Source organism: Zingiber officinale, chromosome 9A, assembly GCF_018446385.1.
Source record: "Zingiber officinale cultivar Zhangliang chromosome 9A, Zo_v1.1, whole genome shotgun sequence".
Lineage (NCBI taxonomy): Eukaryota > Viridiplantae > Streptophyta > Magnoliopsida > Zingiberales > Zingiberaceae > Zingiber > Zingiber officinale.
In genome coordinates, this window is record NC_056002.1 from 13148317 (window position 1) to 13218992 (window position 70676).

General features: G+C 41.4%; 5 protein-coding genes across 7 annotated transcripts; 2 read left to right on the top strand and 3 right to left on the bottom strand.

The window, feature by feature from the left end:
* Positions 1-22341: 22341 nt before the first annotated feature.
* LOC122018871 (homeobox protein knotted-1-like 13) lies at positions 22342-24508 on the bottom strand. 2 transcript variants are annotated; one of them, XM_042576327.1, is made up of 6 exons: positions 23850-24508; positions 23347-23467; positions 23082-23281; positions 22880-23011; positions 22669-22817; positions 22342-22558 (listed from the first exon to the last, which is right to left on the bottom strand). In XM_042576327.1, exons 1-6 carry the CDS (start codon positions 24429-24431, stop codon positions 22555-22557), a joined length of 1188 nt encoding a protein of 395 aa, XP_042432261.1. In that variant the 5' UTR covers positions 24432-24508; the 3' UTR covers positions 22342-22554. The 2 variants fall into 2 exon arrangements, with proteins under 2 accessions (XP_042432261.1, XP_042432260.1); XM_042576326.1 differs by having other exon boundaries at positions 22342-22566.
* Positions 24509-25391: 883 nt separating this feature from the next.
* On the top strand, positions 25392-27612 carry LOC122018870 (pentatricopeptide repeat-containing protein At5g66631-like). Its single transcript, XM_042576325.1, has one exon. The coding sequence runs from the start codon at positions 25435-25437 to the stop codon at positions 27409-27411; it is 1977 nt and encodes a 658-aa protein (XP_042432259.1). The 5' UTR covers positions 25392-25434; the 3' UTR covers positions 27412-27612.
* A 576-nt stretch (positions 27613-28188) lies between these two features.
* Positions 28189-33041, bottom strand: LOC122019716 (probable homogentisate phytyltransferase 1, chloroplastic). Of its 2 annotated transcripts, none has more exons than XM_042577190.1 (13): positions 31298-33041; positions 31030-31072; positions 30703-30952; positions 30556-30639; positions 30401-30475; positions 30204-30287; positions 29977-30066; positions 29689-29790; positions 29476-29571; positions 29018-29089; positions 28842-28937; positions 28630-28734; positions 28189-28477 (listed from the first exon to the last, which is right to left on the bottom strand). In XM_042577190.1, exons 1-13 carry the CDS (start codon positions 31356-31358, stop codon positions 28436-28438), a joined length of 1200 nt encoding a protein of 399 aa, XP_042433124.1. In that variant the 5' UTR covers positions 31359-33041; the 3' UTR covers positions 28189-28435. The 2 variants fall into 2 exon arrangements, with proteins under 2 accessions (XP_042433124.1, XP_042433123.1); XM_042577189.1 differs by having other exon boundaries at positions 31030-31078.
* Positions 33042-33580: 539 nt separating this feature from the next.
* LOC122020208 (cytochrome b561, DM13 and DOMON domain-containing protein At5g54830-like) lies at positions 33581-36847 on the top strand. Its single transcript, XM_042578024.1, has one exon. It carries the CDS (start codon positions 33806-33808, stop codon positions 36539-36541), a length of 2736 nt encoding a protein of 911 aa, XP_042433958.1. The 5' UTR covers positions 33581-33805; the 3' UTR covers positions 36542-36847.
* Positions 36848-37151: 304 nt separating this feature from the next.
* Positions 37152-41548, bottom strand: LOC122021308. The gene is made up of 6 exons (XM_042579413.1): positions 41166-41548; positions 40513-41075; positions 38322-38379; positions 38127-38210; positions 37910-38051; positions 37152-37690 (listed from the first exon to the last, which is right to left on the bottom strand). The coding sequence occupies exons 1-6, from the start codon at positions 41231-41233 to the stop codon at positions 37295-37297; spliced, it is 1311 nt and encodes a 436-aa protein (XP_042435347.1). The 5' UTR covers positions 41234-41548; the 3' UTR covers positions 37152-37294.
* Between the last annotated feature and the right edge of the window lie 29128 nt (positions 41549-70676).

The window sequence follows — 70676 nt, forward strand, 5'->3', positions numbered from 1 at the left end:
AAAATCAAGATTGCAAAAATTCAAGATGTACCCTCCCCTAGACTTACTCTCTAATTCTCCTCCTTTGATCAAATTAAAAATAAGGGTATGCTATGAAAATAACTTGAAGTAAATTCAAAACAGAGTATAAGGAATAAAAATACAGTGACTATCGTCCAGAAAAATCATAAACTTTAAAATTTTGAAAATCTAGATTTTAACAATTTATAAACTATTTTTGGAAAAAATAATTTATTCGTGGGAAAATTATGAAAATATTTATAACGGTTAAACAACCATATCCAAACCAGAGATAGAATTTTCACGAAAAATTAAAATTAATTTAAGCAGTAATAAATTCTTTTCTTCATAAAGATATATTTCTTTAAAAATTGCTTAAAAATAGTTTCTAAGTTCAAAAAATCGTAATTTTTTTTTAAATATGTATTATAGTAAGTTGCTTTGCATAAAAAATAAAATTTCAAAAAATAACTTTGTGAAAAGTTTTAATATTAAAAGGGTAGCATTTGGATAAATAATTCATATAAAATTCATTAACGGTAAAAAAATTTAAAAAATATTTTATTGAACAGAAAATATGATAACTTTTTTATAGAAAATTGAATTTTGCAAAAACTACTTTGCGAATTATTTTTGAATTTTAAAATATAATTTTTATTAAAAATTTATTAAAAATAATTTAACGGTCAAAAAAATTTAAAATTTTTCCTACGGATAAGTGATGAAACTTTCTTTCTGAAAAAAATTAAAGTGAATTAATTTCTAATAGAAATTATATGAAACAATTTTATTTAGATAATTCCAAGCAAACAACAAAAATTAAATCAATTCAAAAGTATGAAATGCATAGAAATTTAATTTAAGTACGATTTTGGAACCCAATATAGATCCCTTCTACCAAATTAATGAAAAAATTTCTTGGAATGTATTTTTGTGATATTCTTCTAATTTTTTCCTTATGATATCTAAAGTGCATATTTTAGTCTTTTGAAATTTGAAATAGCTATATTCGAACTTGTAGAATTCATTAACTTTTCTATTTCTTCTTTCAATTTTTCATTTTCAATTTTTAATTTTTCGAAATCTTCTAATCGACAAGATGTTGCTAAAGTTCCTTTTAACTCACTATTTTCTTTTAATAATTTTTTATTATAATTTCTAATTGATAGGAATTTTTTGATAAGATTTTAATAAATTTAAATAATTGGTGTGGAGGTTGAGACTATACTCGACTTACCTTGTTAATCTCATTATCTGATGCTCCTTCTGTAGAGCTGTTTTCTTCTAACATTGCTCCCCCTTCATCGATGCTCTCGATGCTCATCTCCGATGGACTTGCTCCATTGTCTTTTTGGTGACTTGCCATTAATGCAGGTTCGACATAGGCTACAACATCTAAATCTGATGATGATGTTTCATTCTATGCCGCCTTTAGATTCTTGTGTTTCTTTTGGGTCGCTCTTTTGTCCTTTTCCTTGTCCTTATCCCTGTTCTTCAGTTTTGGGCAGTTGTCTTTGACGTATCCTTCTTCATTGCAATGATAGCATCTCACCTTTTTTTCCCTTCTTTTGGCCTGCATTTGATTGAGTTTAATAGTTCTAAAAAACTTTTTGAATTTTTTTTTACCATAAACGTTGTTTCGTCATCGTCGAGGGAAGTTTCAGAATTTTGTTTGTGTATTTTTACCTTTAAGGCAATGTTGTGCTTTGACTCCTTCTTTAGATCTGCATATCTTGACTTGTGAATTTTAAAAGTTGAAAAAATCTCTTTTAAATTCTTTACCTCTAAGTCCCTAGAGATGAAATATGCATATACTAGGGTTAACCATTCAGGAGTCCTAGGAAAAGCGTTAAGCGCATACCTTAGTGAATCTCAGTTAGTTACCTTTTCTTCGAGATTCGTGAGTTCGGTGTGAGTTCTTTGATTCTCGAGTGGAGGTATGCGATGGTTTCGCCTTCTTCTAACCGGAGATTGCTGATCTGGTTTTGGAGTAAGTCTCGTATTGCGAGTTTTGTCTCTAAGGATCCTTCATATAGTTCCAGGAATTTTTCCCAGAGCTCTTTGGCTAACTCATAGGCTCTGATCTGGTTGAATTCTTATGGCAGTAAAACACTCAATAGATGGAATTCTGCGTTATCGTTTGTCACGAAGTCGGCTTGCTCTTTTTTCGTCCATTGATGTTCTTCTTTATCATTCCCTTGCTAATCCTTCGGTGCTACAAAATCATATTTCATTATTATTAATAATTCAAAGTCAGTTTTAAAAAAATACTTCTATCTTCTTTTTCCAAATTGTGAACTCCCGCTCAAACTTAGGTGGTAGATGCTCGTCCAGCCATTGTCTTCTGTGCTTCAGTCAGCGATTAGTCCTTCATAAGCGATTGTGCTCTGATACCACTTGTCGGTCTCTTACGGCCGACAAGAGAGGGGGTGAATTGCCCTGCACAATATAAAATAAAAACACCTTTCTTAACTTTTTAAACTAAATTAAGACACACTTGTTTAATAGTAAACTAATTAAAAAAGAAAGTAGAGGCAGATCTTTTTTACTTAGTTTGCAATTATAAAATTGCTAGTCCAAGACATTAAAAGCTCGCTATCAAATCTCTTTTTGGTGGAGAAGCCTCTTACAGTAGTTAAAGCACTAGCTCACAAAGTAGAACAGAAGAGAAGATTGTTTACAAGTGTTGTTCTGACTACTAAGATTAAGATTGTATTTATAGCCTTGCTCCGGGCGCCTGGAAGGGTTCCTAGAGCCTGAGTGTGGATAAAATTTTATCCACGTCACAACGGATTGCAACAGCTCAATAAAGATAGAGGTTTTTGGTCCGAGCACCTGGACTAGGTTCGGGCGCCTTGACCGTGTCAATACGGTCCCATTGGACAAGGCGCCCCGGGGGTTGCCCAGGGGATTCAAGTGTCCGGAGGTCTGCAAGTCCAGGCGCCCCAGACAGTCAACATCTTGTTGACTATCCGATTTCTCCCAGTTCCAGCTCCGTTCGCTTGGGTGATTTTGGCCATCCGGAATAGAGCTCACCCGAACCTATTTTCCGACCTTCTCCTCGAGCAAGCTTTTGCTCCGGCTTCTCGTCCCTCAGAAATGCCGCACACTTCCTTCTCATCTGCCAGCGTACTCTTCCGCAACTACTTGTCTCTCGGACGCACCGAACCCGTTGACTCTCTCTCGTGTCGTCCTTCTCGCTAGCTGCGTGTTTCACTCGCTTTCTTGTACTCCAAAGTTTTTGCACACTTAGACACAATGATCAAACCACAACAGGACCTAACTTGATTTGGTTGATCATATCAAAACTACCACGGGGTACTTACACATAGAACCCTTGGCCATGCTAGACTCCTTTAGGTTAACTCTAGAGATAACTTTTCTTGTGACCTTCTTAGTGACTTTCTTAGGCTTCTTAGAAGTCTTAGTCACCCTTATCCTTTCCAGGTTACTTCTAGGGATAACTTCCCTTATTATTTTGACTTGATTCTTAGACCCAGGGTTAGTCTCATATCTATATGAAACTTTATGATAAGAAGGCACATTCTTCTTACCTTTAGGTTTGTAACTCAAACCCCTTTTACCATCGAATAACTCTTGCCTATATATCCCTAGACTGTGATCATTTAATCTCTCTTAAACATATTTTTCATTCTTTTTAAGGTCTTTTTCAATTTATCAAGTCTTGACTTCAAGACTTGATTTTCTATCCTTAGATCCTTAGAGTTGGATTTTTCTTGATTTCCTATGGCATCTTTATTTTTAGGCATATACTTAAAATTCTCATAGTTCTTGTCTAAATTGTTATTTACCTTCCTAGTGTTAGATGAGATAGTCTTAGCATGATACGCTATATATTTTTCCTTAATCCTACTATGCTTCCTATTTTCATGATAAATGACATTAAAATGATATAGATTATACTGAGCATGCTTTTTATCATGGTTTATGTTAGGGTCGTTTGGTGCTAGAGGGGGAGGGGGGGGGTGAATTACTCGTCACGCGTCTCGTTGCTTGCTTCTTGGTGATGATATGCAACGGAATGAACAAGAAATAAAACTTACAACGCTAACACAAGGATTTACTTGGTATCCACCTCAAGATGAGGTTACTAATCCAAGAATTCACACACATGAGCACTCTCCACTAAGAAAATACTCCTCGGTAACTACCAGAGGTGGAGAAACCTCGTACAACACTCACACATACAACACTCAACACAAGAAGAAAAATACAATGAATACAAGTGTAAAACCCTCTCTTCTTGCTAACTTGCTGCTTGTTGTTGTCTCTTAAACCTTGGAAGTGCACCGACACTTGTCCCCAAGAGCCTCCAAGAACTGGCTGTGAGCGTCGAGGAAGAGCGGGTGAAGATCGGGAGAAGTGTTGCGGAGAAGAAGCTCGCCAACGACTATATACCTCGCACTCCTAGGGCTCCTAATCAATTGGGCATGCTCCCAATTGATTGCCACATCAGATCTGTATCATCCTAGCCGTCCATCGCTCGCTTCCTACGCAACAATCGAATCCCAATCGATCGGCCGATCGATTGGGGAGGCCTGAATCAATTGACCGATCGATTCAGAGCGCCTTTGTACTCTTTGGAGAAAATCCGGAATCGATTGACCAATCGATTCCGTTTGCCTCGTGTTCTCACGACAAAAACTGAGCCCAATCGCTCGACTAATTGATTGGCAGCTTTTGAATCGATCAACTGATCGATTTAGAAGCTCACTATTCGCTCAGACACTCTCCCAATCGATTGACCAATCGATTGAGGAAGTTTTGATTGATTACCAACCAATTGATTGGCTGATCGATTGACCCCCTCCCCCCCCAATCGATTAGCAAGTAGAAAAAAGTGTAGAGCTTGAAACGAGCTTTGTTTTGCATCCGAGATCACCTCATTCCAATATCCGAGTCAAAAGTTATGGCCTTCGGAAGTTTACTACGTCTGAACTTTCTAGTTCCATGCCAACTCCCTATTGGACTTACGACCGCTAAGTGTTCGGTTAACTTTTGACCTATTTGGACTTTTTCTTTGCCAACTTCTCGTTGGACTTCTGATCACCAAGTGCGGTCCTCCTTGACCCACTTAGATTTACCGTCTCGTGCCAAGTGTCCGGTCCAATATGACCCACTTGGACTTCCTTCCACCAGATGTCCGGTCACCCTTGACCCATCTGGATTTCCTTGTGCCAAGTATCCGGTCAATCCTTTGACCTACTTGGACTTCTCAATACCAAGTGTCTGGTCAACGTTGACCCACCTGGATTTCCACGTGCTTGGCTTCACTCATCAGATCTTTCCATCTTCCTAGTTTCACTCACTAGGACTTCCCATCTGCCAAGCTTCACTCACCAGGACTTTCACCTAGCTGTACTCACTAGGGTTTTCACCTGGATTTACTCACCAGGATTTTCCCACTATTTGACTTTACTCACCAGGACTTTCACCTGCCTGACTTCACTCACCAAGACTTTCTCATCAAACTGGTCAAACCTTGACCAGAGGAAAATTGCTCCAACAATCTCTCCAATCAGATGATTTCACCTGTAATCTCCACGTATTGTCAGTCTCTATGTATTATCAAACATCGAAACTCAAACGTTAAGACTCAAGCTTACGCAAAATCAAGCTTAGTCAACCTGATCAACCTTTGTAGGATCAAAAGCGCTAGAGGGGTGAATAGTATTCATGACTTTCACGTCGTTTTAAAACAATCGATCGAAGTAAACATTACGCAGCGGAATAAAAGAAACAACACACGAGCACACCAAGGAATTACTTGGTTCGGAGTCTGTGACTACTCCTACTCCAAGGCCCACACTCATTGAATGTTTACTTTGAGCAATTCACTATCAATCCAGAAATATTACAAAAGAAGTATTATAATTTAAATTCAATAAATAAAAGTATACCAACAACTCAAGAATGGAGAAAGTCGAGCTTGTGGTTGTCGGAGTAGTGTTATAGCTTTGCCAGATTGTTTTGTTAGTAGTGCGCAGTTGAAGAATCGTTGAAAACTGTTATTCTCAAGCATCTGGTTGAGATAGGCTTATATTGCCTGTTGAGGGCGCCTCCAACCTCGCTAAAACCGCAGCGTCGATAAGCCCTGCGTCGCCCGCTGCTTATCTGTTTGATAGCGCCTCCAAGCTCCATGGAGGGCGCCCTCTACCTAGTGTCCAGGTCGCCTCCAAGCTCCATGCAGTACACCCTCTGCCCTGCTGCACGGAGGTCTTCGACTAGTGCACCCGAGGCGCCTCCAAGCTCCATGGAGGGTGCCTCGGGTACCGTTCATCCGAGCCTTTACATATTTTTCACTCCTTGCAAGATGTGTTAGTCCTAAATACAAAACATATCCTGAAAAACAGAGTTAAGAACAATAAAATAAGATTAAGATAAATATTTGACAGTCACCGGACTGTCCGGTTCTTATTGGGGAGTTGCAAACATAGTCCCACATTGAAAACACATGGGAAAGATCGTGAGTTTATAAGAGAAAGATATCTCCATTTGGCATGAGGAGGATCAAAAAGAATTTTAGATATCTCCACAATGACATGATATTGTCCACTTTGGGTCTAAGCCCTCATGGTTTTGCTCTTAGGCTCTACCCAAAAGGTCTCATTCCGATGGAAATATTTTTTCTCTTATAAACCTATGATCTTTCCAATGTATTTTCAATATGAGACTATATTTGCAAGCTTGCAACCCCAACAGTTCTGACTTTAAATTTCGATCAGGAGACCTTAGGTTGAACCGACGCCTATTGTTCCCTCACCGGAGAACGCGTTCTCACCTACTCCACTCAGGAGAATTTACCTGTTGCCAGTCCGGTCTTCCAAACTGACTGGACTTTTGCTCAGCACCTGAGGCTTCCGGTCTTCATGCTGGACGCCCGCTTCACGACCCGCTTAGACTTCCATGCGGTCCGCGACCACCAAGATTTCAACCTAGAGTCTCCGACTCTAGGATTTTTGTCGGAAGCACTCGATCTGCTAAGACTTTCCTCTTAGGGTTACCACCCCCTAGGACCTAGGGTTACCGCCCCTAGAGTTTTCCACCTGCTTAACTGCAGCTAGGACTTTTCTTCACCTAAGGTTACCACCCCCTAGGACCTAGGGTTACCACTCCCTAGGGTTTCCCACCTGCTTAGAATCCACTAGGACTTTTGCATAAGACAACTTAGGACTTTCCTGCGAGCTCAATCAAACTTGTTATCTCATAAGACAACTTAACTTTAGACCCTTTAACATAATCAAAACTCAGGTTCGATCGTCTGGTGCTCCCTGCACCAACAATTCTCCCTTTTTGATTATGACAACCTGGTTCAAAGTTAAGTAAAACATAACTATAATAAAAGTAGTTTAAGCAAGAGTATATAAACTTTATATAACATTTTACATAACAAAAACTCTCCCTTATGTTTTCTTAACTTAACTTTAACTATTTTGTCCCCTTTTGACATAAATCAAAAAGAATATAAGTAGAGAGAACTATGAAAAAAAAACTAGCTTTTAATCTATTTAATTTGAAGCTCCCCCTGAAAGGTAGCACCCCCTATTTTTTTTAAAAAAAACCTTAGCTAAATTCTTAGATTTTTTAAGAAACTTTGTCAAGTACCTAGCTTTTGAAAAAGAATTTTGATAAAAGGCATAGTTAAGTACCTAGCTTTAAAAAATTTTGATAAAACTTTGTTAAGTCCTTACCTTTAAAAAGATGTTGATAAAAGTTTAGTTTTGATAAAGGATTTAGCTTTATAAAGATTTTAATAAAAAACTTAGTTAAAAGTACTCAGTTAAATTTTTTTTATAAAAGTTTAGTTTAAAAACTTAGTTAAGTACTTAACTTTCAAAAGATTTTGATAAAAACACTTAGTTTTAAAAAGATTTTCTTCAAAAAATACTTAGTTAAGAAAATGATTTCTTTGAAAAATATTTAAAAAATACTTTATCAAGTACTTAGTTTTTGAAAAGATTCTTAAGAAAGACTTAGTTAAGTATATTGAAACTTAATGAAAAATATTTTTTCAAAAATTTATTTTTCTAGATACAAAAATATTTGAACTTGATGAAATATTTAATGTTTATTTTAAAAAATTTTGAAAAAGAATCAATGCTTTAATTTTCTTTCACACCCCCTTAATTAATGCCAAAAATATCTTAGGATGTCCTAGAGTCCAGACATGAAAATTCAAAGTAAAAATACAAGTTTAAAATAGAAGTAATTATTTATTATCCTAATTTTCCATCTCACCCTTTCTAAGTTATCAAACATGTTCAGCTCATGAGTTTGTGTGAGATGAACTTAAGTTAATTTCCAACTTAAATTTAAGTTTATAAATATTTAAAGATATTGAAAATATTTATGTTTGAACTTAAATTTAGAAAATTTTAAATTTTAATTTGACTTTAAATTTGAATTTCAAAAATATTAAATTTTAAAAATATTTAAGTTGATGTATTTTGAAAAATATTTAAGTTTGATCTAGATTTCAAAATATTAAATTTTGAAGAATATTTAATTTTGACTTAGAATTTGGATTTCAGATATTGAAATTGAGATTTAAAAACTTAAGTTTGACTTTTGAATGAGTTTGAATTTTAAATTTTAAATTTTAAATTATAAGTATAAATTTAAAATTTAAGAATTAATTAGCATTAAGATTTTAAAGGTTAATTATACTTTGAAAACCAATTAATGTTAACATTTTGAAAATTAATTAAATTTGAAAGTTAATTGATATTTGAAACTTAATTAGATATGAAAATTTTGAAATTAAAGTTTTGAAATTAATTAAAGTTTTATAGTTTTGAAATTAATTAAGGTTTTAAAATTAATTAAGCTTAGAAATTAATTATAATTTTGTAATTAATATTTGAAAATAATTAAATTTTGAAAATGATTTGAGAAGATTTTGAAAAAGAATTAGGATTTTGAAATTAATTAAGTTAACTTTATTAAGTTGAGTTAAATTTATTAAGTTGAATTAGTTTAAGTAAGTTAAATTTATTAAGTTGACTAAATTTATTCTAAGTCCACCTCATCCTTTTCTAAATTTTCAATCAGGGATCTTATGGGTTATTGTGAGATGGTTAATTTAATCTTTGATTTAGGTTATCATCTAAGGATTAATTTATATTTGAGTTAGACTCAGGTTTTCAATTAATCAATTAAATATTCATTCCAAATATTAACTTCCAGACTGTGGCGAGGCACTAGGCCTTCTTGGGTATGAGATCATCTACCACTTCTAGACAAAGTCTTTCAACGTAGTTGGATATTTAATTTTCTTTTTGAAACTCCTAGGTCTAACTAGTCAAGTGTAAATCACGCTTAGGTCCTTTTCTAACCTAATCTAAGCATGTATAATAAAAGCAGTAAGACAAACATCAAACAATTTTATTTATAAAAACGATTTTTCTATTGGCTCCCCCTGGATCATAGCCTCAATAAGGTCTATCAAGATAGTGGATTTGATCCTTGGGGACTTAATATTGTCCAAGTCTAACTTGATTAATCAAATTTCACTTGGGGACCCATACTTGAACTATTTTTCGATCAGCTCTATTTACAAGTGATAAATATGATTTGAATTTGTATTTAGTCTTGTATCCAAGTCCAGATCGATTGTATACGACCTTTTTCTTCCTAAGAATCAAATCAAGATTATTGGAACCCAAGGTGAACCGTTCCAATGTTCCCTTAAGTTCCTTGACTTGATCTTTCAGACTGGAATTTTCTTTCTTAAGTTGTTGAACCTGAGTTGAAGTTCCAGTTTGAATAGGTTCGGTCAAGGAGCTTGGGCTAGTCGCTTCCTTAAGGGTTGTTACCTCCTTTTGGAGTGACTTGACTTGAATATTGACTTAGCTAATTTGTGCATTAAATAGTTAATTAAATTATACAGTTTATCTACTTGAGAAGATCTTACAGTGGTGTTTGGCCTTTCGGAAATGGATACTGATCCGTGGCTTGTTTTAGACTCGGCTTCGGATTCGCTCTCGGCTTCAGACTTGGAGTCGGTTTCGGCAATGTACGCTTGTACCGGTAGAGCGAGGAAACTTATTTGCTTGTGTTCTTCTTCGTCTGACTCTTCCGATGACTCGGACCATGTTGCTTTCAAGGACTTCCTTCTTCGTTGCTTCTAGTTCGGACAGTCTAGCTTGTAGTGTCCCTTCTGGTTGCAATCGTAGCAAGTAACTCCAGATTTGGCCTTCGTGTTCGATGGAGTCACCTTCTTCTTTTTGCATATTTTTCGTATCAGGTTGACGAGTTCGCTTGCTTTCTCGTCGTCGTTCTCATTTAAGTCTGATTTATCTTCAGACTCGGGTTAGGTTCTGCGCTTTGCTTTTGGTTCCCGCGTTCTGCTTGTTCCTGCAATAAAGGCTATATCTTTCTCGGGCGAACGTGCATTAGTCTGTTCGTGCAATTCAAATTCTGAAACTAGCTCATCTAGTTTAATTAAAGAAAGGTCCTTGGATACTTTGTAAGCATCTACCATGGATGCTCACAAGGTATTCCTCGGAAAAGCATTAAGTGCATACCTTAATACATTACGGTTCTCCACTTTCTGCCCAATCGCGTGAAGTCCGTTCAGTAGATCTTGTATGCGAGCATGAAGCTGGCTCGCTGACTCACCTTCCTACATTTTTATATTATATAATTTATTCAAAATTAGATCTCTTTTACTTACCTTCGTGTCGGAAGTCCCTTCGTGGAGCTCGATTAGCTTTTCCCACATATCTTTGACGCTTGAGAACGAGCCGACTCGGTTGAGTTCTTCTTTGGTTAGGCCGCATTGAAGAGTACATGTTGCTTTGGCGTTGGCCTTGACCTTTTTTATTATACTTGCGTCCCAGTTCTCTCATGATACTGGTTTTTCTATGCCGTCGAGTGGGAGTGAGATACCGATTTTGACGATCATTCACATCTCGAATTGAGTTTGGAGGTAGGACTCCATTCGACCCTTCCAGTAGTCGAAGTCTTCGCCGGTGAAGAGCGGCGGGCGAACTGTGCTATAACCTTCTTGATGAGTCATTTAAGAGGAAACCTCGTCCACATAAAAAAAACAGCAATGATTCCAAGACTGGGTCTTAGATTTAGTAGTGCGGGAGTAAGAAAATATAATAAAAACTCGAGTGGTGGTTGCATCGACTTCGAGAAATAGAAAAAAAACTCGATCAATAAAACAAATCGGAAGGCGGAAATTTTACCAATTCTGATTGACTCCGAAAAATTTAAAATTACCACGAAAAAAAATTGCTTAAATGGTGGTTTCACCAATTCGAAGCAGCCCCGCTCTGATACCAATTGTAGGATCGAAAGCGCTAGAGGAGAGGGGGTGAATAGCGCTCGTGGCTTTCACGTCGTTTTAAAACAATTGATCGGGGTAAACGTTAGGCAACGGAATAAAAGAAACAACACACGAGCACACCAAGGAATTACTTGGTTTGGAACCTGTGACGACTCCTACTCTAAGGCTCACACTCGTTGAGTGTTTACTTTGGACAATTCACTATCAATCCGGAAATATTACAAAAGGAGTATTACAATTTAAATGCAATAAATAAAAGTATACCAACAACTCAAGAATGGAGAAGGTTGAGCTTGTGGTTGTCGGAGTAGCATTATGGCTTTGTCGGATTGTTTTGTTAGTAGTGCGCGGTTGAAGAATCGTTGAAAACTATTATTCTCAAGCATCTGGTCGAGACATGCTTATATAGCCTGTTGAGGGCGCCTCTAATAGCATGGAGGGTGCCTCCAACCCCACCAAATTCGTAATGTTGATAAGCCCTGCGTCGCCCGCTACTTATCCGCCTGAGGGCGCCTCCAAGCTCCATGGTCGGCGCCCTCTGCCTAGTGTCCAAAGCGCCCTCTACCCAGTGTCTAGGGCGCCTCCAAGCTCCATGGAGGGTGCCCTCTATCCTGTTGCGCGGAGGTCTTCGACTAGTACACCCGAGGCGCCTCCAAGCTCCATGGAGGGCGCCTTGGGTACTGTTTATCTGAGGTTTTATATCTTTTTTCACTCACTGCAAGATGCGTTAGTCCAAAATACAAAACATATCCTGCAAAATAGAGTTAAGCATAATAAAATAAGATTAAGATAAATATTTAACAGTCATCGGATTGTTCGTTTCTGACTTTGAATTTTCATTCGGAGACCCTAGGTCGAACCGACGCCTACTGTTCCCTCACCGGGGAACGCATTCTCACGTACTCCACTCAGGAGAGTTTTCCTGTTGCCGTCCGGTTCTCCAGACCGACTGGACTTTTGCTCAGCACCCGAGGCTTCCGATCTTCATGTTGGATGTTCGCTCCGTGACCCGCCTAGACTTCCACCCAATCCGCGACCACTAGGATTTCAACCTAGAGTCCCCGACTCTAGGATTTTTGCCTGAAGCACTCGACCTGCCAAGACTTTCCGCCTAGAATTACCACCCCCTAGGACCTAGAGTTACCGCCCCCTAGGGTTTTCCACCTACCTAACCACAGTTAGGACTTTTTTCACCTAGGGTTACCACCCCTAGGACCTAGGGTTATCACCCTCTAGGGTTTTCCGCCTGCCTAGAATCCACTAGGACTTTTACCTAAGACAACTAAGACTTTCTTGCAAGCTCAATCAAACTTGTTAGATCATAAAACAACTTAACTTTAGACCCATTGACATAATCAAAACTCAGGTTTGATCGTCTAGTGCTCTCATCACCAACAACCTTGATCAGAAGGATATTGCACCAACAGTTTAAAGGAATTGCATCAATAAATGATATCATAAGTTTGCTCTTAAGAGTTCCCCCTTGAGTTAAGATTCCTCCTTTAGTCTTGGTCAAATTTCTTCCCTTTGGATATTGACTCTGAGAATATCCCTATTGATTACAAGAAAAACACATAATATGTTCCTTGCCTTTTTGTACGATGGGATCGACCTTCCTTTGCTTCTTCTTGCTCTTCGGTGCCACTTGACTCTTCTTCTTGGTCAATTTTGAACACTTACTCTTGAAAAACACACAATATGTTCCATTTGTTTTTTCTTGTCCTGTGGAGATAGCATAATATTCCTCTCCATTTGACCCGAAAGTAGAAGCCTTTTCTTACTCCGGTGTCAATTAATGACGCTCCCCCTCAATTCTTGAGGTGGGGGCCTCTTCAATTTCTTTATCTTCGGATGTTGAGCATCCCTCAACCTCTGAATCCTCGTGCACATCAAACAAAGAGTATGCCCCTTTTCCTTTGTCCTTGCACTCTCTTGAGAATGGATCCTTTTCAATCTCATCTTCTTTGGATGTTGAGCATCTCTCAACTTCCGACTACTCTTCCTCTTGATCCAATAAATCTCCCTCTTTGATTTTTTCTTGATTTGGTACAGTGTAGGGATCTTCAAGAACCTTTGCCAATTTACTCCATAGCTCTTTGAAATCTTTATATTCTCTAATTTTGCATACAATAGAGCTCGACAATAAATTAACCAAGATTTTGGTTACCTTATTTGTTGGCGCAGGTAGGCCGGCAAGAGGGGGGTCAGGTGAATTATCTTGAAAATAAGTTAGAAGAATCTTGAGCTAGTTTTAGCAGGGATACAATATTAGTTAACCAAATATGATTAATAAACAACAACTTCTAAAGAACTAAGAGACTAGGATTTTTACTTGGTTACAATCTAGGTGGTTGTTAATCCAAGGTGTTTGCAAAGTTCCACTAAAAATATCTCCTTTGATGAAAGCAGAGAAGCCTTTTACACTCTTTCAAAAGATTAAAAAGTTCTTAGGAGATTAATACAGAAGTTGTTGAATATTTCTTACCTCCAGGGATCTTTTTATTACCCCTGGAAAACTCTATTTGAAGCTGAAAGGCACCTTTAATAGGGTTTAAGGCGCCTTCAATCAGAGAAATCTTATTATCGAAGATAAAACTTTATCTTCAACTAATGGTCACTGGAAGACGCCTTCTATAGGATGGAAGGAGCCTTCGACACTGTTCATCGAAGGCACCTTCTAGGCCATAGAAGGTTCCTGTCATGAGGTAGATTATCTCCTTACTAATCTCTTTGCGTGGGTGATGCTCCTGCTAACCGGAATTGAGCTCACACAAACCCAACTTCGACCTTCTCCTCGAGCAAGCTTCCTTCCTGACTTCTCATCCCTCAAACGTTATGCACATCCTTCTCGTCTACCAGTATATTCTTTCGTAGCACCTCATCCTTCAAATGCACCGAGCCTGTCAGTTCCTTTTCTGTGCCATCCTTCTTGCTAGTTACTTCTTCTGCTCGACTTCTTGTGTTCCTAAGCTTCTACACACTTAGACACAAAGATCAAATACAAACAGAACCTAACTCAACTCAGTTGATCACATCAAAATCAACCTGGGGGTACTTACATTAACATTTACCTCGCATCTTTGGATTTGTTCCTTGCTCCAATTACTTTTCTTGATGATTTTGCCTTTGCTATCCCTTGGAGCATCAAAGCCTTCCATTAGAGCAAACCATTGTTCTATCTTCATCATCAAGAAATTCTCGATCCTTGATTTCTAAGAATTAAAGCTTTTAGACATGAATGATGGAGGCGATCTAGTATTTGTAGGATCAAAAAGAACACTAGAGGGGGGGGGGGTGAATAGATATCATCAAAAAACTTGATTTAAAACTAAGTTACGCAGCAGAAAATGGAAGCAAAAAAGATAATGCTAACACAAGTTGGTTTTATTTGGTTCGGAGCTTTTGACGACTCCTACTCCAAGACTCACATTCGTCGAGTGCTTTCGTTGGGCAATCTATTAATAGTTTGAAAAGGTTATAAATTAAGTACAAGAACTATATATGAAAATTACTAGCAAAAAAAAACTGAGTAAAACTGAAGTCCAGTTGTCGATGGAGTGTTGCAGCGTTGCGGAACACTGAGTAAGAGAGAAACTTGTCGTAGTTGATATATGAAACTCTGGGTCGAAGGCCTTTAAATATGTCCATTCTGGGTGCCTGGAACCCCTCTGGGCGTCTGGACCATGTGACTTGGCCAATCAACGCGCTTCACGTCAGCTTATGGATAATTCTTCGAGTCCGGGCGCCTGGACTAAGTCCGAGTACCCAGACCCAAAGAATTTGTAGGATCGAGAAAGTGCGATAGAGGAGGGGAGGTGAATATCACATGTTTAAAAACACTCCTTTTCTTTTTAAAACAAAGTAACGCAGCGGAAAATAGAGACTCGTTTCAGTTACTTGGTTCGAAATCTACGTCGACTCCTATTGCAAGGCCCGCGATCCTTGATCGCACTGTTGGGCAATCCACTAAAATTCTTCTTTCCAAAAACCTCGGAGAGAAATAGATCGTATAATGAAATGTGTAAGATAGTAACAACTTACTATCTTACTTGAAATAGAGTACAAAACAAGCTAATTAAAAGTATACCGACACTCAATGCAGGATGGAACTCGGTTGGTACGTCTTGAGTTGAGCAGCAGCTTGTTTAGTGATAACTAGCAGACTTGTCATACGAATAGGAGCTTTGCACAACAATGAACACAGAACAGATGCACAACCTCAGACCTCAAGCTTCATTTTTATAAGAATCGTCAACGTTCGATCGACCGATCCTTGGATTATATTGGCCGAACCAGCTCCCTTCCTTCTTCGTTGATATCTGATGTTGATTCGATCTTCGGACATTAATTACATTTAATGGTTCAGTCAATCGATCCCTTTATTCAGTCGACCGAACAATAAACTTCCCTGTTCACCGAGATTCACACTTAATGCGCCTTTAATGTGATGATCATTCGATCGACCGATCCCTGTGTTCGGTCGATCGATCAGGTTGACTTCCCATGTCTGCTTCTGATCGAACTAATCTTTGTCATATCATCAATGTTCGGTCGACCGATCAAACCTTGATCGGATGTTGCTCTGCTTTGGTCTGAACTTGTCTTTTTTCTAAATTAAGCTTGTTTGGTCGATCAATCCTCCTGTTCGATCGATCGATCAGACTAGACTTGCAAAATAGAGTTATACAAAATATTCTTGTAAAATATAGATTAGCACAGTAATATATGATTGATGAGAAGTATTAGACAGTAGAACTGTCTTAATTTCAACTTGAAAATCTTCCCAGTTTCTTTAGTTGGATCAGCGACCTTAGATTGTTCGTATCATGTACACGACCTCACTATCGCTCCTCCAATTGCATGTCTCAACCTACCTGCCAAACATGGTCCTCCAGATATTTTTGGACTTTACAGCTTAGCATTGGATCGGTCACCCAGGACTTTCCCTCGATCTACAGTCCTCTAAACCTATCGAGCTTCTCTGCCAAGTGTCGAGTCCTCTCGACCACTTGGTCTTTCCGCCTAGCTTCCATGATCTGCTAAGTCTTTCTGCCTAGCTTCCATGATCTGCTAAGTCTTTCCTGCCTAGCCTCCAACTAGGACTTTTCTGGTTGAGTAAACAGCCTGCACACTTGGTCAACTTGTTAGATCATAACAAGACTTAACTTGAACCTTTGACAACATCAAAACTTAGGTTTGATTCTGGTGCAACTTGCACCAACAGAATTATCCATAAGCTGACGTGAAGCGCGTCGGAGCCTGGACTGAGTCCGGATGCTCTGATCGCCTAGGCACCCCGGGCTCGTCTAGACGAGCCTGGTCCGGGCGTTTAGACCAGCTCCGAGCCTCCAGACCAGCTCCAGGCGCCCGGACCCCTTTTCTTCAGCTTCTCCTCCTGCAAGAAAAGGTTAGTTTAAGCAATCGAAAAATATATTTTATCCTGCAAAACATAGTTAGCACAATATAATAAAATGTGAGTATTAATTAGATCATATCTTCATGAGAGTAGGACCTAGTCAAAATCTGAACTTAGGTTTCCCAAATAGATCTAAGTTGGATCGACGCCTACAGTTCCCTCATCGAGGAACACGCTCTCACTAGATCTCTCCCCCAGTTGCTTACCTTCACTTACCAATAACAATCACTTGGCTTGCTTTTGACCCACCAGGTCTTCCCGCCAGTTGTTAGAGTCGCAGACCTAACTGGACTTTGGCCGGTTATCACGTCCCGCGGACCCAACCGGACTTCCCACTAGATATCGGGCCTCGCAGACCTATCTGAACTTCCCACCAGTTATCAGGCCACACGAACCTAACTAGATTTCAGCTTGGTGTCAGGTCCCTCTGACTAATCAATTCCTACACACTTGGTAAAATAGTTAGACAAACAACATATCTAACTTTAACCTATTTGTCATACATCAAATCAGATTATTAGTGCAAGCTGCACCAACAGTATTATATCTGAGTCCATATCAGAAACCTATCTTGAAGTTGAGCTCTTTTGATACTAGCCTTTAACTTGTTGAAATTATGACTTCAACTTCTTCTTCCTCTAACTCGTTGCCATTTCGGGCGATGAGTTCAGTGAAAAGTAGTCTCGCTCTGATACCACTTGTTGAGATACTCTAGGAGCTAGAAGGTAGAAGGGGGTGAATAGCTCGTCTCGCTTCGTTGATGATGATTTGCAGCAAAAAAAATACAAAGCGAAGCTCCACCAATGTTAACACAAAGGATTTATTTGGTATTCACCTCAAAGAGGTGGCTGATCTAAGGATCTGGCCCTCACTTACATATGCACTATCAAATACACTCCTTCTCGGAAACACTCCGGAGGTAGAGAAACCTCGTACAAGACTCCAATACAACAAGAAGAAAAGAGAAGCTAATGCAAATGAAATTTTACAAGATTTACACCAATGAAACCCTAGCTTGCTTCTTACTTGCCCACCTCTTGATCAACTTAGAAATGTAACAATACTTCCCTTTAAGTCTTCAAGAACTATAGTGGTTAGTGTTGGAGAGAAATCTATGAAAATCGGTGAGAAGAAGAAGGCTCCATTTGAATCTTCAAGCGCTTTTTTATCTCACAGTCTGCAACGGTCATATGATAGATTAAAGCAGCTGGATTAATTAGATGATCGATCCAGAACGTCATTGTGCTCTTGTAATCCTGCAATTGATTGAGATCCCTCCCAATCCATCCATCACAGTGCATACTGTTCTTAGCAAAAATTGACGTCAATCGATTAACTGATCGATTAGAGTAGCCAATTGATCGATTGGGTAGCGCTCTATGCGAAGTCGCGATGCTCCCAATTGATCAACAAATCGATTAGATTTTGGCTGAATCGATCAACTAATCGATTTGATTCTGGCTGAATTGATCAACACTGTGGCTCTTCGCGATGCCACTCCCAAAGATCACCTGATCGATTGACCAACCCTAACTTGTTTAACTCAAGTCTAGGGTTCCAAATCCCAACATCCAGTCAACCATAACCTGTTGGGACTCCCTCATGTCTAGCATCTGATCAACCTTGACTTCAAGTATCTGGTCAATCCTTTAACCGACTTGGACTTTTCTCCCCATGCTAAGTGTCTGGTCAACCTTGACCTACTTGGACTTATTGTTGGTGCATGTGGCACGAATAATCAAACCTGAGTTTTGATAAATGACAAATGGATTAAAGTTAGATTTGTTGTTGATCTAACCTTGTTATCGAGTGTGCAAAGTTGACTAATTTGACGGGTCTAGAGGACTTAACACCAGGCAGGAAGTCCAGTCGGAATGTGTGATTCCCAATTAGCAAAGTCCAGATGTGAGATTCTAACAGGAGAAAGTCCAGATGTGCTATTCCAACAGGAGATCGGGATGTTCGATTCCTTGTTGGCGAAGTTCGGATGTGCAATTTTGGTAGGAAGACTTGGTGGGTTAGATTGGATATCGAGAAGGTAACTCGACACTCAGTAAGTGAAGGTAAGTCACTGAAGAAGAATGACTAAGTGAGGACGCATCCTGGTTGAGGAGACAGTAGACATTGGTCCAATTTAGGTCAATTTCAGAAACTTAATTTGAAACCCTAACTAGATCCTGATCTGAAAGATAGAGTCTAAGTCATAAATTAATCATATCATTATTGTACTAACCTTGTTTTGTAGATTATTATTTATTATGTTGGACTAACATGTTTTGCAGAGTAAAATGAGTAAAAATTACCTTGGGTGAACAGTTCCCGAGGCACCCTCTATGGGATGGAAGGCACCTTCCATCGGATAAAATCTGACTTCATCGGTAATAAGGATCAAGAACACTTTTCGAGATAAAATTTGATCTATGGAAGGGGCCTTCCACACCTTATAAAAGTGCTGCTCGACCAAGCATTCAACATAAACTCTTCTACGAGCTTCTACGCGTCCTGATGCGGTGATAAGGGGACCACCAAGTACAGGTCAAGGATGGAGGTAGCAGATGGCATGGAGGTCAAAGTTAAGGCCGACGTGGAGGTCAAAGTTAAGGCCGACGTGGAGGTCAAAGTCAAAGCGGTCAATGCCAGGGAACCAATGAGCTCACCAAAGGTGGGTCGAGTGAAGGTCTGCGGCAGTGGCCGATCGAGCGTGAAGTGTCTAATCGGTAAGTGGCTTATTCGAGTAGAACGTCCGTACAGTCAAGAGAACTACGCAAGAACATCAGATACTCATCACAAAGTGGAGGAACGTTAAGGCGACCAGAGCGCTCGTCTGATTGGCCGAAAATAACCTACCGAACCAAGTCATTGCAGGGAGGTAGCAGAGGTTTACCAAGCAGTGAGAGATTCCCAATCGAGCGACCCCTCCTCTTGGTCAAGTAGTGAGACCCCTCTTATATCCATTGATATTCCTTTGAGAGATAATGTCACTGATAACGAGGCATGGTCAATAGAAGGATCGTATGACGGAAGCTTCTACTGTCTTATTAGGGATCCGTGTGCCCTGTTAAGGTATGATGTTAGAGCCATTTTTCTGACATATCCTTTCATAAGACAATTTGAAGAACGTGCCCACGCCTTGAGGAACGTGCACATCGCCCGCTAGGGCGTTATATAAAGGGGATTCATGCACCGACGGAGGTACGTGTTATTCACTATTCACACCTGTGCTTACTGTTGCTCTACTTCCTTTTATTTTTTTGGTGACTGATTTAAGCGTCAGAGAGTCAACACCGGGGACCCCTTCCCTGGCTCAGTACTAACGTTTCTTGTGTTGCAGAGTGGCGTGAGGTCTACAAGCAGTCAACCCAGAAGTCACATCCCCAGCTAGCATTCTTCACGATTTTCAAACAGGATCACGTCCGTTTGAAGTTCCGACTGCTTCAGCTTCCTACTGTTGCTCCACTATGACGTTGTTGCGTCTAACTACTACGAGGAGTCGATTGACACTGAGCCTAAGCCGATCATCTTCGAAAGTGTTGGGTAACAAAGTTAAATATTGTACTTATTTTTTGCAAAAAAAAGTGTTACGTGTTACACTTGTTCTGATTTTTTTTTGTACTTAATCTCCTCTTCCGATAGTTTCGGAAGAAGTATTTAGTGGATTAACTATCGATAGATCCGTGGGACCTGAGTGTTGGAGTAGGAGTCGTTGAAGGCTCCGATCCAAGTAAAATCGACCGAGTCGTGTTTTCGTATTTTTCTGTTTGTGTGTTTAAATCTTCCACTGCGTATACTTTAAATTCAAAACCGAAAAAGAAAGTTTTTAAAAACCACATGATTTACCCCCTCTCACGTGTGTCTCGATCCAACACTTACCGTTTCATGCCAAGTGTCCGGTCCAACATAACATGCTTGGACTTCTAAACACCGGATGCCTGGTCAGCCTTGACCTACCTAGATTTCCACATTTCTGACTTCACTCATCATGGATTTTCACCACCTAGCTTCACTCACTAGGAGTTTTCTCTGTCTAGCTTCACTCACTAGGACTTTTCACCACTTGACTTTACTCACTAGGATTTCTCTCTGCCTAGTTTCACTCACTAGGGCTTTTCATCTGGCTTCACTCACTGCCTAACTTCACTCATTAGGACTTTTCACCTGACTTCACTCACCAAAACTTTTCTCACTGCCTAGCTTCACTCACTAGGACTTTTCAACTGTCTGGCTTCATTCGTCGAGACTTTTCAGCTGTCTGACTTCACTCACTAAGCCTTTCCAATCTACCTGGCTTTACTCTCCTGAACTTTCTACACCAAGTGTTCGATCAACACTGATCCACTTGGATTTTCTTCTTCTTCCAACTTTCCCGTTGATCTTGGTCTTGTGTAACCTCCAGTTAGGACTTCTCTGTCAAGTATCCGGTCAACCTTGACCTACTTGACTCTCCTTTGACTGTCAATATCTCATATGTACAATTGTACCTGTAATCTCCATATATTGTCAAATGTCAAGACTCAAGGTTAAGCCAACTTAAGCTTAGTCAACCTGGTCTACCTTGACTTACGAGAAATTGCACTAACAACTAATACAGTCACATGTCTCGGTCGAGTGGTCCGATTGGAGATCCTAGACATGCAGCCCGATTGGATTCTTTGGCCGAACGAAGGCCGAGTACTTCTTGAGAATGACATCAATCCTTAATCCGACTCGACCATGTCTGTAAACGAGATCCAATCGAGTTACAAGGGAACTCGGTCGGCCTGCCAGTAAAGCGGCTCATCAATCTAATGGTCTAATATTTCCTTTCAATTTTTTGTGTAACGGTTGTTAGAGAAACAAAAGTATATTCCTTGTGCGGTCTTTATGATGAAAGTTTCTACTCTCAGAAGCGATTGACATATTTTCGAAAAGGTGTCAAAATATTAGATGGGTTGGTTTTTTTTTTTTGGAACTATATATATACATAGAGGAAAATTAACATTATATAAAGACTCTTCCTAAAGGCACAAGTACGCTACGCGAGGCATCACTATTCACTCAAAGCTCACTATTTAATTCTACTATTTTTCACATTTCATCTTCTCCGATCATTTGTTTGACTTAAACGTTGAAGTATCTATACTGGAACTTCTTCTTAATCTAGTTGCTGACTGTTTTTTTTCTCTACTTTCCTTTTTGGCACAAAGGATCATTCTACGTCCTTTATTTCTGGTTCAAAGTCTTCTTGAGGTCAAACAGGATCAATGATGAAGAAGCCAGATCTATGCTCCTCCTCTGCCTTGGGTTGGTAGACTAAAATCTTGAACTGATTTGGGGTGTTCCCGCAGAGGGACCTAGGGGGCGGGAGGAGCACTGGGCCCCAGAAGAGAATAGCCTTGGTTGCGGCGGAGCGGTGATCATCACCGATTATGGCCCCGGATGCTTGACTCGACATAATCCGATGATCCTTCTCCTCCGCCATGTTTAGGGGCGGAGTGGCAGTTCCGTTGCGGATCGAAGAAGAATGGAGAAGTAGAGAAATTTATAACTAGAATGAACGGATGGTTTAAACAAAACGGATCGGGTCATGACAAGAAATTTGTGATTGGATCCGACATACAAGAGATGCAACTTATTAGTAAATATTTTCATATTTATTTGTTTATTACAATTATATAACAACAATTTTCAAACCCTCATAACTGAAATGGAAGAACACTCACGGGAAAAAGGAAGAACAAACTATACACGATCCTTCAGACAACCTTCTCAGACTCAAGATTTTGAGGGTTCCTTGGATTGCTGATCCACGGCCCTACCAATTGCCTTTCAAACTTGTGTTTTATCACCTGCATTGCTTCATTCATAGAAGAAAAAAGTCTCATCAGAAACAGAAACGGAAACAGAAACAGAAACAGAAACAAACTAACAAAACATGATGTTCAATTGCTTCTAGTACCTCTTCCTCTTGCTCTTTGCTACACTAGATGAGGACGACGATGGTGGTGGATTGCTGTGCCAGTTCCTTTTCCTTTGGTTGATGAACCAGTTGTTGATTTGCTTTAGCTGCAGCCCCGTTTCTTGCACCAGCCGTGCTTTGTCTTCCTCCTATCAGCCAATGCCGATGAAGTCACAGGCTATTGATGTTCATTACGATCCATGAAACTCACCGTTGGGTATGGCCACTGGGAGTGGGACTGCCACCAGGCCTTCAAGGTAGAAGTGGTATCGCCTGGGAGCTTCCCAGCTCTTCTTTTTCGGAGAATTTCCTCTCTGACATCTACCAGCTTCTCCTTGTACCCCTTCAGAGCCATGAGGTTCCATTCCATTAGGATCCATACATAAAAGAAAGTATACGTTGCATCTTTGTACCTGTTTCAGTTCTAGCTTTAGCTCCTGCCTCACTCGTTCCATCAAGCTCCTCTCGCTCTCCGTCGGCACAAGCGGGCCGAACCCCATGTTCTCTGATCCATCCATGAATCTCCCGAACAAGGTCGGTTCATTGTCTTCCTGATCCTCCTCGTCGTCGTCGTCTGACATGGTCGCACCGGTGCCTTCGCCAGGAGAGACACCTGCAGCCATAGTACTCATCATCAATCTCCCGAACACAGTTGCTCTGTTAGTTCAGACAATTGACCTGTTAGGCTTTGCAGTGACTGCTCGAGCTCCCAGCAGGCCATCACTGCCTCCATTGCGTCCACACGAACATGCTGCTGCAGTTGATCTTTGAAGGAACGGAGCAGCAAGACATATTGTGCCTAAAGAAGAGTAGATCATGAAGAGTTGATGAAATTTATCCTGATCTAATGAAAAAAGAGTTGATGAACATCAAAATTTGCTGCTTTGTGTTCCTTTGAAGTGTCTGTAGAAGAAAAGAAAGGAGCTTTTCCTGTTTGGCTCAAAATAGAGATAGAGAGAATCCAAAGCCAAACATGAAGGGCAAGAACTTTATCTGGATACGCAGTTTACTGTCTTAGTAGATTTTTCTGAACTCAGATACCATAGAGAAATCAAGAGCAAGAGTTTGAAGTACCAGTTTTTTGAGATAGAAAAACAGATTTTGTATGAAGTAGAAGGTAGAATCGATGAGGGGAGATGATGAGTCGAGTTCTTGGTGTTGAATTTTTTTGTTTTGTTTACCATAAATTGATCGAGTTCCTTGTCGTCGGCGAGCATTTGGGCTCCGAGCGCGGAGTATTTCCCGAAGACGTGCCGCGTCTGCGCGAGCTGCGCGTCGATCCTCGGCAGCTGGTCCACCGGCGTCGCCACTCTCAAGCACGCGATGTGCGCCGAGAGCAGCTGCTCGTACAACGGGTGCGCTAGTATCTCTGACTTGTGCCTCGCACTCTTCCACATGGCCTCCCCCTCCTCCCCGCCGCCACTCGCTTCTGGTTCCTCCGCTGCGTGGAGATCGCCGGCGTCGCCCCCGTCCCGGCCTTGCACAAGAGGAAAACTCGGCAACCACTGCCCTCCTACTCCTCCGACGAAGCGGCCTTCCCGTGGCGAAGGGGAAGGCTCTGAGGGGGACTGGAGGTGGAGGAATCCTCCGTCGTGGAGCCAGGACGAATTAGCCCCTTCGCCGGCCAGGGCGAACGACTTCGCGGCGAGCGCGTGCTCCGCAGTGCCTGAGAGCGAATCCATGGATCCTATGGCCGCAGGATCATCGCCAAGGTGGTTCACGGTGTAGGAGAGCTCGAGTGGGATGCGGCCGTGGAACGCCATGGCGGCGGCAGAGCGGAGACTCTCGAGAAGAGGAGGAGGAGAAAATGGAAATAATCAGCGGAGAGTCAATTTGCTAATAAAAACCTCGTATTATTTATTAATTTACTTTTTGCAAAATAACACTCAGTAAAAGTTTAGATGACAAAATTATAACAATTTTATTTTCAAACAACTTTGGAGCTAAATTTGTAATAGAAAAAATGAGAAGTTTTGGCAAATGTGAAAATTAAATAGACGTTTCGCTAAATTGCAGACAATTACACACAGCAGCAGATTGAAACCGAAAAATATCCCAATGAGTTGGGGAAGCATTTCGTCTGAATCGCGCAAGCACAATCATTGCGGCCGTCCGTACCGTCGCCGCCGACATGCCGACGGCGGATCGGCAGCCACGTGGGAGTACGCTGATTCCGCCTCCATAATCCTGTCCGGCTAGCAACACCGCCCAGGAAAATACCCAAATCATACAGCGAGCTCCAAACGATTGACGCACAGGAAAGCAGGAGAGATTGACCAATGACACGCGTCCTTCCGATACCTCTTGTCTTATTATGGACACCGATGCAAAATATGCGGAGAAGAAAGCGGAATAATTAGCCGACTGGGCGAGGGAGGGCCCCGCGGGATTTGTCCCATGTGCTTGCTTAGAATTTATAAGGCGTATTTCAGGAACCGTTAAACTGTTGATCTATATGAATATAACTGTTAAACATCTTTGGGAATATCAATTTTTTGTTTTTGTTTTTCAATCTCAAAATTAGCAAAAAAAAAATCAGAAATAAAGGTGTTGGAAGAGTAATATAACACTGTCATGGCTTCCTACAGTGGTCCCTTTTCCCTTGATGGGCTCTTGGAGCCCATAAATGTGACCGAGCCCGGTTGGGCCCGGGCCTTAATGAGCTTGATGTAGTGTAAGCCGCATGCTGACGTCATCGGCCACCTGCGTCTGGTCACGATATTTTTATCCGCTGGCGGCTTGATGGGGTAAGTGGCAACGGAAGGGATGCGCTGCTTTTTCAGACGCCGCCGGCTCCTCTACTCTTCGTCATCCGCCGTCGCCGCCCTCCGCCCCTTCTCCAACTCGGCCTCTAATCCTTCTGATAGCGTCGGTCAGGTAGCCCTCTACTTCCGACGCGCCCGCCTCATCGACGCCCTCCGCCTCCGCTTCCGGTCGCCCGACCCACCAACAGATCTCCCCCAACCCCTCGACTCCTTCGTCGCCGTCCACGCTCTTCGCTCAATCCCCTCGCCGGATTCCGCCCTCTCCTTCTTCCGTTCGCTCCCCTCTCCCTCCACCCCGATTCTCCACGCACTCGCCAAGCGCCTCGCCCTCGGCCGCCGCCTCGCGGACCTCCGGTCCCTCCTTGACGCCGCCGACGCCGGATCCTTTCCCTCATCTCTCCCCCCTTCTCCTCTCGACCGCCTCCGCTGGTTGGCGGCCGCTGCCGACCTCCCCGCCGTCCTCGACCTATGGTCTTCCATCCGCTCCTCCTCCTCCGAGCCCAACCGCCGCTTCAGCCGAGGAAGCCACCCATGCACAGAGTCCTACAACCTCGTCATGGGTCTCCAAGCCGACGCTGGGGATCACTCTGCCGCAGTCGCTACCTTCTCCCAAATGATCCACGATGGGGCCAACCCTAACTCCCGCACCTACAGCATTATCATCCACCATCTCGTCCGCTCGGGGAATCTCGAGGAGGCAGCTGTCGTGTTCTACCTCCTGCCCTCGATGAGGATCCCTCACACGTCGAAGCAGTACGAGGTGCTGGCGGAGGCGTACGCATCCGCCGGATTGTTCGATGAGTTTCAGCGGCTAGTAAAGGAGATGAACTCCGACGGCATCCTCCCGGGCCGAGCGATGCGGGCCGCCATCGCAAAGATGAGCGCGGTGGGACCCATCGAGGGCACGGAAGAGTTCGTCGAGGAATTGTGCCCTAACGAACGAATCGAGTACATCGCCGTATCCAGTGAGGAAGAAGACGATTGCGAAGTGGAAGATGAGCATGAAGGCGAGCACGATCGCATCCGGTTGAAGCCATGGATGGATCCGATCGCTCTCGCAAGGGCGATGGAAGACTGGACCCCCGACGACGTCGCTGAGTTGGAGGCAGCGAGGCTGGTCTGGACGCCGCGACTGGTCTGTAAGCTCCTCAGGTCCTTCAAGAAGCCCGAGACGGCGTGGGACTTCTTCTGCTGGGTAGCGTACCAACCGGGCGACTTCGTGCACGACCGTCGGACGGTTTCAAGGATGGTCTCCATCCTCGCTCGGCACGGCCACGTCGAGCTGGTTCGCCGTCTCCTCTCCAAGGTGAAGTCGGAGGGTATCGCTCTCCCCTTCGCCACCGTCCGATTACTCATCGACTTCTACGGCCTATCAAAGAAAGCCAACGCGGCAATCGAGGTCTTCCGCGAGGCTCACTCGATCTGCGGCGGCGCACCATTGCCAGGGCCGCGGCGCTTGCTGCTCTGCTCGTCCCTGCTCCGCACCATGGTCAAGTGTAGGCGAGGATACGATGCATTGGACCTCATGGAAGAGATGATGGCGGAGGGTGTCTTCCCCGACGTACAAACTTTCTCCGGCTTGATACAGTACTTTGCCGGAGCCGGCGACCTGAGGAGCGTGCACAAGCTATTCGGGATGGTGAGGCAGTGCGGGCTCGAGCCAGACGCCCACATGTACACGATCCTGATCCAGGCTTACTGCAAACAGGAGAGGGCAGCACTCGCATTGACGCTATTTAGGGAAATGCGGTACTCAGGCATCGCTCCCGACGGCGTTACCAAGGCTTTGCTCGTTAAGAGCTTGTGGAAAGAAGGTAAGCTTCGGGAAGCGGCCATGGTGGAGGGGATGTGCGACGAGTTCGAAAGGGGGCTGCCGGCGGCTTCTCCCGGCCATGTGTGGACTGTGAGCGCGGCAGATTTCAAGCGTGTTTATGATATTTATGCAGGTTGTTTTGCAGACAACGGTGGACAGGCATGAATCCATGGTGTTTGTTGGAATGCCTCAGTGATTGCATTCCATTACTTCCAGTGAACAATCCTCATCAAGCTGAGCCAAGATTTGAGGTGTTCACGTTTGTTTGATAAGATAACCAAACTAAGTCTTAAAATGAACTAAACTTTTAAAATGAGTGTTCAAGCTTGGCTTGATTTATTTTTTATGAGTTTGAACTTATTTGAAGCTTGACTTGAGCTTGGTTCGTTTAGATGTTATCAAACTCTCAATTCAAGTTTGACTTGAGCTTGGTTCGAGCTTGGCTTGAACTTAATTTGAGCTTGGTTCGTTTAAATGTTATCAAACTTTCAATTGAAACTTGTTTGATTGTTTGAAAATTTTAATTGTTTGATTGATTATTAAGATTAATAATTTAAACTTATTTATTTTATTTTATTATTTATTTAGTATATTGAAAAAAAAATTTATTAATAAATATGATTCATAAATATTGTCCACGAATATTATTCATGAATGTTATTTACGAACATTGTTCACGAACGTTAACAAGCTGAATACATGTATTCAAACTTATTTATTTCGCTTAACGAGTCGTTCAAATTTATTTGTTTAATTAATCTTATGTATATTAAACGAACATAAACAAACTCTTATCAAATCAAACACCAAATTTATTCACGAACATTTAGTTCATTTACGACCCTAATTTCAAAGCAATTTTCTTAATCATGCGAGCTAATGTTTTTTGCTTTCTTAATAACAAATTCTTCTGGATTTGAGCTGCCTCTTGTGCATGATAAATATAGAACACCAAGCTATCAATTGACTAAATCACAGAATTAAACTCTAGACATCTTCCATTTTGGATGAACATTGAAGGTTCTATACTAATAGTATTTCATGCAACCTTTATTCTTAGAGCATCTCTTTTTCTTAATTTTGCTAATCTTGAAAGATGGATTTCGACCTAATTATTGTTAGCTTTGAGAACGCTCATCTTCCTGCCTGTATTTCTGGTAGGCATCTTGAAACCTTCGCTCTCCATGGTTTATCGTACGAAGGGAATTAGGAAGTACTCCGCATAGAAAAGCTGCAAAAGCAATTAGTAGATGTCGTAAAAAAGGAACAACAAAATAATGACTTGACATGCTATGAGTGATTATCTCATATAATTTATTGATAAACATTGATTAAAACATGAATCTATGAGTATTAGACACAGGACCTATACAAATGACTTGCCTTCCAAATGAACATATAGAATGTTGTGATTGATTCCTTATTCTTGCTATCAGTGGATTGGGCACGGAACCAAAGTACAGAAGCAAGGAAACCATGTCCAAACACCTATATGGCATAAGAAGTCAGTGATATCTACTTCTTGTGAGAGAAAAATTAGCATTGTGATGATAAGATCGAAATGGTTGTCCAGGATTTGGAGTTGCACATCTTACAGTAACTGTGCCTTGGTATTTGTTCGATGATGAAAGTCCAATCAAAATAGCTGTAGAATATGCTGCAAATAGTAGCTTGATGCAAAGCCAAAATACCTGAATTAAAACCACGAGTTTAGATGTTTTGTTGAGGCAATACTTAACTATCATTGTTTGGCATAAATACTTCAACTCACTTTTTCTTGACCCAAGTGTATGCTGAATGACTGGATACCGAAATCTCTATCCCCTTCAACATCAGGGATATCCTACAAACACCCCATCTTAATTGTTATAGACTGCTGCATTTTATCAATCCATTAAACAAAAGGGAAGAAGGGAAAGATAATTTTTCAGTTTTTCTTAAAGAGATAAAATGAAGTTCTTTCTGGAATCTGGATTGTGATTTCAGGGAAAACCCTTTTAATACTATTAGTCTGGCAGTTTGAGGCCAGATCAGACAAAATGACAGAACCCAATGAAAAACAATTTCAGACTAGATTGCAAGTCAAACTATTAATAGTTATATAGTGATACTTCATTGCAGATTATTAATTCAACCTAGTAAACCAACTTGGATGATGATTGCTGAGCCGAAGCTTGATAGTAAAACTCTCTTTTAGTTTTCCATGTCAAGAATAGATTGTGGATTTACCTTAAACAAAGCTATTACAGCTGAGAAGAGACACATGAAAGATGTGGCAAAGAGCACTGGCTTTGTTAAAGCCACTGGCCTTCTTAGTACATATTTCTGCATTGATAATGTAATAGCATTTTAGAAGGAATTTTGGGGCATCGATAATATTTCACATCTACATAGTTTCAAGTATATTCATGCTTTGCAATTTAGGATTTTATGTTAGTTCACCTGCATGTGTATGAAGAAGGCTAACTGAACCACAATAGCCCTAACAGACATAATGCAAGAGGCAGCAAGAAATGCATGTCGTTTCCATCTTAGTAAAGGATGCTGTATTAAGTCAAGCAGATGGTCAGCTAGAAAGAAGACAATACAATATATTTGACAGCCATAGAAAATAGATAAGCAGTTCTACTTCTACTTGCTTGTTTCTGTTTCAGCATTACAGTGGCCTAGTTATTAAACAGTTGATGTTCGTTCATTTTTTGGCAGAATTAACCATTTGTAAATTCTTACATTGATGGAATATGCACTTCCCAGGAAAAAGCTAACAAGCAAAGCACTAAGCAGGGGGCGGGACCCAGATTTCACTCCTAAAGTAAAGCTCTGTTAAAGAAGAATGGATTGTAAGTAACATGGAATGATTCCGATTATAGTCAAAGTAACTCTTCTATGGCTTTGCTGAGTATTAGTGGTTTATCATAAGAATGAAAATACAGTCGTAAATATTTCTGGTAGTGTACCATAATGCAGAAAAGAACTACTATTAATGCTCCAGTTTTTAAAGAGAATTCCCCTGAAGCTAGTGGAAGCATTGGTTTATTGACCTGCAATAAATCAACTGTTCCAAGTTATTACATTATTCATAGTATAAGAAATGTTCCTTTCCTTGTTCTAAAATTCTTTATATACCAAGAAGTATCTGAAACTTGGAACTGACCTTATCAATTTCCACATCAAACAATTGATTGAGTCCCACGACATAGATATTCATGAAGACAGCTGAAAGCAATGCCTGATTTGACATGAAAGCAACACAGCAAATCACAAATAAAATCATACACTGAAGAAGAAATAGAGAAAAAAATGCAATACCTTAATCATTCCAATGAAAAACATTGGAGATATGTCAGCAATACTTTCAAGTGGAAGAAGAGAGATTGATATTATACTTATCACCTGCCATAATCAATGCTTAGAAGATGATTATATCTATGACAGTAGTCAAGTAACTCAACTCACTGTGCCGATTACTGTATGTGGTCGGCAAAACCGACAAAAGGCGTCAAAATTGTTCAACAGAATAATCCATAAGCATCCACACTGATGAGCCTCATTGTCAGGTACAAATGCATTGCCAAAAGCTGGTGAAGTGATGCTGTTCTTGAGCTTGCCAATGTGGACATATGGTTTGCAATCAGGCTTATTGGGAGTATGTAGTTGCCCTTCTGATCTACTATTTAGTTCACGATAGCAACAAGAGGTAGTAATCCTGCATTGTTTACAAGCTACTTAAGTTATTTATCAAATAGATTGACTTATGAGTGATGTCGTAGTGTCAGTCATTACTTGATAAATTTGGCAGATTTAAGGCTTCTTCCTCTTATCTTACCTGCAACTTAGTCACAGAAAACATGCATAATTTAGTGTTTGCTTGTAAAGGCTAAGTTATATCACTATGACTGTATAAAGAGATGAACTTCAACTTCGTTACCTCTTCCTTCTGCATTACTTAAATCCAGAATATTAAAAAGAAATGCAAAGGTGATGTAACATTGATGAAATGGAAAGAGATCTGAAGGAGATGAAAACGAAGGGATAAAAAACAGCATAATACCTGGGAATACAAATACAAAATTGGTGGAATGTCTCAAAAAGCTCTCCTGGTTGAAAATCATTCTCTTTAGAAGAAAATAATCTGCGATGAAAAGCAAGTTAGAGGAGAAGGTGAAGAATGCTTAGGGAATGATGATTAGAAATATCTGAATCATGCTAAGAAAGCATTGCCGTGGGGCTGTCACATGCCCTCTGCATGGTAAGTAAATCCATGCCATCATTTGTCATTAAGACAGAAACGCATACGTTGCTGCTAAATTAATGCCTGAGAGAGAGAGAGAGCCCAAAGGAGCCCAATCAAATTACACCCATCGAAGGCCCAAGCCTTAATAAGCACTAGCTTCAATCTAGGGTTTTAGCAAACATCGAAGGGGCATGGTAAAGCCATGAATAGAAGCCTTCTCTTCTCACCAAATGAAGTGATCAGTGTTAAGATTATTGAACTTGCTTGTGTTATCATAGTTAGTCAGTTCTCCATTGTTGCTTCGGATCTCTTTTTTTTTCTATAAGTAAAATCAAGAATCATGAACGAATTTTAATTCAATGCAGAGGAAATTATTTTGGCATGAATACCACTGAAGCCAAATACATCGCAGGGAAAAAAAATAGAGAAGAGGGAATTGAGCATTTTGAGGCGGAGAGGCGTGTTGCCGCTTCGTCCTTATCTCTGAGATGAACTGAGACCCCTGCCGATTCGAATTGTCCGACTGGAAGAGGAGGCCGTGGTGGATCAGCTCGGAGAGGCAGCCGCTGCAACCATGGGCGAAATCTGAGCCTCCCACTTTTTCCTTCTTTTTTTTCAGACCTAATTTTTCTTTCACTTGGCGCAAGTTTGCTTTTGCTCATTTGGGGTTTCAAAAGAAGTAATATCGACGAGCATCTCACCTGACAAGAGAGTTATGTATTTTGTCGGATCTTTCAAACTGTGCTTTTCTCCACCAAAGGGAAAAAAACATAAGAATCATCAGCAATGAAAACATTAGAGAATCATTCGCAGGCAGAAAAAGATTGTTGAGAAGATGAAAGGTTAAAAAAAAGAAGGCTAAATTGAAGAAAACCAAAAGGAAACGAACGTGTTTAAAAAGAGATTCTCCAGCAAAGAAGAGGCTCAGGCACGCCCATGATACTGTCTACTTTCCGATCAAAGTGACGGTTGCCTACCAAAAACGTTGGCCATCCATGTCGCGTCCTATTCCAGATATATATACATATGCACACAGCGAGAGAGAGAGAGAGAGAGAGAGAGAGAAAGAGAGAGAAGAGAGAGCAGAGCAGAGGGAGAGGCAGCATCGGTTCAGGGAAAATACAATGGGCAAGCTCATCATCGCCTTAATCGACAAGAAGGAGAGAGAATCAGAAGATACAGGATCGAAAGAACAGCAAGACAGTAAACCCTAAAACCAGCGAAAATCGTGAAAAGAACTCACAAAAACACAACCTGGAGAAGTTAAAGTACGATCCACGCAAGAAAAAGTTAGTAAACACCAGATCTATGATCACGAACAAGAACACGAAAACGAAGCTTCCGGAGAACTTCCCTCGTTTTTCCCACCCCGAACCGATCAGAAGAGTTAGGCACAGCAGCAGCGGTTGCCACGCCGAACAGATCCGCCGAAATCCTGTCATTCCCGATCGGAAGCTAGTGCTTCCAAGGGAGGAGATCGTCGATGATCGTTCAAGTCCGTCGTTGAGCACCACCATTCTTCACCGTCGCCTCAAAAACCAAGTGAGTGAGAGAGAGGGGCAACCATTCATGCTTCCGGTGCTCGATCTTATAGGTTCCAAATCGGGCCGCGTCGATGTACGAATTTGGGCCGAAGCCCAAGTCAAGCATATGATTGAGTCCGATAAATTAAACACAAGATCCCTTACCATCAAATAAAATTATAAAATTATCCAACTCATCCGAGTCGAAGAGTCAGAGGCTTGAACTTGAGACCGGTTTGTTTTATTTAAGCCTGAGCTTGGCAAGTTTCATTCGAATTTTAATTCATAAACTTAAACTCGATTCGTAATGAAATTAAATTGTCCGTGAACGATGATTAGAGATGGGTTTGAGAATAATTTATTTAAAAGTTAAACGAGTTTCGTTAATATATAATTCTATAATTCATATTATTGATATATATAAATGAGTCTGAACATATTTGTGAGTGTCTTCACGAATACGTTCGTAAATCTCTTAGTGACACGTTCGTGACTCTCTTAATAAATCCGTTTATAAGCCCATGAATTAAATACAGTTAGGTTAAGTTTCAGCTCATTTCGATAATATTTTCGATCTCGAAATTATACTTGAGCTCTTACGAATAATTTTTTTTTTTTAATCGAGAACGACTGGGCTCGCTTACACCCTACCTCCCACCAAATTCGGCTTTGTCGTTCCCACGAACACCAACAACTGAATGGGGAAGCTCGTCCCCATCAAACCCTAACCCTATCCCCAATTCCTCCGCTACATCAGTCGATCTTGATCGGATCTCTCGGATCCTCCTCCTCCTCTCCCCTCATGGATTCTCCCCCGATCCTATTCCTCCTGCTCTTCCTCCTCGCCGGCGCTGCTGCCTCTTCCGCCGACGACTGCGGAGCCCGCAACATCACGATCGCTGGCTTCGAGGCCGACCTCGCCATGGTGCAGCACCAGGTCCGCGGCGTCGTCCGGATCGTCGACGCCTGCTCCTTCTCCGTCCGCGGCTTCGACATGCTCGCCGGCTCCGGCCAGGTCCGGTGGAGGGGCGCTGCCGGGGACGACTTCGTTAATCTCACTCTCGGGTCTCCGATCTCCGACATGTACCTCAACCGCACCTACCGCAACGAGTCGCTCACCGTCAGGCTGTCCAGCAACGTCTCCTGGGACCAGATCTCGGTCCTCGCCATTTGGGATGAATCCACTGCCTCGGATTTCGGCCATGTCGCCCTTGTGAATGTCTCCGCAAATGAGACCGACTCCGACTTGGCCCCAAGCCCGGACCTTTCCCCGGCCCCTGCGCCAGCTCCTGGTTCTCCTGTCGAGATGATGAAGAACAAGAGCCAGATCCACCGCCAGCCGACCATGTTCGACAACTGCCTAACGTTATCCCCCAGATTTAGACTTCGGTGGACGCTGCACCCTGAATTGGACTCCGTCGAGATCGGTCTGGAAGCAGCTGTTGGCTCGGAATACTATATGAGCTTTGGGTGGGCGAAGCCTAGCTCGCCATCGCATATGCTCAATGCAGATGTTACGGTCACTGGATTTACTGAAGAAGGTATTCCTTTTGCTGAAGATTACTATATTACGCAATTTAGCGAGTGCCTTCTTAGCAAGGATGGCAAGGTTGAAGGTGTTTGCCCTGATACAATCTATGAAGGATCGGATCCAGTTGGGCTTGTTAACAATACTGAGTTGATTTATGGTCACCGGAGAGATGGGGTGGCCTTTGTCCGGTACAAGCGCCCCCTAGCCTCTGTAGACGTGAAGTATGATGTGCCAGTGAATATCACAGGGAACATGACTGTGATTTGGGCGTTAGGTCTGTTGAGGCCACCGGATTCCCTCAGACCTTACTATCTTCCTCAGAATCATGGTGGTCCACAAGAAACAGCTTACAATTATCTCCTACTGAATTTATCTAAGGAGGTGGACGATTGCTTTGGACCTCTAGATGCTGAAGATAAGGAAGATCAAGATCTTATCATCGCTGATGCAAAAACACCGCTTGTTGTTACGTCAGGATCAGCATTGCATTACCCAAATCCTCCGAATCCTTCGAAAGTGCTTTATATCAACAAGAAGGAAGTTCCATTGCTGAGAGTAGAAAGGGGTGTGCCAGTTACTTTCTCAATCCAAGCCGGCCATGATGTGGCTCTTTACATCACTTCCAATCCTATTGGTGGTAATGCAACACTGCATAATATGACTGAGGTTATCTATGCTGGTGGGCCTCAGTTTGAGGGTGTCCCAGCCAGTCCAACCGAGTTGAAATGGGCACCTGATCGAAATACACCAGATCAAGTTTACTACCACTCTTTGTTTGAGCAGAAAATGGGCTGGAAAGTTCAGGTAGTTGATGGTGGTATTTCAGACATGTATAATAACAATGTTCTATTAGATGATCAACAGGTTTCCTTTTTCTGGACTTTATCTAAAGGCTCAATATCTGTTGCTGCTCGTGGTGAGAAGAAAAGTGGATATGTTGCGATTGGATTTGGAAGCGGAATGATGAACAGCTATGTGTATGTTGGTTGGGTTGAATCCAATGGCACAGGCCATGTAAACACTTATTGGATTGATGGAAAAAATGCAATGGGTGTGCACCCAACATCCGAAAATTTGACCTTCGTCAGGTGCAGTCAAGAAAATGGAATAATAACATTTGAGTTCACTCGTCCTCTATCTCCTTCATGTAATGGAAAGATAGAGTGCAAGAATATCATCGATCCAACTACTCCTTTAAAAGTTATTTGGGCTATGGGTGCCCGTTGGTCAGAGGATAATCTAAGTGAAAAGAATATGCATTCTGCTACAAGCAATCGGCCAGTCAGAGTTCTTTTGTTGAGAGGGTCTGCCGAGGCAGAGCAAGATCTGCGTCCTGTTTTGGCTGTTCATGGCTTCATGATGTTTGTGGCTTGGGGCATCCTGCTTCCTGGGGGAATATTGGCTGCAAGATACTTGAAGCAGATAAAGGGTGATGGCTGGTACCAGTTACATGTCTATTTGCAGTACTCAGGAATCGCTATTATGTTACTTGGTCTTCTATTTGCAGCTGCTGAGCTTCGTGGTTTTTATTTAAGTATAGTGCATGTGAAATTCGGTGTAGCTGCAATCATCTTGGCATGTGCCCAGCCATTAAATGCATATCTACGCCCCCCAAAACCAGCAGATGAAGAGATAGTGTCTTCCAAGAGGATAATCTGGGAATACTGTCATGTAATCACAGGGAGGTCTGCTGTTGTAGTCGGAGTTGCTGCACTAATCAGTGGAATGAAGCATTTGGCGCATCGATACGGCAGCGAAAATGTTCAAGGTCTTACTTGGGCATTAATATTATGGGTTTTGGCACTTGCAATTTTAGTTATGTACTTGGAGTATTCCAAGGTTAAGCAAAGACAAAATGATAGGAGCTCTTTAAGAGGTGAGTGGGTGCTGGGAAACAGTGATGAAGATGATTCAGTAGATTTATTGCATCGCGACAGAACTGCTACTAAATCAGAACGCCAATCATCCTTAACAATGGAAGTGCAACTTGAATCTCTTAGCAGATAGAATGCAATTTTATACACGAAAAACACAAAATACTTGAGCCATGATTTTTAATGTATAGAGAGAAGAGGGGGCCATGGTGATTATAACCTTGCGTGAGATGATTCATTTTATGTAAAGACATCTTGCCACAGCTTACCGAACAGGTTAGAAATGATTATTTACTTTTCCTTATATTGCTGTTAGACTGATTCATTTTATGTATGCAATGTGAGACTGATTCATGCTTGTATACAAATTTTGAAAGGATACCGGCACCTGAGTAAAATGTGTTTTTTTGCTCATGGTGCTTCTTTGTCACTTCATCAAGTTCTCTGAATTCACCTGGTTAATCATTTGGCTTATAGATTTCAAATGCTCTCATGAAAGTTTCTCTATATTTTGTGACTTGCTGAATTGCTTGTGTAGTTGTTGAGGTTCCCTTCGCTACATCAAACACTATATGTTTATTATTATCATTGGGCCTTAATCCTCATCACATTTTGTTGGGAACCGTAGGCGACCAACTCAATTAGTAAACCGATTAACTTAAGGTTCGAACTAAATGCATGATTCGAATATTCGAAAGCTTTCTCCTTTGACGATTTTAAAGGAAAATGAGGGCACATTTTTCTCAACAAACCAAGGAAAATGATCTCTGCAACAGTACGATATCGAAACAAACATGACCTACAACTTTATTTACAAAATAACCAAACGAAAGCAGTAGTATGAATGGTGTACATTGAATCAGAGTAGCGACCTCCTTTCAAATATCTAACAAATGCTCAGTTCATCCATACCTATCGATAACTCTAAATCTATTTCTCCCATCATTGCCACACTGTCACTAGTCTTCTCTTCCACCTTGCTGCTTATCTTTATTGTACCCTCCTGAGTTTTATCAATGCTCGACAACGCAGCTGCTATGCATTCTTCGAAGCGGAAACAGCTGACGACATGGTCGTTTGTCAAACCCGCAGCCTGCATGAAGGAGTATATGACTGTTGGGCTCACACTTCGCAAGCCCCTTCTAACCAGATCTTTGCTGATCACATCTGCTTTAGAAGTCTTGACAGGAACGTGTCGCTGGTAGCGAAATTTGTTGACGATGGGTTTGTAGTTCACAAAGCTCCAACAGTATCTATCGAATGATCCAAACTCATTTATTATCTGTAGCAATAGTATAAAACAAGTGTGAGAGAAGTGAAGCAAGATCATGAGATTATTAGTAGTTTAATCCAGCAAAAAAGACTCTTGAGAAATCATAAACCCACATGCAATTCACGAACCTCAACTCTCTTAACTGCAAACGCAACAACTAGAAATATGAATATCTATTTTGTGCCAACTACAATATTAACAGTGTCACAGACTAGTGAATAGATCTACCTTGTGTATCTGGCGAGCATTCTCAATGGTAGCTCTCAGCTTGGGCTCCGACAAAAGTGAGCTAGCAATATTTCCAGGCACTATAAATTTCTTCTCATTCAATTTGGCGACTGCAGCAGGATCAAAGTTCAGAAAAACTTCCCTGAAAAAAAGGGCGCCAATGAGTTGGTGAATTAATGAAGTAGAAACTAGTTTTCTAATCATTTTATTTTAGTACCTAAATATCTGCCTTTTGGTGAGGATAACAGGCCATGTAAGCTCAGCTAATGCACCAGATAGAACAAGAAGTTCAAATAATTTCCTGTGGTGTGTTCCGAGCACCAAATACATAGAGAAATTGGTTAGCGAGAACTTAAAACATAGTAAAGTTTCAAGGTATCTAGATTACTAACAAAGAGAAAAGGTTGCATACTTATCATCATGGACTGGAACACCCCACTCTTCATCATGGAAAGAAGCATAACATGGGTCTGGTGTACAAAAATATAGGCTTAGCTTTACTCCACAAATGCATAAAGAGAAATTCAAGATGAAGTTTTACTGAACAAGAATGATGATGATAATAATAATATAGTTACTATTAAGAATAAACTTCTATCGGTATGGCAAAGAGTCATGCAATCAGCTGCAAAAGGCAAATCATTTTTAAGTGTGAGAGACCTGGACAAGGTAGTTAAATAGAGTTCATCCAGGTGGTAAAACCAATAAAAAACTAGCCTTGATGGTTAAAAAAATGGAAGAAAAGAATAAAAATGAACTGGTGCAAACCATAGCAAAGGGTGAAACTGTATTGCCTACTTCCAAACATGAAAACAGGTTTCAATTATTAGTATCTCCTGGCAAATGACAACTAATACGATAATATACTATCATTGCAATAATCTAAGCCTAGAGGCTGCATATATACATGAAATAATTTTCTTTGAGGAATAGTAAAAATACATGTTTTTCCCTCTCAAGCTGGTATTAGAATCTCTGTAAGGATAAGTGTTTTTATGGCAATCCCCTTAGCAAGAAGCTGAATCTTCTTGAGAAATCTCACACTTGCTGTTTATGTCTAAAATCTTCTCAAGAAAGATTCAAAAATCCCACTTGTGGGTCAAACTTTCACGCTTGCAGTGTGTGGACAAGATTAGATCCTTGGACACTTATCCTATTGCTTCTTGTGAAGGGATGAATAAGTGGATTAGATTAAGGGGTGACACATTAGAAGCATCATAGACCATGGAGTAAGAGTGAAGTCGTTGAACCATATTGTATACTTGAGTTAGCGTTGTTAATTTTGTTTCACGCTTCCACACATGCTTTATATTATTTCAGCTATTATGATTATAATGCCACATATGCACTTACTACTAATCTAATTGAGTTTTCTATTCACCCTTGCCCCTAGTTGGCCATTTCAAATTTCAATCCAATAATGATAACCTTTTCTAGATAAACCATAACCACGCTCACTGTATCATAGTTAACTTCCTCACAAAAGATAAATGTATCAGATCATAGTTCTTTACAATTTCCGGGTAACAAATGGCAAATGATCACCATTGCAAAGACAATTCTCTTTTCAGAGCATTACAAAACGAATACAGGGAATGAGAAGTCATTTTTACTTGTTACAGATAAATATCAAATCACAAACAGCCTACACCAATGAACATTATTTCTCGATATAGATGGTTTTTTTTCTCTCTTAAGAAATACACTACATAGAACAAGTGGAATTCATCTGGGGTGGCCTGATTCAGCTGAGACTCTAAACCAGATTCCATCAGGGATGATATGGCCCGCGAATGTTACCCGAGTCAAAGGAGCCTTATGTATCAAACAGTTAAAGTAAAGATGTCGAATCAGTCACTTGATAGAACAGCCAATAATAGGTGCCCGTTCGGTACAAAGCCAAGAATATTAAACAGATCAAAATTAAATATGTCCAATCAAGCACATAAAGAGAAGTAGCAAACTAGAAGTGCAACCAATAGTAAAGATGCCCAGTCCAATCAAGCACATGAAAAAGAAGCAACCAATTATAGGTGCAATGTCAATGGATAATCCTGGAGCTCTCGACAAATGGTACACAGGGAACAAGGCACAAATCTCAAAGACAAAGAGACAAGAAATATAGTCACTTTGTGAATGAGAAATTGAGTCACGGGAATGCTAGAGATACAGTGAAGATAATCAACTACATCAAATAAAGTCATTGAAGGGCACCAAAGAAGTTACTCAGGATCAAAAGACCATAAATGGATATACAGTAGTGTAGGAAGGGCTATTCTAAGAAGATACTGGCTACTGCAACAAATAGAGGACTTCGAGGAAGGAAATAAGAGGGATTTTCAAAAATCACAAAATTCTGAAGACTGCATGGCGAAATTTATTTCTAACAACTGGATATAAAATTTCAGAACCCAATGATACCATGCACAAAAGGTATAGAGATTCAGAAGATGGCAAAGATTCTTGCTTAGATTTAACCAAAAAAAAATCACTCTTAAACCAAAACAAATCGCTAGACTAAATCAGAGAGTTAGTTAGTTAGAGGAGAAGAAAAACCACGCATGCAATAATCTCAAAACAAAAAATAAATAAAGAAAACTCGCCTGTATTAGATGTGACCCAAGCGCATTTTCTCTTTCCTTGCACAAGTTCAACCGAGGGAATGCTGGCATCATCTGAGAAATTGTTGTTCAACTTGGTTGCAACTTTGCCTATCCTCGCAGAGCTCTGCCTCCTCTTACTTGTCGAGTTCACCCTACTAACCCTTCCTGTGGAGGCTTGGCTGCAAAACGAATCTGTGGATGCATCAGAGGAACAGGAAGCATTCAGTGACAGATTTGACTGCAACAGCATCTCGTGCCTCCTCAGAACAGACGGAGCACTGAAACAAGACCCAGAATGTGCCGTATCTTCTGCGGGACTGGGAGCCTTCTTCGGCTCATCAATTGCTGTAGTTTCGGTGCTGTCAGTTTTATTCAAAGGCTTCGAAGCTGGTTTCCTAGAAGGTGTCAATGACCTAGCCTTGTTACCGCCAGGCACAAGGACCGGCCTTGCTTCAGAGTCAGCTACATTGAAAGAACGAACATGAGGAGCTCCTGACATCCTAAAATCCAACCTTTTCACAAATCTCAGCACCGTCCACCGAAATTTACCCAAATCTCCAACACTAGAGGATCAAATTCAAGACACTATCAAGCGAAATCAAAAGCCTCGAACACGAAAAGGAGCAATTCCCGGAACGAGCCTCAAAAATTACCTTTTCAATCCACAACTCCCACAGTAACACGAAACCCGAACCGACCTAGGGTTTCGAGGGCATCCCATTCCAACCTACTGCCAAATCGCTCCACCAAACAGAACACGCGATGCAACATTGTCCTAACCAGAAAGATTAACACCACAACGCGACTCTTCGACGACTTCTCCTAAGAAGGAACTGAGCAGGAGCTACCGAACCCCGAAACCGTCACGAAAAGACGAAGGGGAAGCACGCAAAGCACTTACAATGAGCTGATATAGGAGAGGCTTCGAATAAGAACGGGCAGCCCGCTGATCCAGAGACTAACCAAGGGCGGAGCCGGCGAACGGCGGGGAACCGAGGAATGGACGTTTCCACTGGAGGAGGACGAAGGCAGTGTGGCCCCGGAGAAGCGACGGGGGAGCGTCCCGTAGGTTATATAAAGAAGACTGGTGGATGCCGGTCGAAGTAGATTACCACCGGATGTAGCCCGTAGCGCGTGCACGTGGCTGTGCTTTACAACTCCCTTATTTTGCATTAATACATAAACTTTGCCGTCACGGGCTGGATCAGCTGGTTAGGAGCATGTAACTTACTAATGAAATCGTGTGGGGTCAAAGGTCGCCAGTTGTACACGAAGATAAAATCCTAATCTGCTGCGTCAAAAATTCCTTCGACTCCAAGTCACCTTTCCTGCCCAGCATTAATCGTGATTTACTTTCTCTGGAATCTTACGGGATCAAGGCCAGGGGGCCGCTAGGGTGACGATTCCACCTCTTGCCAATTAATACATAAACTTTAAATATATTTCTTTCAAATCTAATAAATATTTTATGATTGAGGATAAAAGTATACTGATGATTAATATACTCAATTGAAAATCAATTAAAAAAATATGTCGATTATATTTATCCAAATAATGAACAATTAGTATAAAAAATTGTGATCATTAGTCAATGATTTTGTAACTATGCAATATTGTTTAGCGCATAAATTTAAAAATATAAATTAAATTTTAGCTATTATATTTTAGAGAAAATAAATTATTTAAATTATAAATTTAGTACTATTGTAGTTTAAATAAATAAATTATAAAATTAGCGTGGGTGTTAAGTTTAGGGAAAAATAAAAAGTAACTCCTGGATCGATATCTATTTTATAAAAATCATTAAATGGACATTTCATCAAACTAACTGCTAAAATATAATAGTTCATTTCAAAATTATCATGAAGGGAGTCACACTATAGCAAGGACAGATTCTCTAGTCCACAATTTATAAATCAAGGGATAGTCTATTATTATAAACTATTGATTTGGATGGATCCTACTAACTTAAATATGAGCTCCATTTAAATCAATGATCCTCATATAATGAATCATTCCTTGATCCACAAATTATACAGATTAGAAGATCCCTACTGCTCTATAGCTGTCCTGACTCCTGTGCTATAGCCCAGGCCAGGTGAATGGTAAAAACAAGAGACCAATACGAGGCAATAAAAATCCAGTCAAATAAAATAAAATAAAAAAAACAAAAGCACTGTTTCTTCCCCTTTTTTATATATTATTCTTTTTTATTAATTTAAAATCTTTTAATCTTTAGGTTAGCCCCGGAAGACGTGATCACACATATTTACAGTATCTCTGTTCTTCATTCGCCATACGATATATTTGAAAAGGTCCTTTTTTTTTTTTTACGACAGTTGGTACTCAAATGATAAATTTATATGATTAGACACCAATTGATTTTAAAGGATTTCATTAGGAGGATTATGCCGTCCCATCTAGAAGATTGCTGTTTACTATAATTTATATATCCGTATCTTAGAGTGAAAGTGATGATATCATTTTTTACTGAATTTGGCGAGGTCGGTTTTGCACCCTATAATTTTATTTTTAATTTAATTATATATTTATTTAATTAGTTTTCTTCTATTTTACTATAATTACAAGTATGGATTGACTTCTCTTCTTTCTTTCGTTCTTTCGATCCATCGATTGAATTGACAATATGCTGCTTTGTATTTCCATAGTTACCATGTAAACTCTGGCCATGGACGATGACTACTTCTATCCACCTCTTCTTTGACGCTTACCCCACTCCTCCTGTCGCTGTCCTCCCCTGATGATACTTGTCCTCATGCACTAATTTCCTTGTCTCCACTAGTAGCCATGTCCGCTCCTTCCGTGGCTAGGCGCTCGCTCTAGAAGACATAGTCGTCTACATGGTTGCTCTAAGCTGCGACTGCCACAATTGGATCGACGTGTACTCCACATTGGCGTATCCTTATGTCGAGGTTGGAGGCAAGTAACTATGTTTTGGGGTTTTGCACGAGATGCTCGAGCACGACCTCACGCCGCACTCATGAGCCGACTACCTTTTCCTTACCTTTGGCGGAACACTGTCAAACATCGACATTAGTGGCTAGGCCTTTGACCATAATCCTCAAATTTTCAACAAATTAAATGTCATTATCAATAAATTAATTTAATAATTTTATAAAATAATAAAAATTACAAATAGGTGAAATATATGAAAAGACGAGGTATGGTCACATGAAGTGAACTCAAACCTTTTTTTTACTACATCCTTGGCAAAGTTCACTAATTTAGGATCAATCCGGTATATCTCTAATTTTTATATCCGTCCTTTAAATTACTATACCTACAATATTATTATATCACAATATTTTTATTAACTTAATTAAAATCATTTAAATTATTAGTGTAATTTTCTTAGATCAAGATTGACCAGTTTGAGTTGGCTCAAGTTTGAGTCGTGATGTTTGACAATGTATGAAGATTGCACTTGTAATTATCTGTTTGGGGAGATTATTGGTGTAATTCTCCTTTGATCAAGGGTTGACTAGTTTGATGTGAAGAAGAGTCGAGTAGGTCAAAGTTGACTGGATGCTTAACTGGAAAATCTTGATGAGTGAAGTCAGGTGAAAACTCTAGTAAGTGAAGCTAGGCAGAACAAGAATTCTAGTGAGTGAAGTCAGGTGAAAGCCCTAGTGAGTGAAGCTAGACAGAAGGAAAGTCTTGGTAAGTGAAGCCAAGTGAAAGTCCTAGTGAGTGAAGTTAGGCAAAAGGAAAGTCCTAGTGAGTGAAGCCAGACATGTAGAGGTTCAAGTGGGTCAAGATTGACCGGACATTTGGCGTTGGGAGTCCAAGTGGGTCAAGGTTGATCAGACACTTGGCACGAGATAGTAAGTCTAAATGGGTCAAGGTTGACCAGACACCTGGCGTAAGAAGAAAAGTCCAAGTAGGTCAAAGGATTAATCAAACACTTGGTAAAGAAGTCCCAGCAGATCAAGGTTGACCAGATGCTAGGCAATGAGGAGTCCCAACAGGTCAAGGTTGACTGGATGTTGGGTAAGGGAATCCTAGACCTAGGTTTGTTAATTAGGGTTGTTAATCGATTAGGCTAATCGATTGCCATAGCGAGAAGGCATGCGTAATCGATTAGTGTAATAGATTAGGACACCGTAAGTGATTGGATAATTGCTTGCGGTGCCTTTTGGTTCGAACAAAATATTTCTGTTCGAAGCTTAAGCAATCAGGTTAATCACTTAAGCTATTTCTTGAGATTAAACAGAATATTACTGACTTGATCTGGCTAATCGATTCAGCAATGACTAATCGACTAGGGTAGTCGATTAAGGTTGAAAATATAGTTGTTTATACAAGTTGCTGACGTGGTAATTGATTAAAGGAATTTTTAATTGATTAAGGCATCAATGGTAACCCTAGAAATAGATTTTTCGAGCATAGTTCTTGGCAGCGCTTACACAATTCTTCTCCACACATTTTGATGGATCTTGAGCTTTGGAAGACAAGTGTTGTAGTACTTTCCAACTGGTCCAGAGGTATCCACAAGCAACAAGAGATCAAACAAGAAGAGGTTTTGAGTTGTATTTTTACATTTACTTCTTGTTTTGAGTTGTATTCTTGTTCTTGTGTTGTACGAGGCTTCTTCACCTCCGGTTGTTCCCAGAAGGAGTTGTTTTTCATAGTGGAGAGTGTGTCATGTGTGGATCCTTGGATTAGTCACCTCTTCTTGAGGTGGATACCAAGTAAATATACTTGTTAGTATTGGAGAGTTTAGCTTCAAGTTTTATTCAGCTACACATTATCTACGAAGTAAGCGAACGAGCGCGATGAGCTATTCACCCCCCTCTCCTCTAGCTCTGAAGTGTCCCAACAAGTGATATTAGAGTCATGCCACTCTTCACCGGACTCATCGCCGGAAGTGCAACGAACTAGAGAAAGAAGAAGTTAAAGCCCAAATTTCATTAAGTCAAAGTCTTCATCAAAGGCTCAACTTCAATATGGAATTCCGATATGGACTCGGATTTGATATAAGGGTGTCTCCATCATTCACAATGACAAGCTTCGATTCTTGGAAATTAAGAATCGAAAACTTTTTTATTATGGAGATAGAGCAATGGTTTGCTCTAATTGAAGATTTCAAAGCTCCAAATGATAGCAAAGGCAAAATCATCAAAAGGAGCAAATGGAGCGAGGAACAAGTCAAAAGATGTGAGACAAATGATAAGATAACCAAATTATTGGTTAGCTTATTGCCTAGCACTATTATATGCAAAATTGAGGAATATCAAGACGCTAAAGAGCTTTGGAGCAAGTTGATGAAGATCCATTAAGAATCCTCCACTACACCAAGTCAAGAAAAATTCAAAGAGGGTAACTCATTGGATCAACAAGAAGAGGGCTTCGAGATTGAGAGGTGCTCAACATCAAAAGAAGAAAAAGTCCAAGAAGTTGTTGGTGCAATATCTCCTAGGTCAGGTTGACCTGGTTGACTAAAGCTTGAGTCTTGATGTTTGGATTTCGATGTTTGACAATACATGGAGATTGCAGATGCAATCGTTCGATTGGGGAGATTATTGATATAATTCTCCTTTGGTCAAGGACTGACCAATTTGATGTGAAGAAGATTCAAGTAGATCAAGGTTAACCGGATACTTGACTAGGAAAGTCCTAACTGGAGATTAGGCAAGGAAAAATCCTGGTGAGTGAGACCAGGTGAAAGACCTAGTGAGTGAAGCTATGCAGTTGGAAAATCCTGGTGAGTAAAGCCAGGTGAAAGACCTACTGAGTAAAGCTAGGTAGGTGAAAGTCCCAGTGAGTGAAACTGGGCAGTGGGAAAATCCTGGTAAGTGAAGTCAGGTGAAATACCTAGTGAGTGAAGCTAGACAGTTGGAAAATCCTAGTGAGTGACGCTAGGTGAAAGACCTAGTCAGTGAAGCTAGGCAGGTGAAAGTCCCAGTGAGTGAAGCCGGATAATGGGAAAGTCTCGGTGAGTGAAGTCGGGTAGTGGAAAAATCCTGGTGAGTGAAGCCAGGTGAAACCCCTAGTGAGTGAAGCTAGGTGAAAGTCCGGGTGAATGAAGTCAGGCAGATGGAAAGTCCCAGTGAGTGAATCTAGGTAGAAGAAAAGACCTAGTGAGTGAAGCTAGGTGAAAGTCCTAGTGAGTGAAACCAGACAGATGGAAAACCCTAGTAAGTGAAGTTAGGTAGATGGAAAGACCTGGTGAGTGAAACCAGGCACGTGGAGATCCAGGTGGGTCAAGGTTGACCGGACACTGGTGTTAGGAAGCCCAAGCAGGTCAAAGGATTGATCGGATACTTGGCACAAGCAAATCCAGATGGGTCAAGGATTACTAAACATCTGGTGGAAGTACAAGTGGGTCATGGAGGACCGGACACTTGGCAAGAGACGATAAGTCCAAGTGGGTCAAGATTGACCGGACATTTGACACAAGGAGAAAAGTTCAAGTGGGTCAAAGAATTGACCAGACACTTGGTGAAGAAGCTCCAGTAAGTCAGGGTTGACCATATGCTAGGCAGAAGGAGTCCCAACATGTCATGGTTGACCGGATGTTGGGTTTGGGAACCTTAGACTTGAGTTTAGACAAGTCAAGGTTGGGACAATCGATCGGTTGATTGATTGACTGAAGCCCAATTGATCAGTTGGTCGATTAGGAGAGTACTACGACAAGCAGCAGCCTAATTGATCGGTCAATCCATTGGGAGCAAGTGTCGCATGTACAGAGAGCTGCCCAATAGATCAGCCGATCGATCGGGCAGCGCCAATCGATCGACCGATCGATTGGCAGCTGGTTTTCTCACGCGATCGGTAGAAAGCCTGAATCGATCAGTCGATCGATTCAAGCAACTTCCAACGAGCATAGAGGCACTCTGAATCGATCAACTGATCGATTCAAGTCTCCCCAATTGATTGGTCGATTGATTGGGTTGTGACTGTTGCGTAGGATTAAAGCCATTGGCGAGAGATCTCTTCGGTAGTTCTTCGCGAGCTTCACCCCGAACTTCATGTGACTTTCTCCACCGAGCTCACATACACACACCAGATCTTGGGGGCTTAGAGAGGAGTGTTGGTGCACTTCCAAGCAAGTCAAGAGGTGTATTCAAGCAAGGAGAAGCAAGCTAGGGTTTGGTAAATCTTGTAAGATTTTTATTGTGTAAGCTTGTTTTTCTTTCTTGTTGTATTGTGAGTTTGTACAAGGCTTCTCTGCCTTCGGTAGTTACCGTAAAGGAGTGTTTTCATAGTGGATGAGTGAGTGAGAGTCAGATCCTTGGATTAGTCACCTCTTCTTGAGGTGGATACCAAGTAAATCCTCGCGTTAGCATTACTTGAGTGTTTTCTGCTACACATCATCATCACGAAGCAAGACAACGAGCACGACGAGCTATTCACCCCCCCTTCTAGCTACAAATCGACCCTAATAGAAGTTTAATCCTCAAAAGAGTATAATAAAAAAGGCAAAGAGGAAGCATACTCTTTTTTTCACTTACAAAAAGATGAAGATAGAGAAGCATCCATCTCAAGGATTGAGGGGGAGCGTGGAACATCAATGCTGGATCAAGAAGAAGTATCTTCATTCGAATCAAATGGAGAAAGTGCCACCCCTACAAGTAAAGGTATAGAAATTTCAATTGTAAATAATAAGATCATATCATTTATTTTGAGTGCAGAGAAAAAGGGCACTACAAAAATAAGTGTCCCAAATTAATCAAGAAAAAGGGCCAAGTGGCACCAAAGGGTAAAGAGAAGCCCAAGAACGTCGACCCCATGGCAAGGAGCACATTGTGTGCTTCTTGTGTAAACAAAATGAGCACCACCGGAGCTAATGCCCAAAGGGGAAGAATTCGGCCAAAGTCAAATGAGGAATCACAAGTCAAGGAGGAGCTCTTAAGAGCAAACCCAAGGTATCATTTATTGAATTAACTCCTTTAAGTAATAATAAAAAGCATGTTAGAAATAATTTATATCATTTCAATGCTATTTATCATGAAAATAGAAGACATGATAGGATTAAAGAAAAATATGTAACTTTTAATGCCAAGACCACCTCACCTAAGGTTAGGAAGGTCAATAACAATCTAGGCAAAAATTCTATGGATTTTAGATATAAGCCTAAAAATAGAAATGCTCAAGGACCAAATGAAAAATCAAAATTTAAGGATGGAGAACCAAGTCTTGAGGTCAAGGCTTGATAAATTGGAAAAGACCCTAAAAAGAATGAAAAATATCTTTAAGGGGCAAAATGAGCACAACCTAGGTTTAGGAATGCAAGAGTCATCCTATGGCTCATAGAGGTTTGGGATACAAACTTAAAGCCAAAAAGGATGTGTCTTCTTATCATAGAGTTCCATATAATTATGGAACTAACATTAAGGATGTGTGTGATCTTCTCCAACTGAAGGGGCACAATTCTATTTAATGGACTTAGTATCAAGTAATGGTGTACACTTAGACACATTTAATAGTATCCTCCCCAACGGAGTCACTACTATCACTTGTGTGACCAAAGGGAAACCAACTATTGATTTGTCATAAAACTAAATTGGCAAGAAAATAAAATTGATAAACCCCTCTTACAAATGTTTAAATTTGTATACGTCCACACTAACGTGGCATACAAGATTCATGGTGTTTGAGGTAATTTTATTTGTCAAAAAGTTATATTGACAAGATAGTCAATGGGTAAAACCCTCCTCTTACAAATGTTGATTTTGTATACGTCCACACTAACGTGGCATGCAAAACTCACGGTGTTTTGAGGTGTTGGTAAATTTAAATAGTATTGTTTGAGGAATCAATATTATTTTAAATTTAGAGTCTTGACCAAATATTTGATCAAAGACAGACCAACCATTAATTTTACTTATCATAGGTTGACAAGATAATAAAATTAATAGATAAAATCTCCTTTTAGAATTTGTATACGTCCACACTAACGTGGCATATAAAATTCACAGGGATTTTTGAGATGTTGGTCTTGACCAAATATTTTTTGTGATTCTTAGGATTTCAAATGTTAGTCAATCCCCTTGTTGTTATACTATAGAATAGACTTAGTAGTCCCAATTGTAATGATTGGAAAACTTGGACATTAAGGTAGACTGCCCTCTCAGAACTGAGAATAATAACGGTGTATTTTGTTAGTTGTTGAAACATATTTAGTGGTGTTATCTACCGGTACCTAGTGTGTAGATACAGGAACCACTGATTATGTCTGCAATTCATTGCAGGGGTTCCAGAAAATCCGACAACTATATAAATCACCGTCCACATGGGCATTGCTGTAAAAGTAGTAGCTGTTACAGTGGGAGATGTTTATCCTTTGATAGGAATAAAACATGGATTTTAAGAAATTGCTTTTAAGTACCAAGTTTAGAAAGAAATTTATTTCAGTTTCTAAACTATTTAAAAAATAAATATTGTGTCTATTTGGATAACAAAGTTGTTATCGAGAAAATAGGAAAGATATCTATTCTGGTACGTTAGATGGCAATTTATAAATCCAATAACTCCCATAATGCAAATTAAATAACACATCTTCTAACTTTAAGAGAAAGCAACCTTTGGAATTGAACCAATTATATCTTTGACATCTAAGGGTAGGTTATATTAACTTGAGTAGAATTCAAAGGATAATAACCAATGAACTCTTGGGTTCGTTGGAAGTGGAAATCTTTCCAACCTGCGAGTCTTACTTGGAAGGAAAAATAACTAAGAAGCTTTTAAGTCTAAGGGGTATGGAGCCAAAGATATGTTGGAATTGATTCATTCTGATTTGTGTGATCCTATGACTATCCAGACAAGAAGTAGTATCGAATATTTCGTCTCTTTTATAGACAACTATTCAAGATAAGGATACTTGACTCGCCACAAGTCTTAGTACTTTGATTAGTTCAAAGAATACTAAGCTGATGTGGAGTAACGTCAAAATAAAAGTATCAAGATACTACGGTGAAATCGTAGTAACAAGTACCTCTTAGGATAGTTTAGGAGTCACTAATCAGAAGTTGGGATTTAATCCCAACTAACTACACCTGGTACACCCCAACAGAATGGTGTAGTAGAAGGTATAAGACTCTTAAGGAAATGAGTAGATTGATGATGAGTTATTCAGAAAATTACCAAATTCATTTTAAGGATATACTCTGGAAACGGAAGTGAAAATAGTACCTTCCAAAGTCAGAACTCTCTACTCATATAGAATTGTTGAATAGGCGTAAGCCTATTTTGAAGCATATTCGGATTCGGGTAGTCCATCACATATGCTGAAGAGAGACAATGATATGTTGGATAGGAATTCACTTGTTTGTAGGTTATCCTAGAGAAATGAAAGTAGGTTTATAGTCTTAAAAAAACAAAAGGTCATTGTTAGTATCAATGACTGATTTTTAGAAGAGGACTATATAAATGAACCACAAGCCCATAAGTAAATTTGTTCTTAAGAAAATAATAAAGGACACGTCTAATCTAGTACCAACTGTACAAGATGAAATATCACAAGAAACTACAACACGTATCACAATTGATACACAATTATAGGCAGTGTCTCATCGTAGTGGGAGGGTTGTTAAACAACCTAAAAGATTCATGTTTTGAGAAAGACTTTAGACTTGATCTCAAATGAACATGAGTATGATCCCCGGACATATGACAAAGCACTCCAAGATAAAGATGCATATCTTGGCCAAGAGCAATGAATACAAAATTAGAATATATGTATTCTAATAAAATCTGGAAGCTTGTAGTACCACCAAGTGGTGTAAAAGTCATAGGGTGAAAATAAGTCTACAATAAAAAAAAAGGGGATAGACGGGAAAGTAGAAACTTTCAAAGCAAGGCTTGTTAAAAAAGGGGAAACCTTTTATCGGTAGCCATGCTTAATTCTATCCAGATTCTTTTATCTATTGCTGCTCATATAGACTATGAGATTAGGCAAATGGATGATAAGACAGCTTTCCTTTATGGAAGTCTTGAAGAATGCATTCATATAAAGCAACCAGAGAGGTTCATTGCAAAGGGTAAAAGAGTATTTTTGTTTATAAGCTCAATCAGTCTATGGATTAAAGCAAGCTTCAAGGTCTTGGAACATCCGGTTGTAATCCAGTCTTATGGATTTAGTTACCGGATAAGTCTTGTGTATATAAGAACTGTGATGGAAGCGTGGTGGTATTTCTTGTACTATGCGTAGATAACATTTTTGGTAGTTGGAAACAATATCAAAGTGTTGTCGGAAGTAAGGGTATGGTTGTCCAAACAATTTGATATGAAGGACTTGGGAGAATGCATATATTCTTGGGATCAAAGGGATCGCAAGAAAAGAATATATTTTACTTATCCCAAGCTTCATAAATCGAAACAATCTTAGCTCGTTTTAGCATGCAGAACTCCAAGAAAGGTTTCTTACCTTTTAGGCATGGAGTAGCTTTATCTAAAGAGATGTCTCAGAAGACATCAAAGGAAATAAAGGACATGAAGGTAGTTCCTTACGCTTCGGCTGTCGGAAGCCTAATGCATGCTATGCACGAGATCAGAGATCTGTTTTGGGCATAGTTAGCAGATATCTAAGTAACCCTGGACAAGGACATTGGACTGCAGTAAAACATATATTAGTACCTTAGAGGCACTTGAGATTATATGCTAGTTTATTAGGCAGTTAATTTGGTCCCTGTGGGTTGCATAGATTTTGACTTCCAATCGGATAGAGACAATAGAAAGTCGACCTCGGGGTTTTTGTGTTTACTTTAGGAGGTAAAGTCATAACTATGGAAGAGTGATAAGCATAGGTGTTTTTCTGGACTCCACCATAGAAGCTTAGTATATGGCAAACCTCTGAGGTAGTCATAAAAGCTGAATGACTCAATAACCTCGAGATAGACTTAGATATGATTTCTGGTTTGTCCAAAGATTATTATAATTTATTGTAATAATATTGGTGCAGTAGCAAACTCGAAGAAACCATAAGTCCATAAGGTAAGTAAACACAATAGAGCGCAAGTACCACCCAATACGAGAAATCGTATAAACGAGGAGAAGTTGTTGCCGCCTAGATTGCATCAGGTGATGACCTATAGATCCTTTCACTGAGGTCCTTAAGGCAAAAAGTTTTTTGATGGGCATGTTGAAGGGTTGGGAATCAGATGTATGGCAGCATAGTCTTTTAGTATAAGTGGGAGATTGTTGGAGTGTATACTAAAAGCCTAGCTTTTGTATATACATTTATAAGAATCACATTGGTCAAGTGTCTACATTTGTATATACCAAATGTAGATGTTCAATTAATTTATATTGTAGATAACATGGTGTGTGGTGTCACACACAGAGGATCATGTTATCAGTACCTTATAAATTATAAACAGTAGCTCACGACCAAGATGGAAAGGAACAAACCATTGGAAGGTCGTAGTGTAATTAGATATTAGTTTATCTTAACTATATAATTACACTAGTACACTTAGAGTGTATTGAGTAGGACCATTAGAGGTCGTTTCTTTTATACTGACTTTATAAAGAAATAAAGACCTCAGTTATTATGGAAGTGTGTGCTCTTAATCCTAATATAATAACAAGCACATATATTTGATATTTATTTCTTTAATTTATCAATGGGTGAGATTTAGTTCGATAAATCAATAAGCCCGATAAGTTGGGAAATGATATCACTTATAGTGTGTGTTGTTGATTATAGAAGGAAACTGTGTCCTAGTGATCTAGGTTGATAATGTCCCCAAGAGGAGCTCATAAATATTGTCATGTTAAACCCTGCAGGTGGACTTAGTCCGACATGACGATAAGGTTGAGTGGTACTACTCTTGGACTAAGATATTAATTAAATGAGTTGTCAGTAACTCGCTTAATTAGTGGACATTTGACATCTTAAACACAGGGAGACTAACACACTCATAATAAGAAGGAGCCCAAAATGTAATTTGGGATTGGTGCGGTAGTTCAATAATAGTTCTTTAGTGGAATGAATTATTATTGATGGAATTAAGTTGTGTGTTCGGGGCGAACACGGGAAGCTTAATTTCATCGGGAGACCAAAACCAATTCCTCCTCTCGGTCCCTATCGTAGCCTCTTGTATATAGAGATTTATACCCACCACATACCCACCTTCTTACCCAACCAATAGGGGCCGGCCAAGCTAAGCTTGAAGCTCAAGCTTAGGGTGGCCAAGCCTAAAGGTTGAGCCCAAGCTTAGGTGGCCGACCACATCATATTAAAAAGGATTTTTTATTAAAATTATTTCTTATGTGGATATCATAGTTTTAAAAGAGAGTTTAAAAATTAAAATTTTCCTTTTAAAGCTTTCTACAAAAGATTAAGAAAAGATTTGAAATCTTTCCTTATTTGTAGATTGAAAGGAGATTTTATTTTTAAGAAAAACTTTCCTTTTTAACCATGATAATAATTTAAAAAAGAAGTTTAAAAATTAAATATTCTCTTTTATTAGTTTCTACAAAAGATTAAGAAAAGATTTGATATCTTTCCTTATTTATAGATTGAAAAGAGATTTTAATTTTTAGAAATAACTTTCCTTTTGGAAATTATCCACATGTTTAAAAGAAGAATTTTAATTTATAAAATTTCTTTTTTATTAACCAATCATGAAAGGATAAAAATTATTGGAGAAACTTTTATAAATTTCTGGAGACAAATTAGGAAGTTTTAATTCTTGTGTGAATTAAATATTTCCTTGTTTAGGGGAGAAAGTGGCCGGCCATTATTATTAAAAGAAGAAAATTATTTTTTAATTAAAATAATTTTTCTTTTTTATGACAAAAGAATTAAGGAATTTTTTTATTAAAATTTCCTTATTTGCCAATACCAAGGATTATAAAAGAGGGGGTAGAGGTGCCTTCACGGGTGATCAACTCTATTATTCTTCTCCTCTCTTTTCCTTCTTGGTGGCCGGCCCTAGCTTCTTCCTCTTCTCTTCTTCTTATGGCCGGCGGCAACCTCTCTTGGAGCTCTTGATGGTGGCCGGTTCTAGCTAGGAGAAGAAGGAGAGAAAGGTGGTTTTGTTTCTTGCATCCCTTGGAGCTTGGTAGTGGTGGCCGGACCTCTACTTCTCTTGGAGAATTGTGGTGGCCGAAACTTGCAAGGAAGAAGAAGGTGCTTGGTGGTTCTCATCTCGGAAGATCGTTGCCCACACAACGTCCGAGGTTAGAAGAGGAATACGGTAGAAGATCAAGAGGTTATTTTTGCTTACAAAGAAAGGTATAACTAGTAATTGTTTTCCGCATCATACTAGTTTTTCTTTGTATAGTTATTTATGGAAATACCAAACACAAGAGGCATATGATTCTAGAGTTTTCGAAATAGTTTTCTTTTCGAGTTTGTGTTTTCTTCTTTTTCGAATTTGTGATTCGATTGTTCTTTTTGGTTAACCTAGAGTTATTTAAGGAAATAAATATTAGCTTTCCTTAAAAGGCTTTGCCTAGGCGGTGGTGGTTGCTCCCATATCCAAGAAGGCCATGTGCCTCGCCATGCAGTCCTGGAAGCTAATTTTGGAAATTAATATTTATGGAATTAATAACTTAGGTAGATTTGAATCAATAGTGTTAAGTTCCGCTTATGATTCAAATCTAAACCATTAAGAACAGATAAGTTAAATTTGGAATCAATGATGTTAAGTTCCGTCTGCGATTTCTTATTTAACTTTTAAAGAACACAATAGGTTATTTAAGGAAAGGTTCGACACTTGTACAAAAAATTTTGTACAGTGAAACCGGTACGTTTTTCTAGGACTAACCAACACGAGCGTCAAGAGAACGGTCCCGACCGTCCGCTCGGGAAGAAGAAAATAGAAGCAATACTTCCCGAGGCGAGATCAACATCATAGCTGGTGGGCCGACCGGAGGAGACTCCAATCGAGCCAGAAAGGCGAGAGTCCGGCAGCTCCAGATCCATGCAGTCGGATGTAGCCGAGAACGAGCGGAGGGACCCGAAATCAGTTTCGGGCCCAGGGACTTGGAAGGAGTTGAAGTGCCCCACGATGACGCTCTGCTCATCAAAGCGGTAATAGCCAACTACACTATTCACCGCGTATTTATTGACACAGGAAGCTCGGTCAACATCATATTTAAGAAGGCGTTCGATCAACTACAAATTGACCGAGCCGAGCTGCTGCCCATGACAACCCCGCTATACGGGTTTACGGGCAATGAAGTCCTGCCGGTCGGGCAAATCCGGCTAGCTATCTCGCTGGGAGAGGAGCCGCTCAGAAGGACGCGGACTGCAGACTTCGTGGTGGTCGACTCTCCCTCATCATACAACGTTATTTTGGGACGACCGGCGCTCAGCGAGTTCCGGGCGGCCGTCTCCACCTTCCACCAGAAGATCAAATTCCCCGTCGAAGACAAAGTGGGAGAGGTACGGGGAGACCAACTGGTAGCTCGGCGATGCTACATTGAAATGGTCCGAGCAGAAGCAAGTTCCGCTTGGAAATCGCCACGGATCGAGGTGAATGCTATAACTGAAAAGCCTCCCTCTTTAGTTTATGAAGAAAAAGAGGAAGTGCAGATACACCCAACCCGATCGGCGGCTACGACATTCATCCGATCTGGAGGTGAAGCGAAAGAGGAGCTGATCCAATGCCTCGAAGAAACCATGATGTCTTCGTCTGGTCGACACATGAGTTGCCCGGAATTTCACCAAGTATAGCGCAGCATGAGCTCCACGTCCGACCGGACGCCATCAAGCAGAGAAAGAGATTTCAGCGTAATGCCATCATCTCAGGCGAGGTGGAGAAGCTCGAAGCCGCCATATACGCGAGGTGCGGTTCAGGAACGTAGTATTAGTCTCAAGCCGGGCAACAAGTGGAGAGTATGCATAGATTTTCGAGATCTCAACAAAGCTTGCCCGAAGACTTTTATCCTGCCTCGGATAGATCGGCTATGGCCGGCTGCGAATTAATTTGTATGCTCGACGCTTACCAAGGCTATCATCAAGTGCCGCTCGCCCGTGAAGATCAAGAAAAAGTTAGCTTCGTGACGGCCGACGGCACCTATTGCTATAATGTGATGCCGTTCGGATTGAAGAATGCGGGAGCCACATATCAGCGCTTGATGAATAAAGTATTCAGAGAGTAGATCGGGCGAAATCTAGAAGTGTATGTGGACGACATTCTCATCAAGTCCGTCCGAGCGGCCGATCTCTTCAAAGACATGGAGGAAACCTTCCGAACGCTGCGCAAATATGGAGTCACGCTAAATCCCAGAAGTGCCTGTTCGGAGCAAAAGGAGGGCGTTTTCTGGGGTACATAGTGACCGAGCGGGGAATCGAAGCAAATCCCAGCAAGGTGAAAGCTCTACAAGACATGCCGCCTCCAAGAAATACAAGGGAAGTGCAACGTTTGACCGGTCGGATAACCGCTCTGTCCTGATTCATCTCCAAAACTGTCGACCGGAGCCTCCCTTTTTTCAAAATCTTGCGCAAGGCCACAAGGTTTCACTGGGATGAAGAATGCGATCGGGCGTTCGAAGACTTGAAGGCATATCTGAATTCTCTCCCGGTATTGGCCAAGCCGGCTGCGGGTGAGCCACTTTGTATTTACTTGTCTTCAACCGAGCAAGCAATCGGCTCGGCATTAGTAAGGGCGAGCGGAGAAGAGCCCGTGTATTTCCTTAGTCACATTTTAAAAGATGCTGAATCTCGCTACACTGGGCTCGAAAAGCTAACTTTTGCTTTGGTCCTCGCCGCTCGGCGCCTTTGCCCATACTTCCTGGCGCATACCATCATTGTTAAAACCAACAGCCCGCTCGGGCGTGTGTTACTGAATCCAGAAGCATCCGGGCGGCTCATCAAATGGACGACGGAGTTAAGTGAATTTGACATCCAATACCAGCCCCGCTCGGCAATCAAAGCGCATTCCTTGGTAGATTTTGTGACTGAAGTGCAGAATTCGGAGCCGGAAGCCATGTGGAAAATATTTGTGGACGGATCGTCCACTCGGCTCGGAAGCGGGATTGGAGTGTTGTTGCTCTCCCCTCAAGGAGAAAAGATGCACTTATCCGTCCGGCTTGATTATAGAGCTACAAATAATGAGGCAGAGTATGAGGCCCTTATAGCCGGCTTACAGGCCGCTCGGCATGTAGGTGCCGGTCGGGTAATGCTGCATTCAGACTCTCAATTGGCCGCTCAGCAGCTCACAGGCACCTTCGAGATTAACAACGCTCGGCTCAAACTTTATGCCGAGGCCTTCGAAAAACTCAAGGTCGACTTCAGAGAGGTAATTATCCAAAAGATACCCCGAGCCGAGAATCAAGCGGCAGATGAATTAGCTAAACTGGCGAGCTCAATAACGTCGATCGGCATCCAGCAGCCAATTGAACAAGTATCCTTGGTGGCGCACGTCGACCGGATGGAAGGCCTCACGTTTCCAAGCGACTGGAGGACACCCATCATAGAGTTCCTCCGCTCGGGCACCACGCCATCCAATGAGCATGAAGCCCAGCTGCTAAGGAGGAGAGTCGTCCGGTTCACACTCATCGGCGATCAGCTTTACAAGAAGGCTTTCTCACGCCCGCTGTTGAAATGTGTGAGCTCGGAGGACTCGGCTTACATCCTCCAAGAGGTACATCAAGGATCATGCGGAGGGCATCCGGGCGGACGATCACTAGCTAAGAAGATCCTGCTAGCTGGATACTTTTGGCCGACTTTACAAGCGGATGCCGCTCAGACCGTGTCGACGTGCCTTTCGTGCCAGAAGTACCATAACTTCTCCCACCGACCGGCAGAGGAAATGAAGGCATCAACAGTTTCGTGTCCGTTCGATCAATGGGGAATGGATATTGTTGGTCCATTTCCAATGGCGACCGGACAACGAAAATTCTTATTGGTGGTGGTTGATTATTTTTCCAAGTGGGTGGAGGCCGAGCCGCTAGCCAAGATCACCGAGCAGATGGTCAAGAAATTTATTTGGCAGAACATCATCTGTCAGTTCGGCATCCCCCGTCGACTTATCTCCGATAATGGGCGGCAATTCACGGGAAAGTTGCTCGAGGATTGGTGCAAAAGCTATGGCATCGAGCAACACTTCACATCCGTGGCATATCCCCAGAGCAATGGTCAAGCCGAAGTAGCCAATCGGGAAATTCTTCGTATTCTGCGCGCTCGGCTCGACCATTTTCAAGGAAGTTGGGTGGATGAAGTGTCGGGCGTCTTATGGGCCATCCGAACGACTCCAAAGGAAGGGACGGGCGTCACGCCTTTCCACCTGGTGTATGGCGGTGAAGCGGTCATTCCTGTTGAAGCCGGCGTCGAATCCACTAGGATCCAAAATTATGATGAGGACAACGCCGAGCGGAGGAACATGGAGCTGGACTTGGTCGAAGAAGAAAGAGCCAAGGCGTCCGTTCGGCTGATGGCGTACCGGCAGCGGATGAAGCAAAACTACAACCGCCGCATAATCCCCAGATCATTCCAGGTCGGCGTCAAGCCGGTCGGCGACGTTGGCAAGCTAGAGGCACCATGGGCGGGCCCCTTCAAGGTTATTGAAAAGCTCCGCTCGGGCGCTTATTATTTGGAGGATGAAGACGGGCGTCAACTGGACCGGCCGTGGAGCGCGAATCATCTCCAGCCTTATCGGGCTGGGTGAAAGGTGCACTAATGTAACTTATTTTTGCATATATTTTGGTCGTCCGTACCCTTGTAATGCAGGAAGCAAAATTAATTCGAAGGATGGCCAATGGGTTTGCCGAGCGGCTATATTGAAGTTAGCCTTAAAGAAGATCGTCGAGCTCCGACGTTAAATATCGAGAGACGAGCCGGCGTCTATAAACGTCCAAGCGGAAGACCGTCGAGCTCCGACGTTAAATATCGAGAGACGAGTCGGCGTCTATAAACGTCCGAGCGGAAGATCGTCGAGCTCCGACGTTAAATATCGAGAGACGAGCCGGCGTCTATAAACGTCCGAGCGGAAGATCGTCGAGCTCCGACGTTAAATATCGAGAGACGAGCCGGCGTCTATAAACGTCCGAGCGGAAGACCGTCGAGCTCCGACGTTAAATATCGAGAGACGAGCCGCGTCTAAACGTCCGAGTGGAAGACCGTAGAGCTCCGGACGTTAAATATCGAGAGACGCCGGCGTCTATAAACGCCCGAAGCGGAAGATCGCCGAGCTCGACGTTAAATATCGAGAGAGAGCCGGCGTTAAATAATCCGAGCGGAAGATCGCCGAGCTCCAACGCGTTAAATATCGAGACGAGCCGCATCTATAAACGTCCGAGCGGAGATCGCCGAGCTCCGGCGTTAAATATCGAGAGACGAGCCGGCGTCTATAAACGTCCGAGCGGAAGATCGTCGAGCTCCGACGTTAAATATCATGAGACGAGCCGGCGTCTATAAACGTCCGAGCGGAAGACCGTCGAGCTCCGACGTTAAATATCGAGAGACGAGCCGGCGTCTATAAACGTCTGAGCGGAAGACCGTCGAGCTCCGACGTTAAATATCAAGAGACGAGCCGGCGTCTATAAACGTCCGAGCGGAAGATCGTCGAGCTCCGACGTTAAATATCGAGAGACGAGCCGACGTCTATAAACGTCCGAGCGGAAGATCGTCGAGCTCCGACGTTAAATATCAAGAGACGAGCCGGCGTCTATAAACATCCGAGCGGAAGATCGTCGAGCTCCGGCGTTAAATATCATGAGACGAGCCGGCGTCTATAAACGTCCGAGCGGAAGACCGTCGAGCTCCGACGTTAAATATCGAGAGACGAGCCGGCGTCTATAAACGTCTGAGCGGAAGACCGTCGAGCTCCGACGTTAAATATCGAGAGACGAGCCGGCGTCTATAAACGTCCGAGCGGAAGACCGTCGAGCTCCGACGTTAAATATCGAGAGACGAGCCGGCGTCTATAAACGTCCGAGCGGAAGACCGTCGAGCTTCGACGTTAAATATCGAGAGACGAGCCGACGTCTATAAATATTCCGAGCGGAAGAAAAAAAAAAGAAGAAGACTGCAAGTGTCCGAGAAGTTCGCCGCCAATATCGTTCGACCGACTCTACGTCCGCTCGGCTCAGGGCCCAAAGGTTGTCGGGTTATAGCGAGCGATCCCTGCTATCAAAGCGGAATGTTACGCGTCCGAAATATTTAGCCGAGCGGAAGGGCATCACCAAGTACTTAGCAAAAATTCCTTTCGAATGCCAGAGGTGTGATAATAGGTAAGCGGGCAACACACATATTAACTAGCAAAAGGACAAAGTGCAAAAGGATAAAGTGCGCGAAAGGAAAACATTGCATTAAAAATAAAACCTTAGGCCGGGCGGCCTAAGTACAAAAGGGATCATATTTAGCCGAGTGGCCAAATTACAAAAGTTACTCGATATAATCGTAGAGGGTCTCGGGGATGTTATCTAAAAGCGCCACCTGATCGCCGGCCGGAATATTAGTGGACTCCGGAAGAAGGCCCTTCGACTTCAGATAGGTCATGGTGGCAGTCATGGCCAAGTCGAAGGCTGTGTACATCCGCTCGCAGATTTTCTCCGAGAATTCGGGCGATCGGATGTAGCCCTGTCGTAGAGCGGCGACTTGACTCGGCTCGGCATCCTGATATTCTTTGAAAGCCGCCTGGGAGCCAGTGAGGGCCTCGTTCAGATTCTTAAGCTCTTCCGCGTCGGCCGAGCAGCCCGCCTTCTCTCTGTCGAGCTGCTCCATCAGCTCTTTTACCTTCAGCTCCAGGCCCCGAGCCTCCACGTTCTTTTTCTCCAGATCGGAGATGGCCGTATTTTTTCGAGTCGTGGCCAGGGTTAATTTTGTGTCGAGCGACTTAACTTGTCGCTCGGACTCAGCCAAGGCGTGGGCCTGATCGGCTGTTTTCTTCTGTTCGGCCGCCAGCATATCTTGAGCCTTCTTCAGCTCCTTTTGCAGCTCGGAGTAAGACGGTCCTTGAGGGCCGGACGGACCAACCGCTGCCTTCAGTTGCCGCAGCTCTTCATCCACCAAGGCCAAGCGGTTGGAAACCGTGATTTCCTCTACCCATCTCTGACGAGAGGAATTAGAAGCTGTTATTGGCCGATCGAGAGGAATGAAGACAAAACTTGGTAGATTACAAACTTACCCCCGTAGCCTGCTGCATATGGCTATTAGCCAAATTCCCGACGGGGATCAGGGCGACGCGTGCCCGAGCGTCGGCCCACATCTCGGCGAGAGGCCCCTTCAGGGTGATAGTGTGCTCGGGCGCAGTCGGTTGGTCGGTCTCTGGCAGCAGCTCTTCAGTCGGGAGATGAAGAGTGACCCGAATGGTGCGACCATGACCGGGGGTCGTCCGACCGGCTGTCGGGAGGGGATCAGAAGCCGGCACCGAGAACTGCGAATGAATGGTCGAGCGTTGGACTGGTTGACGAGCGGGCGGAAGAGTGCTGACTGGAATAGCCTCAATTGGCGCGGCTGGCTCGTCCCATTCAGAAGGCGTCCAGTCGGACGAAATGGTTTCGGCCTCTGGCGCCTTGCCCCAAGCAGTCGCAGTGACCCGCTCGGATGGTTGGACCGCGGAGGTAGCCGACCGCAGGGGAGTCTCCACTCGGCGCCTCTTTGGAGCGGCCGACTCAGCTTGAGTCCCGCTCTCTCCTTCGTGGGATCCGACCGGCTGGATACCCAACGCTTCCATTTCTCGGGCCGCCGCGGCTTCTAGCGCTGCCGCCTTTCTCTTCAAAACGCCGGCCATCACCAAATCCATGACGATATCCGCTGCAAGGGAAAGAAAAGAAATCAGTTAGCAATTAAAGCAAATGCCCAAGCAAAGTTCTTACCGAAGCCGGTCGGAAGAGGAGTAGGCCGAAGATGTACATCACCCCTTCGTGAAGAAGCTTGTTGATGTCAAGTCGCAGACCGGCTAGTATATTTGCAGCGTGGAGATAGTCCGGTCGGGTCTTGAATTTCTTCAGCTCGGGAGTGGGGGGTAAGCTGACCTACCACTGGGTCGGGAAGTTGGCCCGATCGGGCATACGGATGTAGAAAAAATAATCCTTCCAATGTTTATTGGAAGTAGGTAGCTTGTTGAAGAAGACTAAGCCGAGTCGAGCTTGGAACATAAAGGTGCTCGGTTCGGCTTTCTTGGGGTAATAAAAATAAAAAAAGACCTCCGGTCGGAGGGGGATGTTGTGAATCTTAAACAAAACTACAACACCGCAAAGTATACGAAAGGTGTTGGGTACTAGACTGCCGAGCGGCACACCGAAATAATTACAAACATCTAGGATGAAAGGATGTACAGGGAACCACAGACCGGCGGTAAATTGGTCGCGGAAGACATAGAAGGCTCCGCTGTCTATCAAGATTGTGCGGCCGAGCGGAAGGACCGGCCAACAAAAGTTCAAAATCTTCGGGGATTTCGAAATTGTCTATCAGGATATCAAAATCACGCTGGTCGAATTGGGACTGCATGGTGGTGTACCATGGGCCGAGAGACTGGTCTTCGGGGTGCGAAGAGCTAGCCATTGACCGAGCGAAGGAGGCCAGGAAAAAGGACAGAAACAAGAAGAGATCGTCGGAACAGTATCCAGGAGCAAAAACGGAAGAAAGAAATGTAAAGAGCACCGGAAACAAGAAAGGAAGGAGGAGAACCTTACGAAAAAGAAAGAAGGAGCGGAAAGAAGGCACCGGAGGTCGTCGGAAAGCAGAAGAGGAATCGCCGGAGCTCCAAAGCATTGGGGGTAGGGGTCGAAGTCGCGGAGGCAGAGAAGAGAAAGAGAAGAAAACGAAGAATTTATAGGGTGGAGGCCGGGCGGCCTCCACCGTCGGATCCAGGTCACGGGAATCAAAGCGTGCATCGTGCCGTCCATTTCGAATCGCTTCGATCACATCAAAACACCATGCCACCGCCGCCGTACGATGATGGCAGTGCGCCACGTGGCATTCGACCATTCGGAGCATTTAATGAAAGCATGCTCAACCTTAATGTCGAAGATTGGCGCACAGCACGAGGAGATCCGGTGAGTGATATTGTTAATTCGCTTAAGGCCATCTCTGCGGTTAGCCGATCGGAGGATGGTAGCATGGAGGAGCCGCCCGGCTAGATTCGCAGTCCAGTCAGTCGGACCATTCGCCTCCTTCGACTAGACTTGAAGGGGAGGCAAGTGATCAGGTGGTAAGAATCGGGGACCCCGTCCGATAAAGTCAACGCCACGTGGAAGTCAAAGTGGCAGATATCCGTCCGGAGAGGGATGGGGCCGACCGGCCGACCGGCTGCCCGGCGGTGTTAACGTCCGGAGAGGGATGGGTCCGACCGGCAGGCCGACCGTGCCGGTGGTTGATAGTTCAAGGCGCCCTGTTGGAAGTCAGGGTTCCGGCGCTCAGTGGACAAGAGCGGAAGGCCGAGCGGACGGCACGCTCGGCCAAAGCCACCAGGTAACATACTGCTAACAGTCTCCGCAAAGCACATGATTGAGAATCTCCCCAAGTAAACAACCGTATACGTCCGGCCGGATGTCGCTGAAGTTGGTCGGACGGACGACATATCTGGAGTGAAGGGGAAAAGGACAAGGGACACCCCCTTTTTCTGACAGCAAGTATGTTTCACGTGTAGACCATACTTCAAATCTTATGACAGGGGGTTCCGCTGTCCCATCAGGGACATGCTTGGACTGTAGCAGTATGGCGTCAGGTAAGCTTTCTGACAGATACATACTGAGGCATGGGCTACGGACACGTATGCGTCTCGGTGGATGTGCAGGAGCTCTTTCACCGCTCTATATAAAGAGCCTCATACTTCGCCGGAGGTACGCGTTCAACACCTTTGGAGCTACTTTTTCCACCACTTGCTTACCTGACTTGAGCGTCGGAGGGTCGCCGCCGGGAACCCCTTCCCGGCCCGACTTCTGTGCAGGTTCGTCGGAGCTTCGTAACACCAGTCGAAGATCCACGTCAGCAGTCGGAGAGCGCCCCGTGCCCGGCGTCCGTTGATTCAGCATTCGGACAGGATCATTAGGCTTACGCCTATTCTGCAATTCTATGTGAGTAGAGAGTTCTGACTTAGAAGGTACTAGGTTCACTTCCATTTCCAGAATATATCCTTAAAATGAATTTGGTAATTTTTTGAATAACTCATCGATCTAATTATTTTCATAAGAGTCATATACCTTCTTACTACACCATTCTGTTGGGGTGTACCAGGTGCAGTTAGTTGGGATTGAATTCCGACTTCTGATAAGTGACTCATAAACTCTCCCAAGAGGTACTTGCCACTACGATCTCAACGTAGTGTCTTGATACTTTTACCTTGACGTTACTCCACATCAGCCTAATACTCTTTGAACTTATCAAAACACTTAGACTTGCGACGCATCAAGTAAATGTACCCGTATTTTGAATAGTCGCAAATAAAAGAGATGAAATATTCGAAACCACCTCTTGCCTGGATAGTCATAGATGCACACAAATCAGAATAAACCAATTCCAACACTTCTTTGGCTTTATACCCCTTAAAAAGTCTCTTGATCATTTTTCCTTCCAAGTAAGATTCGCAGGTTGGAAAGTTTTCCACCACCAATGAACCCAAAAGTTCATCGGCTATTATCCTTTGAATCCTACTCAAGTCAATATGGCCTAGCCTTAGATGCTAAAAATATGATTGGTTCATCTTCGAAAGTTGCTTTCTCTTATTAAAGTCAGAAGATGTGTTATTAATTTTCATTTGCATCATGGGAATTATTGGATTTATAAATTGTCAACCAACATACCAGAACAGATAACTTTCCTCTTTTCTTGATAACAACTTTGTTATCAAAAGAGACAGAATATCAAGTTCTTTGATAGTTTAGAAACCGAAATCAAATTCTTTCTAAACTTGGTACGTAAAGACAATTTCTCAAAATCCATATTTTATTCCTATCAGAGGATAAACATCTCCCATTGCAACAGCTGCTACTTTTGCAGTAGCGCCCATGTAGACAGTATTTTCCCTTTCATGTAGTTGTTAAGTTTCCTGAAACCCTGCAATGAATTGCAGACATGATCAGTGGCTCCTTGTATCTACACACCAGGTACCGGTAGATAACACCACTAAGCATGTTTCTACAACTAATGAATAAAATACACCTATATTGTTCTTAGTTCTGAGAGGATAGTCCACCTTAGAGTCCAAGTTTTGTTTCCAATCCTAATTGGGACTACTAAGTTTATTCTATAGTATAACAACTAGGGGATTGACCAACATTTGAAATCCTAAGAATCACAAAAATATTTGATCAAGACTAACACCTTAAAATCCCCATGAATTTTGTATGCCACGATAGTGTGGACGTATACAAAATCAAAGAGGAGATTTTATCCATTAATTTTATTGTCTTGTCAACCTAACTTTATGATAAATAAAATTAATAGTTGGTTTATCTCTGATCAAATATTTGGTCAAAACTTTGAATTTAAAATAATATTGATTCCTCAAAACAATATCATTTAAATTCACCAACACCTCAAACACCGTGAATTTTGCATGCCACGATAGTGTGGACGTATACAAAATTGAACATTTGTAAGAGGAGGGTTATACCCATTAATAACCTTGTCAACCTATCTTCATGATAAATAAAATTACCTTAAATACCGTGAATATTGTATGTCACGATAGTGTGGACGTATACAAATTCAAACATTTGTAAGAGGGGTTTTACCCATTAATTTTATTATCTTGTCAACCTGACAAATAAAATTACCTCAAACACCGTGAATTTTGCATGCCACGATAGTGTGGACGTATACAAAATTGAACATTTGTAAGAGGGGGTTTTAATTTTATTATCTTGTCAATTTATCTTTATGACAAATTAATAGTTGGTTTTCCTTCGGTCACACAAATAATAACAGTGACTCTGATGGGGAGGATACTCTTAAATGTGTCTAAGTGTATACTATTACTTGATACTTAGTCCATTAAATAAGATTATGCCCCTTCCGATGGGGAAGATCACACGGTCTTAATTAATTTCCTATAACCATCCAAAATGGAAGTTTGATCTAGTGATCCGCAAACAAACTCATCCGATATGGAGGAAGGCACTCAAAGCCAACGCATAAGTTTGCTTGCATCACTTACAAACCAGTAATGGAGACAGTGGAATTTATTTAAAAAAATCTCTCTCCCACTTAGTTATTTAAGGTGAGGAATTTTAACCTATGCAAGCATACATCACATGCACACACACACATCATAGTAAATAAAAACAATAAATTTGGAAATTAATTTTCCAACTATTATGACATTTTCCATCACTGTCCTCCGTGTGCACCAACCCTAGCTGCTGCCTTTTTTAGCCACCGCCATCAGATCCAGTCGTTACATATATCTTGCTTCTTATTCCGCTGTGCCTCTGGTCCTCTAATAGCACCACGCCTAGGAAGGATACGATCCGCGACAAAAATAGAATTTTACATATATCGATCATATATTCCACGAAGAAATGTACATGTAATCTAGATCAAAAATAAAATTCTAAAATCCTAGGGCTAATACATCTCCTGCTGTATTAGTCACATGCAATCATGCACACACACAAAAATAATGCCCTTGACATGTCCAATGGTCCAATCACACACAACTTCTATAAGTCATAATAGTTGGAGCCTACAACCAAAGAGTTAGCATATTCTATTATTATCCTGCCTAAATTATGTATGACATGTGCATAATTAACTGAAAACCAAAACATAGAGAGACAAACCCTAGTTCTGATACCAATTGTTGGTTGGTCCTAGGAAGATCGTACCGGTTTCACTGTACAAAAATTTTATACAAGTGTCGAACCTTTCCTAAACAACCTATTGTGTTCTTTAGAAGTTAAATTATGAATCGCAAACGAAACTTAACATTATTGATTTCAAGTTTAACTTATTTGTTCTTAATGGTTTAGATTTGGATCGCAAGTGAAACTTAACACTATTGATCCAAATCAACCTATGTTATAAAGTTAATTAAATATTTATTTCTAAAATCGGCTCCCAGGTCAAACATGACGAGGAACATGACATTCTTGGGTATGGGATCATCCACCATGTTAGGATGTATACTAAAAGCCTAGCTTTTGGTATAAAACATTTATCTAGAAATAAGAATCACATTGGTCAAATGTCTACATTTGTGATAAATGTAGTTATTCAATTAATTTATATTGTAGATAACATGGTGTGTGGTGTCACACACAGAAGATCATGTTATCAGTACCTTATAAATTATAAACAGTAGCTTACGACCATGATGGAAAGGAACAAACCATTGGAAGGTCGTAGTGTAATTAGGTGTTAGTTTATCTTAACTATATAATTACACTAGTACACTAAGAGTGTATTGAGTAGGACCATTAGAGGTCGTTTCTTTTATACTGACTTTATAAAGAAACAAAGACCTCAGTTATTATGGAAGTGTGTGCTCTTAATCCTAATATAATAACAAGCACATATATTTGATATTTATTTCTTTAATTTATCAATGGGTGAGATTTAGTTCGATAAATCAATAAGCCCGATAAGTTGGGAAATGATATCATTTATAGTGTGTGTTGTTGATTATAGAAGGAAACTGTGTCCTAGTAATCTAGGTTGAGAATGTCCCCAAGAGGAGCTCATAAGGATTGTCATGTTAAACCCTGCAGGTGGACTTAGTCCGACATGACGATGAAGTTGAGTGGTACTACTCTTGGAGCTAGATATTAATTAAGTGAGTTGTCAGTAACTTACTTAATTAGTGGACATTTGTTATCTTAAACACAGGGAGACTAACACACTCATAATAAGAAGGAGCCCAAAATGTAATTTAGGATTGGTGCGGTAGTTCAATAATAGTTCTTTAGTGGAATGAATTATTATTGATGAAATTAAGTTGTGTGTTCGGGGCGAACACGGGATGCTTAATTTCATCGGGAGACCAAAACCAATTCCTCCTCTTGGTCCCTATCGTAGCCTCTAGTATATAGAGATTTATACCCACCGTATACTCACCTTCTTACCCATCCAATGGGGCCGACCAAGCTAGCTTGGAACCCAAGCTAGGGCCGGCCAAGACCAAGTGGATGAGCCATGTAGGTGGCCGGCCACTAGAATATTAAAAAGGATTTTTATTAAAATTATTTCTTATGTGGATATCATGATTTTAAAAGAGAGTTTAAAAATTAAAAATTTCCTTTTATAGCTTTCTACAAAAGATTAAGAAAAGAGATTAATCTCTTTCCTTATTTGTAGTTTAAAGGGATGGTTTTAATTTTTGGTAAAAACTTTCCTTATTTGTAAATCATCCACATGTTTAAAAGAGAGTTTAAAATTTGAAATCTTTCCTTATTTGTTGATTAAAGGAGGATTTTAAATTTTAAGAAAACTTTCCTTTTTAACCATGTTCATGATTTAAAAGAGAGTTTAAAATTAAATATTCTCTTTTATAAGTTTCTACAAAAGATTAAGAAAAGATTTGATATCTTTCCTTATTTGTAGATTAAAAGAGATTTTAATTTATAGAGATAACTTTCTTTTTATCCACATGTTTAAAAGAAAAATTTTAATTTATTAAATTTTCTTTTTATAAACCAATCATGAAGGGATAAAAATTATTAGAGAAATTTTATAAATTTTCGGAAGTAAATAAGGAAGTTTTAATTGATGTTTAAAATTTTATTTGCTTGGAGATTGTATTTGTTGTGGCCGGCCATTGTAATTTGAAAAGAGAAAGTTATTTTAATTAAATAAATTTTCCTTTTCAATGGCAAAAGAATTAAGGAAGTTTTTATTAAATTTTTCTTATTTGCCAAGACCAAGGATTATAAAAGAGGGGGTAGAGGAGGCTTCAAGGAAAGGACTCTATTCTATTTTTTCTCCCTCTTTTCCTTGGTGTGGTGGCCGGCCCTTCCCTTTCTCTTCTCTCCTCTTGTTGTGGCCGAAATCTATCATCTCTTGGAGCTTGGAGGATGTGGCCGGATCAAGGAAGGAGAAGAAGGAGAGAAAGCATGCATCCCTTGGAGCTTGGTTGGTGGAAAATTCTTCATCCTTTGGAAGTTCTTGTGCTTGGCCGAAACTTGAAGGAAGAAGAAAGAAGGTGCCTAGGTGGTTCTCATCTCGGAAGATCGTTGCCCACACAATGTCCGAGGTTAGAAGAGGAATACGATAGAAGATCAAGAGGTCTTTCTAAAAGGTATAACTAGTAATTTTTTTTTTCCTCATCATACTAGTTATTTTTGGAAATAATACTAAATACAAGAGGCATACGATTCTAGTGTTTCGAATTTGTTTTCGATATAGTATTCTTTTGTTTTTTTTTCTTGTGATTTGATTGTTCTTTTCGGTTGACCTAAAGTTATTTTAGGAAATTAAATATTAGCTTTCCTTAAAAGATTTTGTCTAGTCGGTGGTGGTTGCTCCCATATCCAAGAAGGCCATGTGCCTCGCCACGTCAGTACTGGGAACCAATTTTGGAAATTAATATTTAATGGAATTAATAACTTAGGTGATTTGGATCAAACGTGTTAAGTTCCGCAGGAGATCCAAGTCAAAACCTAAAAGAACAAATAGATTAAGTTTTGGATCAAACGTGTTAAGTTCCGCAGGCGATCCAAAATTTAATTTAAAAGAACACATGGTAGCTAGGAAAAGGTTCAGACCTTTGTACAAAATTTTTGTACAGTGGAACCTCTAGGCTTTCCGAGTAGCAACCAACAATTGGTATCAGAGCTAGGGTTTTGCCTCTGTGTATTTAGTATTAGTTTAATTATGCACATGTCATACATAATTTAGGCAGGATAATAGTAGGATGTGCTAACTTTGTGGATGCAGGATCCAACTATTATGGCTTATAGTTATTATGTGTGTGATTGGACCCTTGGACATGTCAAGGGCATTTATTGTGTGTGCATGATTGTATTATAAAATACAGCAGGAGCTGTATTTAGTTTTATTAGGATTTTATTTTTTGATCTAGTTTACATGTACATTCCTTCGAGGAATATAGGATCGAAAAATGTAAAATTCTATTTATGTCGCGGATCGAATCTTGCAAGGCGTGGAACCTTTTTGAGGACCAGAGGCGCAGCAGAACAAGGAGCAAGATGGATGCGGCAACTAGACCCGGTGGCGGTGGCCAAAGATGGCAGCAGCTAGGGTTGGCGACACACGGAGGACAGCAATAGATAAAAGCCATAATAGTTGAAAATTAGTTTTTCTATTTATTGCTTTTTATGCTGTGTTGTGTGTGCTTGTTAGTATG

What these genes read in the sequence shown, in the direction of transcription:
- LOC122020208 (XM_042578024.1), top strand. Translation starts at nt 33,806, where the DNA reads ATGGATTCTCCCCCGATCCTATTCCTCCTGCTCTTCCTCCTCGCCGGC.
- LOC122018870 (XM_042576325.1), top strand. Translation starts at nt 25,435, where the DNA reads ATGCGCTGCTTTTTCAGACGCCGCCGGCTCCTCTACTCTTCGTCATCC.
- LOC122018871 (XM_042576326.1), bottom strand. Translation starts at nt 24,431, where the DNA reads ATGGCGTTCCACGGCCGCATCCCACTCGAGCTCTCCTACACCGTGAAC. An exon ending in GTCACTGCAAAGCCTAACAG is followed by an intron (nt 23,282 to 23,346) that starts GTCAATTGTCTG and finishes CTATGGCTGCAG; the next exon opens with GTGTCTCTCCTGGCGAAGGC. An exon ending in TAAAGCTAGAACTGAAACAG is followed by an intron (nt 23,012 to 23,081) that starts GTACAAAGATGC and finishes ATGGCTCTGAAG; the next exon opens with GGGTACAAGGAGAAGCTGGT.
- LOC122019716 (XM_042577189.1), bottom strand. Translation starts at nt 31,358, where the DNA reads ATGATTTTCAACCAGGAGAGCTTTTTGAGACATTCCACCAATTTTGTA. An exon ending in AAATCTGCCAAATTTATCAA is followed by an intron (nt 30,953 to 31,029) that starts GTAATGACTGAC and finishes TAAACAATGCAG; the next exon opens with GATTACTACCTCTTGTTGCT. An exon ending in CACATACAGTAATCGGCACA is followed by an intron (nt 30,640 to 30,702) that starts GTGAGTTGAGTT and finishes TGATTATGGCAG; the next exon opens with GTGATAAGTATAATATCAAT.
- LOC122021308 (XM_042579413.1), bottom strand. Translation starts at nt 41,233, where the DNA reads ATGGGATGCCCTCGAAACCCTAGGTCGGTTCGGGTTTCGTGTTACTGT. An exon ending in ACCAAAAGGCAGATATTTAG is followed by an intron (nt 38,052 to 38,126) that starts GTACTAAAATAA and finishes CCTTTTTTTCAG; the next exon opens with GGAAGTTTTTCTGAACTTTG. An exon ending in ATGCTCGCCAGATACACAAG is followed by an intron (nt 37,691 to 37,909) that starts GTAGATCTATTC and finishes CTATTGCTACAG; the next exon opens with ATAATAAATGAGTTTGGATC.